Source organism: Mustela nivalis (assembly GCF_964662115.1).
Source record: "Mustela nivalis genome assembly, chromosome: 11".
Lineage (NCBI taxonomy): Eukaryota > Metazoa > Chordata > Mammalia > Carnivora > Mustelidae > Mustela > Mustela nivalis.
This window is the reverse complement of record NC_139030.1, coordinates 62,276,246-62,348,334: the sequence shown is the minus strand read 5'-3', so window position 1 is coordinate 62,348,334 and position 72,089 is coordinate 62,276,246.

Below are 72,089 nucleotides of genomic sequence, written 5' to 3'. Positions count from 1 at the left end.
ATAAATAAAATGGAATTCTTAAATTCAAAATACAGTTTTTGGAACAGAAGTTTCCTTGAAGGGGCTTAACTGCATACTGGGGCTTCAAAAAAAAAAAAAAAGTAATCTATGAAACTGACATTTTCTAGTCAATTGCAATGGAATACATTCTTCAATTTTATAAATTGGGTTTTATAAGTCATTCATTTAAAAATAATTTGGGTCCATTTTTCCTGGCACCGAGCTAAATTTAGAATGCATAGAAATAAAGGAAAATTTACCTACTTAAAGTATTAGCAGTTTCTTTGTATAGTGATGAAATGTATGAAACAATTAGCAAATCACTAAGTACATGAAAGTGATATTATCAAAATGCTTTAGAAATTCAAAAATCAAAGTCTGAATAAACTATGATAGTTAGATTACATTGTTGCTCAAGTTGGCAATTGAAAAGCATAAAACTGACACTTGAAAGATGGAAAAGAATTTGAACAAAGAGTTGAATAAACACTGATAGAGTACTTACTGTGTGTCAGATCTCATTTTTATAATTTTACCTGTATTATATATTAATTTCCACACTTACTTTGTGAGAAGGTAACATTATTATTTCACTTGAGGATGTGGAAACAGGTTCAAAATAGGGGACTGCCAAAGTATACTAAGGGGCAGCCTTAGGACTCGAATTCAGGCTGTCTGGCTTTGGGATGAAGGCTCTAAAATACAGAGCTGGCATTGCCCTGCCACATTTGGAGGGCAGCAAAGAGATCACTCTGACTGTAATAAATGATTGCAGGTTGGACTTGTTGGGAAATATTGGCTGCGTAGGATAAGATCAGACTATTGTAGACTCTATTGTTTGTCAAAACCGCTGAGAGTCTTATAGGCGCAAATAGAATTCCCTGTTCTTTCAATCACTTTCAATTGATTCCTAGGCTAAGATAGGACATGGAAACTGCATTAGTTAAGAGATGGATGATCCCCGTTAAGTGATGGATTCAGAGCTAAAAATACCAGCAAAGAAATTCAATTCACAAAGCACTACTTTACATGACACAGAGCAAGCTATTAGCCCAATTGGTATTTTTAACAGAGTTACCTTCTGTGACTCCATTATTGCTATTCAGAGGTCATCTAAATTATTTGTTTCAAAGCAAGACCAAAAATAATCTGTGTTTGAAAAACAAAGCTTTTCATAGGGAAGATATATCTATATCTATATCATCTCTATCTCTATCTCTATCTCTATCTATCTATCTATCTATCTATCTATATATGTATTAATGGTTGTTGCTTTCCAGTTGCAATAATGTAAGAGCTTTACCTGTCCTTCAGAGCTCTGAAAATGGCTCAGGGAAGGGACTGCTAGTACATATTGACATTGGTTTATTTCTGATGGGCATATATCCTCATTCAGCCTAGCTTTGTTTTGTCTGCAATCAGTTCCTTTTGACACACAGAAAACTTCAACTTCTATACAAGTATTATGCATTTTACATATACGTGTATAGCTCTTAGAGTACATTTACATGGCATTATTGCTAAAAGTAAGTGTAATCATCATAAACATTATTGATTTCTCAAGAAAATGACTGTATGATTTCTTTTTGAGAAGTTATAATATGTAGTAAGGGCCCACTAATTTGCCCAGCAACACACCATACCCAGCAGTAAACATTTGTATTAATGCCAATTATTTGAAATGGTGTGAGGAAAAATGAAAAACCGTCCAAGATTCTGGGGTTTTCCAACTGTTTCTGAATGCTATTTTGGATAAATTAGAAGGTACATGTTATTTCAATAGATTGAGCTTAAAAACTGCTGAAAATAGTTCAAACCAGCATCATATAAAAATCTTAGGTGAGAATTCATCTCCCTTTGCCAAAATCAAGAAGGCTTTTACTTTATTCTATAAAACTAAAGTAATTTTAGGTATTTAGCGTGTGTAAGTCTTAGAAGAAGAATAGAACAAATAACTATTAAACAAATATACTGCTGGAAAAAGAACATGTGAAAAAATTGATGGGTCTTCAGTTATAAAGGCTCATGATACTAATATGCAGTTCTTATTAGGCCTCAGGGTCAGTAAAAATGCTTGAGCTACAATAGTGAGGGACATAATGTGTTAGCAGCTCAAATTATTGCTCAAGCCATATTCACAATTTTGCTCAAGGCAAGACAAATACATATTTTAATTTATCATTTATTTATTATATTTTATTGTATATTTATTTTATACCTATTTGGTTTATGTTTATATATATTTATAACTATTAATATAGATATAGATTATAGTTCTATTATATTAATAATATATTATATATATATATATAACCAAAACTGAGGTACTTCTTTTTCCTATAGAATGTAAGTTGTTAAAGCTGTTTTTTTTCTTTTGGCTTTGACTCATAACAATCCTATTAACCTAAATAGTTGATATGTTTGTTTCCTCTGTCTGTATTTATTTGTATGTTTGTCTTTTAATTTAACAATTACTTACACATATTTCTTTTATTATAAGCTAATTTGGCTAGTGCTTACTGTGTTACATTATGTTATATTATCTTGGATCTAAGTTATTCAGTGTTTTAATCAAGTGCTCCTTAGGGCCAGGAATGTAAAATTGATTTACAAGAGATTCTGTATTATGTAAGCAATTAATTTCAGTCACTTTATGATTAATTTTTCTACCTTATTCTAATCATATGTAAAATCTGGAGAAAAAGCAAGTCCAGAATTTTACTATTTTCGGGGAATATTATATTTGTAAGTCAGATTTTTTTTTTAAAGATTTTATTTGTTTATTTGACAGACAGAGATCACAAGTAGGCAGAGAGAGAGAAAGGGAAGCAGGCTTTTGGCTGAGCAGAGAGCTCCATTCAGGACTTGATCCCAGGACCCTGGGATGTTGACCTGAGCCCAAGGCAGAGGCTTTAACTCATTGAACCACTCAGGCGATCCCAGATTTTTTTTTTTTTAATTAAGTAAACTCTATGCCCAAAGTGGGGCTTGACATCATGACCCAAGATCAAGAGTTGCATGCTCTACTACCGACTGAGCCAGCCAGGCAGCCCTCATATTTATAAGTCAGACTTGATTTTAGTCATAAAAAATGTGTATGCTGACTGGGTTAAATTTAGTAGTTAGCAGTAGTTAGTTCTCTCTCAAGAACCTGAACTGTGGTAAGTACTATGAGTTAGCGCTTCTGATCCAAAGATGAATATGATATGATTCCTTCAAGATTAAGTAAACAAAAGCACACAAACCCAGTCCTGTGGAGGTAGACATGTTGATTTTTTCTTTTTGGGTTATTTTGCAAGCACTCTATAGGTACACTTCAGTGTGCCTGTGGGGGACACTCCCCAGTCTGATAATACATATCTTTGCTTATTTTTCTCAGTCTTTCCAAACTCCATATGAAAGTCTCTGTGTCTTTGCCTTCAAATCCTTAGGAATATCCTTTATATGAATGCAATGAATGCAAGTTTCTATGGCTCAAGAATTTTTCTTTATATTTAAGTGAAGTTTTTGAAAGATATATAATGCTGCTATATATGACAATAACTTAAATAGAATTTGAAATGAATAATGAAAAGAGAACCAGAAATGCTAAGAGTATTGTCTGACCTATACCCATGTGGGTAGATTAATAATGAATCTAATCAATAATTTTATTTATACCATTTTTATAAGGGAACGATTACCAGAAATTCAAGAGTTCCTTTCACAAATGACATTTCCTTTGTGTACTTTTTCTATCAATAATAATAAATAATAATAATAAAGAAATTAGCTCTTTCCAGTATGCTGCTTCAATTCTCATACAAGTATTTAATAGTCTTATTAAGTTTTTTGCAAGAATGCTTTTTTAATTAAATTAAATATTTTAGTGACTATATGCAGTTGAACTCAGATTTGTTTCTTAAACAAGCAAGCTCTGTGGGTATTGATAAGACAGCAAATATTATCATAATAAGGCAAATGTTGGAAAAACTTTCTTTTATCCCACTATCAAAAACAAAATTCTCCTACATACCAATTCATGTTTTTTAAAATTGTGATGTAATTATACAGCAAAATCCACACATCCTGCTATATAGTCCTGAGTTTTGATAAATAATTACAGCCATACAATTACTGCCCTAATCAAGATTAAGAGTTACCTCAACACAGACTATCTCCTTGTGTGTAGAAATGCCTCTCCAGAATCAGAGCACCATCTGAGTTGACCTTCTGTCAGTTATCATAGTTCATTTATATGTTCTTCCATGAATCAAAAGTTCATTGCTTCTTATTGCTGTGTAATATTCCATTGCAAAGATGTATCTAGTATATTTTCCATTCACATGTTGGAGGACTTCTAGATTATTTCTAGGTTTTAGCAATTATGAATAAACTCTCTATGAACATGTACATTTGTTTTTTTATATGAAAATGAGTTCTCATTAGTTTTGATAAATCATACCTAGGAATAGGATTGCTGAGTCTTATGGTAAGTGTATGATTTACTTTATAAAATATTGCCATTTTTTTTCAGAAATGGCCACAGCATTTTCTATTACCAACATCAGCATATGAGAGGTCTAGTTTTTGGGTCCTTGTACCTGCCAGGAATAGGCATTGTCATTTTGTCTATATATTAGCTCTGGTAATACATATGTAGTGGAATCTCATTGCACTTTTAGTTTTCATTTTCCTAAAAAAAAAAAAAGAACGGATACCTTCACAATGTTGATTCTTGCAGGAAGAAAACTATTATATGGAAATTTGGATCTACACAAAGAATAAAGAGCATCAATTATAGGAAATGCATGATGGGATAGTTAATCTTATGGCGATCGAGCTGGTTGCAAGACATAGACATTCTTTTCTCTGACTCTTGGAGCAAGGCCACATCTTGAAAGCCATACCCCCATCCAGTATTACTTAGGGTGGAGTGGGTGAATAAATTTGTCTCCAAATAATTAATCTGTAATATTGAGCCTTTAGTGGTAACGAGGATGATCTTTGACCTCTATTTTTCATACTCCTTTGTCTTAGTCAGTGGGTACACAATTCAGATTGGTAAATGTGATGCTATTTTTGGTACCTTCATAAAACCTAAAGCCCCAGGATGCCTGGGTGGTTCAGTGGATTAAGCCACTGCCTTCAGCTCAGGTCATGATCTCAGGGTCCTGGGATCAAGTCCTGCATCGGGCTCTCTGCTCAGCGGGGAGCCTGCTTCCCTCTCTCTCTCTCTGCCTCCTGCCTCTCTGCCTACTTGTGATCTCTGTCTGTCAAATAAGTAAATAAAATCTTAAAAAAAAAAAAAAAAAAACCTAAAGCCCCATCCTCTAGTCCAAGAGCTAAAAATAATATATAATTCATCTTTTACATTATTTTTTAGTCAGTCACTATGTCAACAGACATATATTTTCAGATTCTAAAGTGGGTAAATTTTCCACCTGCTAATATATATTGCATATTATAGAATTCAAAATGAGCAGAACACATGAACAGACAATTCTCCAAAGAAGACACACAGATAGCCAACAGACACATGAAAAGATGCTCATCATCACTTAGCATCAGGAAACTGCAAATCAAAACGATGAGGTATCACCTGACACCTGTCAGAATGGTTAAAATAAAAAACACAAGAAACAACAAGTGTGGATGTGTATGTGGAGAAAATGGAATGTTCATGAACTGTTGGTGGGAATACAAACTAGTACCAACAGTGTGGAAAACAGTATGGAGTTTCCTCGGAAATTTAAAAATTGAACTATCCAGTAGTCACACTACTGTATATTTACCCAAAGAATACAAAAACACTAATTTAAAAGTATACATGCACCTCTATGTTTATTGCTGTATTATTTATTGCTGTATTATTTTACAGTAGACAAAATATGGAAAAAGCCCATGTGTCCCGTGATAGATGAATGGATAAAGAATATGTGGTGGAATATTAATAAGCCATAACAAAGAATGAAATCTTGTCACTTGCAACAACAGGGTAGAACTGGAAAGCATAATGCTAAGTGAAATAAACCAATCAGAGTAAAGCAAATATTATATAATTTTGCTCGTATGTGGAATCTAAGAAACAAAACAAATGAAGGAAATAAAAAAGGGAAACCAACCAAGAAACAGACTCTGAACTATAGAGAACAGATGGTTACCAGACGAGAGGTGCGTGGGAGGTGACTGAAATAGGTGATGAGGGCTCAAAGAGTACACTTACTTAAAGTAATGATGATAAATTTTATTAATCAAATAGTAATATCAATTCCATGTAAATAGTATAGTTACATATAGGTATAATATATATTCTATATAATTATAATATACATTATTACATATTGTACATAACATGTTACTACATATACATATATGTTCTATTCCATTGGTTACTTTTGTTTTTCCAATCTTGTTCTCCATAAATGTTCATAGTGGCAGCTTTGGTGGCATAAATTCCTGAGGTAGAGGCCCAAACAGTTATATCATTAGCAGGTATTTTTTAAGAACTACAGATGATGCTAGATTGGTTCAGAATTCTCATTGGCTTAGGTCAACAGATAAAATAATGTTATTAGTTCAAGGGAAGCGCACCATTTGATATTTCTCTGTTATGTTCCTATTGGATCTTCCAGCATCAGCTACAACAGGGCTCAAAGAATTTACGTATTTCAGGAGAGACTCAAGTTTGTGTGAACCACACAGTGGCACCTTTCTTCCTCCTGCCCTGGCCATGCTTCTTAAATTCCAAGAGGAGATTTTACCACCGTGTTTAGAAAGTAAAAACCCCACGTGTTTGTAGTTTCAGAATTTCTGGGAAGCTTGTCAAAAATCTTAAATTCTTTTTCAGGACACATCTGCTCACAACAGGGCATCTAATCACATATATTTCCAGTAAACTGTCTAGATACTGCAAAATTCCTCAAGCTAGAGAGTAATGCTAGGGAAGAATTAAGATTATACTAAATTTGCATTTACCTCAAAAATAGCAGAACATTTCCCACAGAACCTGCTGTGACTTGCAGGTATTTAATACCTTTGTTTCAACTTTAACATTATTGGGAACAGATGAGCAGAACAAAAGATATTGAATAGGCTTGAAATGAAGGTCAAAAGAAACCCAGCACTCAAGAATTAAAAAATTAACTTCATATTTGGACTAGGTACGTGAATGTTTAGTATTGTGTATTTTGCATGTGCATAATCGTAGGTTTTTAACAGTTGTCATGGCAGAACATAAAATTACCTCATGTTAATAAAGGAAATATGCATATATCCTTCTACATAGAAGAGAGGAGAAAGAAAAACTCTAATAAGATACAACTAAGAAAACAGCTCAGAAGTGAACTCAGGAGTGTATTGACATAAAAACATACACACACACACACACACTAAAATATAAACCAGGGAGTGGCATCAATTTGGTCTTCATTTATAGAGTACATACTTGGAATACTATTACTTTGTTGATACTTTCCATGACACTCGATAGCCTTCTATTTCTTTTAACCTGGCAAAATTGAAATAAATTCATTTATAGCTGTCAGTCTGAACTATTTTCCCCATTATTTTCTAACACTCTTGAGTTTCCTTTTTACTGCCAACTTTTCCACAGAGAAAGTGGAATTCCATAATATCCATTGATTTTTCTTTTTTTGGTGTGAACACAACAATCACAAGCTTCTTAAGTTAAAAAGGGGGTCTCTATTTACCGCGGGGTCTGCACGCAGGACTATCTTAGACCTTACTTCTCTTTAGAATTGTCCTACTTGAAATGACAGAGGTTAATCATCTAGGAGACTCTTTCTTGGGGATCTTATTTATTATTTAAAGGTTAAACTAGTCCAGAAATTGGCCTCCTGAAAATTGAATTTATTTTGTGAAAGTTTCATTCCAGTTAACAGTATAAAAAATGTTTTAAGTGTCTTTGTTTCTTATACACATCTACGTCAGATCAGAACTACAACAAAATCCTCTGTTAATCTAGAAATGACTTCTACACCCTTGGACAGGGATTTAAGTAATACAGAAAGACAAAACTAAAACCTCTTCCTTAAAGCATTAAATCTGTGTATTTATATATATTGATCACAAAATGCAAGGCATTGCTTAACATTATTTACTTATTTATTTTTGCCATTTTACTATTTTTTTCTATCAGATCTTTTCGTGTATTTTTGATGTGTAACTGACATAAAATATTATATTAGTTTTAGGTGTACAATGTATTGATTTGACAATCTATTACTCTGTGCTCAACATGGTAAATGTAGTCACCATCTGTCACCAAACAATGGTTTTACAATATTGTTGATTATATTCTCTGTCCTGTATTTTTCATCTCCGTGACTTATTTACTTTATAACTGGAAGTTTGCTCCTCTTAATCCCCATTATCTATTTTGGTCATACCCCCACCCACTTCCCCCCTGGCAACCACAGTTTACTTCTCTGTGTTTAACACTCAAGGTTGACATAATTTGTTCACAGTTTCTTTATATACAAATTCGCTAAAGGACCAATTCCCCCTTATATTTCATTCACTCCCCACAACTGACTCCATTCCCAGCAGCATCAAGAACACCTGGAAAACAAGGTGATCACATTTAGATTATTGACAACCCTTAAAATATTTTACCATCACATTTATATTCTTCAACACACAGGAATAACACCCCTAAGGTTTTCATGGCTACTTGAGTGTGATTAGGAGAGCACAAAGGTGAAGTGAGTAGGGGAAGGAGGTTAGGGGACATATCTTTTGTAAGAATTTCCAGGATCTTAAGCCAAATAAAGGCAGCCAAGACCTCACTGTGTTTACTAGTTTTCAATAATCTTCTATTTTTGTTAGATGTATTGCTCTATAAATAGTAACGAAAAAAAAAAAAAAAAAGAGAGAGAGAGTAAATCCCCTAAATACCTTGGGAAAACATCCTTAGATAAGCATCTCCCTTAAATACTTCACCTAAATTAAAATTTTTGTTCGCCGGTTTCATTATGCAAAGTTCTTAAACAGGCTCACACAAAAATATTCAGCTCCCATAAAATTATCTTATGTCCCAATATGGAACACGCACATGCGTGCGCACACATCCGCATACGCACACACACGTGGGTGCAGTTGTTGGTATTTGGGAGAAAATGGAGGCATAAGAACCTGGAAAGCCTGTTGTTGCTATTCCGGATGTTTCCTTCTGTCCCCCTGTGAGTGCCAGCACGAATCCACTAGCAAATAATGAAGAAACCCTATTTTTGTTTTGATTTTCCTCAGAATACTTTTCAGTAATAATTGTGAAATATTTCTAGCAGTGTTTTGATTCAAGTAAGCTGAGGGGGAAACATTTCTGCTAGGGACATCTCTGTAGAGTCCACATCACTTCTCAGCAAAACACCTACCTGGAAACTAGGTCATTTTGGGCATTGCCATGAGAAACACACTGCTTTCTTTGAAGACTGATGTTATATTTCTGACTAAGGAATTTTTTACTCAATAAATAAACTTTCATATTGACTTAAAAATAATATACACAGGCTCTTAAATGAACTGCAGAGTTTCCGGAAAACTCTAATGTACTATAGACTATATACTGATCACAAAAAAATAAACGTGTACTGCATAATATATGTAATTAAAGTAATGTTATTCTACTACTCTAGGCATAATAGGCATTCAATAAATATCTATTAATCATATGAAGAGATTTAAAAATAGTTTTGTCATGTCCGATTCAGATAGCATATTAAGATGCTTTTGATGACAAATTCTTGTTAAAATTTTGCTCAAGTCAGATCTGATGGTTTTATTTTTTTAAATGATGCAATTCAGCAGATTCATAGATTGCATAGATTACATAGAGATCTACCAGCTCTACCAATACAATTGAGCTTAGAACCATGGGACTCATTTTAGATTTTTGACCATCAGAACTGTAAGAGGAAAAAAAAAGTCCACTCATTTTGCTATGATTTGTTAAAGTGAAAGGGAAAATTAACTGAGATTTGGCATTTGTTTAGTTTTTACATCAGTTTTCAGTTGTTCAGGGTCACATCCACGTATGTACAACTTGGAAGTGAGATAGAATTTTCACACCTGACTTTATGAGAATTTTCACACCTGACTCATTTTAGATTTCTGACCAACAGAACTGTAAGAGGAAAAAAAAAGTCCATTCATTTTGCGATGATTTGTTAAAGTGAAAGGGAAAATTAACTGAGATTTGGCATTTTTTAGTTTTTACATCAGTTTTCAGTTGTTCAGGGTCACATCCACGTATGTACAACTTGGAAGTGAGAGAATTTTCACACCTGACTTTATGAGGTTATTTTTTCTTCTCAATCTCTGCAATCTCCCTGATATTTACTGGTTCCTTGTAGTCTTCTGGTCAGAAGGTGTATGCTTTTGTTATCTTGCTCTGCTGTGTCATTCCAAAAATGCATCCATATCTTTAGGCTAAGTACCAGGGGGACAGAAAGAGAAAAAGGCAAATGGGTGAGGGGTGTTGCCCCAAACTCTTGAACTACAGCTCCACCAGCTGGAGAGGAAGATTACCCTTCCCTGGAAATTGCTCTGCACTTCCTTAGCCACTGAGGCCACAACCTCCACAGGGTTTCTTGGGAACCAGGACAGGAGAGAGTGGCTGGAGAGAGAAAAAATAAACGAGGAATTTCACACTCTGAGTGTTAGGACTTCTACTGCCCTCTTCTGGAACCACAACTAGAATTGTGCTCTTGGAAATGTCTATGTCTTTACACTGTTGGCTACTTCTAGATTTTAGTGTCTGTTAAGATCAGGTGGGGTGGGGGAGGAAAGGGGTGAGGAAATGGGGAAGAAAAAGATAAATCTTAAACCCATTCAGTGATATTCCAGATTCTGGTCATCTTCCCTGATCTATCTTACCATTTTCACCCCCCAAATCCTCAAATTGCGGCTCTGTTCATTCTCTCCACATTTAGCTGTATTCAATGAGCAAGACAGAGTAGAATGTACTCTTTATGTGTCTGTACTTTTTCTCAGTCCTAATATATATTTTTATCTATATTCCATCTTTTGTGAGTTTTACAAGGAACTATTTTACTGGTTTTTATTAATTTCAGCTTATACGCTACTTAATTTCTTTTCTTAATGTCTTTTACATGTTATGATTAATTTATTTTGATTAATCTCATTTTGTTTTTAAAGATTTTATTTATTTATTTGACAGAGAGATCACAAGTAGGCACAGAGGCAGGCAGAGAGAGAGGAGGAAGCAGGCTCCCTGCTTCCCGGAGAGCCCGATGCGGGACTCGATCCCAGGACCCTGGGATCATGACCTGAGCCGAAGGCAGTGGCTTAACCCACTGAGCCACCCAGGCGCCCCTAATCTCATTTTTTTTACAAAGTTCTTAGGTGAATATAAACGTCCTTGTTTTCATTATTTTAATTAAAATAGTTTCCACTTAAATATACGTATTTTGATGTTCACAAGCTCCATTTTATTACCTTCCATATCTTATTTTACTTTGATTTCTTTTCTGATTAAAAGGTTATCTATATGTGTGTTGTCTAATACCAAATAGCAAAGAAATCTTGTTTACTTTAAAAATATTAATTTGTAATTCTATTCGTTATCAGAAACAAGTTTTATTTTGTATGGAGTGTTTTCTTAAGACCCAAGTGGATCTTGAGTTTGTGATCCAAACAGGTAAGCCGAGGGAGGTGGATAATAACCCATCTTATTTACTGTAAAGATGTTGGATTGCCCCTAAAATTGGAATCTAAAAAAAATCTCTGCTAAGTGTACATCCCATTTCCTCTCTTGGAACAAGCTGAGCCCACAAAAGGCCCTAGGAAACCACCCTGTCACCACTGATATTCCTTTAATCTGTCACAAATTGCCTTAAAAATAATTCAGTTTATTGAGACGGTGAGGGATAAACAAGAATATATAAATGCGTGATTAGATCCACAAACATAATGCATGAAGGTGCCAGACACTGTAAGTATTAGGAGTTCTGTTGCCTTGAGCTAAATCCATAGGAATTCTTTCTTATGCCTTTTTCTAGGTTTGGAGGTCACATGAACCCATCCGTTTTTCAGCTTATAGAATCAAATCCAAGTGAAAAGATAAAAACTTCAGAAAAATCCTCCATTTCACAAAATGATTTATAAAGAGAAGTTTCTATTAAATTACACTATAGTAATTCAATTAACATCCTTTAGGGTAACACATCTGTATTGTAGGATCGCAGTTTATTCAAACAAATGTAACTTTAAATATGTCTGATGTTTACCAAGTATAGACTACATATGAAATTCACTTTTGGTCATGTTTACTTTTTATAGTTTTCTCAGTTGTTAAAACATTTTATTCTAACTTGATTACGTGTAAGAGCAAGGAGGGAGATTTTCTTGAAGGGGCCCTTTTATGTATTTATTTTGTTTATCATATTCTATATGAGAACTGGATAGAAGCCCAATGTCAATGTGAACATATTTTACAATAAGAATGGAAATTTCAAAATCAATAATTTTGGTTAAATATAATCTATCAAGTATAGTGATGTTCACATTTCTAGCTATGGGGTAATATTTATTTTCAATTCGTTCTAAACCTTTTCATTGTTTGCTATAATTGATATGTAACAAGATTTTAATTTCTTCACAGGTTTCCCAAGAATCACCAGGCAGGAATTAAAGCAAGTAGTGCAGTGCCTGGTATATAGGGGCCCTAAGTAAATGTCAAACAAACATGAAATTGGACCGGTTAAAGGGGTGTCACATGGTATTATCAGAGAGAAGTTGATTTTTTAAATTTTTAAAAAGATTTTATTTATTTATTTGAGAAAGAAAGAGAGATCACAAGTAGGCAGAGAGGCAGGCAGAGAGAGAGAGAAGAGGAAGCAGGCTCCCCACTGAGCAGAGCACCCCATGCGGGGTTCGGTCCCAGGAACCTGGGATCATGACCTGAGCTGAAGGCAGAGGCTTTAACCCACTGAGCCACCCAGATGCCCTTATTAAAGATAAGTTTAACAGTAACAGCTCATATGCATATATGAAAGTATTTTCTCCTGCCTTTTGCTGTTACCTCAGTCAAAATGGAGACTGAGACAAATTTGAAGTTTCATAGGCTACAACTGAGTAGCTATATAAATTGCTCTTCAATTTCTCTACCACTGATTTAAAAATCGACTTTGATAAATTCAAGTCTATTTCCAGATAAGGACACTTAGAATCACTTATATCCAGTTCAGGTGGAGAATGGTTGCAAACACATTTGTAGAATTTTTGCAAAAGCAAATATGCTGTAGTGAATTAGCAGGAAAGCAATGTTATATGTTTAATTACTTAATTAATCCATTTATTCAACAAATATGTCAAACATTTGCTTATGTTCTTGGTAAATAAGATATAACCTTCCCTAAAACAACTTAAGTGCCGATACAACGAAATACGTAACTATAGTTAATGCTAGTAAATATTAAAGGGGAGTAAAAATAAACAGAGCGAGTCATTCTCATTTCAGAGGGCATGGAAATTCTTACAAACATAAACTTTTCAGCAGGGTCCTACCTGAGATGTAGAAGTTTTCTAGAATTATGGTGGGGGAAGAAAATACGGAGGGCATTCCAGGAAGTATCTCGAAGAAATATGATACATTTGGGGTTATTTTAAATTGTTCACTATGTTCAAAGTATCAGTTGTAGAAAAAGGAGCAGAGGGAGAAACAAACAAGGGCCAGATAGCAGAAAGATTTGATGACAAAAATCCTCCTGTATCTTCATAAAGATAAGGCTCATATATTTATGTCTAGGTCTGGGCTCTGTCTTGATTTTCAGATATATATTTTCAACTGCTTTCTGACCATTTCTCATATGTGCTCCATTTTTGTAAAGGTAATACGTTCCAACTGGAATGCATTTTCTCCCTTCTTCCTCTTCCTATTCTAGACTCTTCTAAACCAGAAGCTATTCAACACGGTAATCCATGCTGAAAAGAAAATAGATTAATTCACCTGGTCTTGTATAGGAGACACATGAATCTTCATCTTTGCACTTTAGGGTAAGGTACAGTAAATGTGTGTCAGAAACAACTTTATAAGGAAAGTTTCATTTTTCTGATATTTGAAGACATTTGCATCTAATTGCAAACAAAAATGTTTAAAATGTTAAAACTGACATAATACATTTTAAGAAGTGGTTTTTAATTGTATATATTGCCTTTTCTTACAGCTCAAGGTATGCACAGTTAAAAAAATAACTTTTCAATTTTCTGATGTCTATTTCACTCCATGAAATGTTTAATATTAATAGGTATCCTCTGTATATTGGTATATGTAATGAGCATCTATTAGAATGTTCTGCATGAAAAAGATACTTTCTTTATAAAGAATCATCTCAGAATAATGATTTTATAAAGTAAGCAAGAGATTTTTCAATATTTAGATTTTTGTAGGCTTGGATTTTCATGAAAGCAATTATTATTTCTTTTGTATAAATTATAAGTATAGATTTTCTTTATGACTAATGTAGTCTTGATTTAATATACATAATACATAATACATTTTGTTGCATTTTCCTCCTTCATGTTAAATTTAGTTTGATAGGAGTAATACATCTTTATTTTGATTATGCTTAGGTTTGATTCTCAGTCTTTATTAAGTACACCATGGGCAGAGTTCACTTTTCTTTCCATTAAATCATTAAATTTTAGGTTATGAAGCTACAATAATGTTACCATTATAAGATTTTTTTCATTATTTCACATAAACTATATTCACTTAGACCATTACTAAGTGAAGAATTGCTTTTGTTCAATACTTCCACTAATATTCCTTGCATGTAATGATTGATATGTCTTAAATGTATGTATATTCTGCTGACTTACTATTTTTATTATTTTGTAGTTATTCTGTTTCTTCAATAACACTGAATTTTAAATGTAATTTTTACATTGACAATATTGGTCTTGGATTGCTATCTTGACCATTACATGGACACATTTTAACATTTAGCTAGAAAGCAAAGGTTTAGTTTTAAAATGGTATTTATAAAAGCTGTAGTCATTCCCCCTTTAGAGAGACAGCATCTACTTGGTCCTAACAATTATAATCCCATGTCAATGTTAGTGGCTATATGTGTTTTTCCTGAGAAGCTGGTTATCTGAACTTTTCTGTGAAATGTCTTTATTATTATTTATCGATTCAGATACAGTTAAGATGTATGCCAGGCAAATTAACTAGCCTGTGGACTAGGTGTCTACCTAGAGATCTGCAGACTGTGAGAAGTGGAATATATCTTATATGGAATGAGTATACTATGTTATCAGAAGCACAGGTCAGACTTTCTAACCAGTCAGCAGGCAGAATGGAGAGGTGGCTTCCCCAAAGAGGCAATGCTGAGTTGAATCTAAGAGAGGAAGAATAGGTCACTAGGGGGAAAGAAAATGAAAGGTCATTTCTGGTAGACAGAACTGAAATTCTGCAAACCATAGGAGTAAGAGAGATTATGATATTCAAAAACTGCTAAACTTGTAGACTTGGACAGCAGAATTGGCAACAGCAAGGGATTATAATGAACAAAGGCCTTCTCTTCCTTATACTCAAAAGCTATAGTTCAGCATCTTTCTGTGTGAAAGGCATTGCCCAAAGAGTTCCCTGTTTTATAGGTGGTCACATTCCATATCCCATGGCCCTGACCCTGAACTTCTTAGGCTGGGCATTTGAGCAAAGATATCCAATTTATAGAATTAATGACTTTTTTGGGTTTTTCAATTTAGCTTTCTGGATCTCTGGGAAATGAATATAACTTTTCTCCTTATATAAAAATACTTATAGATTGTGACCATATAGATTTGCAACAGAATTTTGAATGTATTGGCCCTAGAGAAAAACTCTGAGTCTGAAAATCAATAGCACAGCAAGGAGAATGAAAATGTGTGTATAATGGAGAAGTATTATGTGATCAAGGCAAAAAGGTCTGTAATAAGTCAAAAGGAACAAATTCTATCATTTAATAGTCCTGAAAAACTAGAGATGTAATTTACTTTACATAACTGATATATTTATGAAAACTTGAGAGCTAATTAATATTTGATTAAATCATATTATGAGACTTGGGTTGGTACTGCAGTATTTACGTGTGGGAGCACTTATAAAACAACTCCTTTTGAAATTTCAGTCGTCATTTCTTACTTCATTGATTTAATTAGTTTGAATTAATTAGCATATAATTACTAGGTGGACTTCAAAGAAGAATCATACTTATTTTATTTAAGAATTAAGCTATCTGACTTTCAGTTGTGTGATTAATTTTCTAATACTAAAAAAGCAAGAACACTTTGGGGGAAAACTGGCATTCACAATGTACTTATTAAATTCTTTGTTACCTTAAATTAATTTTCAAAATGACTATATTGAATTTTTTTAAATCCAGAGAAAAAGAAATCAAGGTTTAAGGAAAGTAAGTAGCTGAACTAATATTAAAGCAATAAAGCCCATGTTTCCATAATGGCCTGATTTAAAGATAATGTGTTTCAGGTATCATTTTGTAGAGTATTTCATTGCCTATAGAAATAGTCATTTGTGCCCTTGAAAAGAAGCACTTCTAAAATGTTATGATGTTCCAACATTTTGAAATTATTTTTCTTCACCCCGACTTTCTCCCAAATGCGAAGTGCTCAACTGATGTCATAACAAGACATAGTTTGTAATATTCTGCAGGGTCTAGGAAGAGTGGGTATAACAACCATTTATTTTAATTAGAAATATGTTAAAAGTAAACAGCTGACCTTTAAGGTAATGTTGATCAATTCTGGCTATGTTTTATACTTATGGCAATAACTAAATAAAAAAATAACTAAATAAAAAATACTTGTACCCAGAGAATACTTCAGAATATCCAGAGCATTTATATCAAAATTACTAACAAAACAAAACAAAATAAAACAAAAAAACACTTCAGCCATCAGAATTCTAAAAGTTGTCTAGACGATTCAATATATCAGCTAGAATTGAGAACCATTACTTTTAAATTTGAGTCAGAAAAATGTTGTCCAAAATCTTACATAAAATGATAATGTAGGCAACTGATAATTTCATTTTTTAAAAATGTTTTGGTTTCTTATTGTGTTGTGCAACAGCAAATTGCAACATGATGCAGTTGTCATCTGTTATAGTTTATTAGGTTAATAGATTCCCCTGAAGGGAAAAATGTTCCATATTATGTTACTAATCCATCCGGGTATGACTTTCAAAATGACGTATGGAATTTTGACACTTTAAAACTACTTAAGTGATAGATACTTCATTCCATTTTGATGTAAAGACAAAAATTTTAACTGTTTAAATTACAAATACACATAGGGGAATTAACTTTTTTGTGGCTTTTTGTTTTCATAAATGTATAATATGTATCTGGCATAACGCAAAAATATTATTATGTTATTTGTTATTTCAAAACATTGACTTTAATGGATAAATGAATGATCTATTGTTGAACATGCATATGTACTTATAAACAGAGAATTAAAATAACTATGTATGGAAAGCAATCTCATTTCCTCCCTGCAGGGAAATGACATTCTGTAAGTGCATTTGAATTAGGAAAAATAAACATAATGGGATTTTGAAAAAAATGACCATATCAGATCTAAAATCAATGGAGCTATGTGATAAAAACACAGAAATCTTAAATTCTTATCAGCTTATAAAATTTCCTTCAATGAAGATAACGTATATTTGGATTTCACATAATAGACAATTTTTATTCTCATTTGTGCATTTAAAGAATTCCTAAATAGAATTGAACTGCAACTTTGTGATGTACTGTATAATTTCTAAATAGCTTACTATTAGTAATATCCTAAGATGCATTAAGAAATACAGTTTATAACTCAATGACTTAAAACCTGTTAGTCTAAAATATAACATGTCCAAAAATTCAGTATTTGTAACTATTTCCATGTATGAAACCCAACATCTCTTAGTACTTCTTATCAACTGAATAAATTTTAGAAAAATAATATAATTATTGGATACTATCTATTATCCAACTATCACACATTATCAGCATATCACTCCTTGAGTTTCTGATATGTTAATTGCTGTTTACTATAATTGCTTTATTTGTATTCTTTATTTTCATGAGTCTTGAAAATCAAAAACTGGGGGAAAAGCATTTTTGCCATAAAAATAGTCAAATAAATCAATTATTTTCTTTATGAAAATAATGACACTTTGGAGGCATGAACTAAATATTCTATGAGAAATTGACTTTAAATAATTGATGTAAGGGAAGAGGTCATTCATTATGGCAGAATAAGAGATTTCTATAGTCTTCCTCTCAAAAAACACCCATTTAGAAAATACATATTGACAATTAGAACCTTTGTGGAAGTCCAGACGTCTGACAAGACATAACTGGATCAAAATATTCCTGAATTGAATTCACTGAAGATAAAGTGAGATCATTTCACTTTACCCATATTACCCCTCGCCTATTGTGTCACATCTCAAAGACAGGAGAGACCTTCTTGGCCTGTGATTACTCTTGTAAGGGAGAGTGAGAGAGGCCCACTTTTTTCTCACCCTTTTCAGAATACATCAAGATATGTATCTGCAGGGTGGGTAACAGCAAGAAAAGCAGACAGAGCTTTTGACTGGCATCAAAGGGACATAGATCCTACTAACTATGTCAAGAACTGCATTAGGTAACATACAAGGCACCAGTGTCTCCTCACCTACTGATCCCCTCAACTGGCCATGGGCATTCCTAAAACACCATGTGCCTCACTCACACCCTGACCGCCCTGTGGCCAGCTCCCTGTGTGCATTCCCATGATCAGAGTAAGAGAGCCTTTGCAAGTGGATGGTAAGCATGTGTAGAATGCTGGCCTGATTTTGCAGGATTAGGAGAAACAACACAAATTTGAACATTCAGCACCACTCAAGGGAGGTCGTCTGCATGGAGCATGGATTGAGAGGAGGCATTCAGTCTTAAGAATTCCCCTACGACAGGGAATGAGAAGCATGGAGTGGGGATGCCTATAGAAATGGTTTGAGAAATCCTCAGTATTTCTAACAGGGCTGGTGGAAGGAATCTCTCTCACAATGTAAGTCATTAAAGACTAAAGGAGATAATAAATTCTTAATGAGTAAAAACAGCAGCGAAAGGGGTCAGAGTATGACAAATCACAGAAACATGGCACCACTATGTACACAATCATTTTCCAAAAAACTGACCATAAAGTAACAGAGATCAGAGAGTTTCCCAGCAAAGGATTGAAAATAGGTTTTTTAAGGAATGTCAGTGAGTTGCAAAGCACACCGAAAGACATTCAATGAAATCAGATAGACAACACATACACAAAATGAGAAGTTTAACAGAGAGATGGGAATCAAACAAACAAACAAACATAAGCATAAATTCTGGAGTTGAAGAATACAAGAAAAGAAATGAAAAATGCTATAGAAAGCATTAACAACAAACTCAGTCAAGCTGTAAAAGGCATCTGTGAGATAAAAGGTACATCCTTTGAAATTTCCATTTATAAGAGAACCAAGAAAAAAGAATGAAAAAAAAGATAAAACCTATGTGAAATATGGGCTATCTTTAAAAGGAAAAAAAAAAAAAAATCTATGTATCATTTGAGTCGCAGAAGAGAAGAAAGGGCCAGAAAACTTATTTAAAAAAAAATAATGGCTGACAACTTCCTAAATCTGGGGGGAGATTAGAACATCTAAGTTCATGTGAGCTCATAGACCCACAATCAGATACAACTCAAAGAAATACCATCTAAGACACATAATAATATAATTGTCTAAATGACAAAGAAAGAACTTTAAAAGCAGCAAGAGAAAACAATTACTCACATCTAAAAGAGTCCTATACGACTGTCAGTGGAATTCTCAGCAAAACCTTACAGGTCAGGAGAGAATGGGATGATATATTCAAATTCTGAAAGGGGGAAAAAAAAAAAAGAAAGAAACTGTTAAATAATTTACCTGTTGGGGCACCTGGGTGGCTCAGTGGGTTAAAGCCTCTGCCTTTGGCTCAGGTCACGATCCCAGGGTTCTGAGATAGAGCCCCACATCAGGTTCTCTCTGCTCAGTAGGGAGGCTGCTTCTTCCTCTCTCTCTCTGTCTGCCTCTCTGCCTACTTGTGATCTCTGTCAAATAAATAAAATGAAAACAATAATAATAATAATTTATTTGTCAAAGCTGTCCTTCAGAAATGAAGGCTAGATAAAGATTTTCCCAAACAAATAAAAACTGAGGAGACTATCACCAGTAGACTTGTCTTACAAGAAATGCTGAAAATCTTTGAGCTGAAATTAAAGGATACTAAGTAATAACATGAAAACAGATGAAAATATACAGCACACAAGCAAAAGTAAGTATATAATCAAATTCGGAATACTCTAATACTATAATCTGATGGTGTGTTAAACAGAACCCTATTATAAAGGTTATAGAACTAAAGTATTAAAAATAACCTTACTTATAGTAATTTGTTGATGGATACAAAATACAAATGCAAATTGTAACATTAAAACCAAAATATTGAGAGGGGAGTAAAAGGGTGAATTTTTGCATGTAATTGAAATTAAGTTATTAGTGTAAAATAGACTGTTATATCTGTAAGACATTTTAAGCTAGTCTTAGGGTATCCATGAAGCAAAAACTTATAGTAAATGCACAAAATATAAAGAGAAGAGAATCAAAGGGTATCAGTATGGAAAATTATAAATTCACAAAGGAAGACAGCAAGTGAAGAAGAAAGAAATGAAGGAACTACAAAACAACCAGAAATCAATTAATAACATGGTGTTTGATAAGTCCTTACCTATTAATAATTACCTTTTCTTATTTATTTTATTTTTAAAGATTTTATTTATTTATTTGACAGAAAGAGACACAGCAAGAGAGGGAAGAGAAGCAGGGGGGAGTGGAAGAGGGAGAAGCAGGCTTCCCGCTGAGAAAGGAGTCTGATGTGGGGCTCGATCCCAGGACCTGGGATTATGACATGAGCAGAAGGCAGACACTTAAGGACTAGCCACCTAGGCGTCCCTAATAATTACCTTAAGAATAAATGAATTACATTATCAAATAATTGAACTGAATGGATATAAAAACAATACCTAACCCTAGGTACCTGCAAGGGACTCACTTTAGCTTTAAGAACAAGCATAGAATTAAAATGAAGGAATAGAAAAAGATATTCTACACAAATGAAAACAAAAAGAGGGCAGAGGTAGTCATGCTTATATCAGACAAAATAGACTATAAGAAAAATAAAAACTGTTCCAAGAGACAAAGATCATTATATAATGATAAAAGGGTTATTTTGTCAAGAGGATATAACAATTGTAAATATATATCCACCCAATGGTGTAGCATTCAAATATATTAAGCTAATACTAACAAATATGAAGGGAGAAATAGACAACACTATAATAATGGTTGAGGACTTCAAAACCTTGTTTCAACAATGGACAGATCATTCAGACAGAAAATCAATAAAGAAATATTGGGTATGAACTACACTTTAAGCTACATGAACCTAACAGACATATTTAGGACATTCTATCCAATGGCAGCAAAATAGACATTTTTCTTTAGCCCAGGATAGTGCATTTATTAGGTCATAAAATAAGTCTTACCAAATTTGAGAAGACAGTATGAAATTAGAAGCCAGTAATAGGAAGGAAAACTAGAAGTTGAAATTGGTGAAGACATCAATAAATGAAAATTTATTTTATGTTCCTGGATTAGAAGAATTAATATTAAGATGTTCATTATACCTAATGCTATCCATAGATTTAATGAAATCCCTATAAAAGTTCCAATGACATTTTTTCACAGAAAAAGAAAACAACATTCCTCAAATTTGTAAGGAACCACAAAAGACCTTGAACAGCAAAAAAAAAAAAAAAAAAAAAAAAAAAAAAATCCTGAGAAAAAGAATAATGTTGAAGACATCACAATTTCTGATTTCCACCATTATTACAAAGCTATACTAATCAAAACAATATGTATACTACATAAAAACAGAAACATAGATTACTGGAATAAAATTAAGATCCACAAAACAAACCCACACATCTTCAGTCAATTAATATTTGACAAAGGAATGAAAGATATTCAGTGGGAAAAAAATGTTCTTTTCGGTATATGGTGCTGGGAGGACTGGGGAACCATATGCAAAAGAATGAAATTGGGCTTCCACTGTACACCATTCACAGAAATTAACTTGAAATGAAATAAACACCTAAATGAAGAGCTGAAATGGTAAAATTCCTAGAAAAAAATATGGAGAAAAAAGTCCTTAAAGTTGGCTTTGCTAGCAATTTATGGGATATGATACCAAAAGTACACACAACAAAACCAAAAATAACCAAGTGGAACTACATCAAACTAAAAAGCATACACATGGCAAAAGAAACAATCAACAAAATGAAAGGCAATCTCTAGAATGAGAGAAAATATTTGCAAACCATCCATCTGATAAGGAATAATATCTAAAATATATAAGAAGCTCATACAACACAGCAACAAAAAAAACAAATAATATGATTTTTAAAATGGTCAGAAGAAAGGCACCTGGGTGGCTCAGTTGGTTAAGCCTCTGCCTTCAGCTCAGGTCATGATGTCAGGGTCCTGGGATTGAGCCCCGCATCGAGCTCTCTACTCAGCTGGGAGCCTCTTCCCCCTCTGTCTCTGCCTGCCTCTCTGCCTACTTGTGATCTCTCTCTCTCTGTCTGGGGAAAAAAAAAAAAGTCAGAAGATCTGAATAAACATTTTTCCAAAGATGACATCCAAATGGCCAGTAGGTGCAAGAAAAGATGTTTACCATCACTAATCATCAGGGAAATGCACATCAAAACCACAATGAAATATCACCTCTCACATGTTAGGATGGTTATCATTAAAATATAAAATACAAGTGTTGGCAAGATGTGGAGAAAAGGGAACGCTTGTATAGTGTTGATGGGAATGTAAACTGGTACAGCCACTGTGAAAAAAAGTATAGAGGTTCCTAAAAAATTAAACTACTATATGGCCTAGCAATTTCATTTCTGGGTATATATCTGAAGGAAAATAAATCACTTTATTGCAGAGATATCTGCATTGTCATGTCCATTGCATTATTATTCACAATAGCCAAGACAAGGAAATAACTTCAGTACCCATCAGTTGATGAGTGGAGATAGAGAAAATGTGTATGTGTGTGTTATATAATGTATAATTTATTTATAATTATATATAAATTACATATATAATTCATACATGTAAACTTACACAATGAAATATAATTTAGCCATAAAAAAGAAGGATATCCTGTCATTTGCAAGTTTAGGAGATCTAAGGTATAGTATGTGACTACATTTAAGGTTACTATATTACATACTTGAAAATGGTTTAAAAAGTCTTAAAAGTTCTCAGATCAAAACAAAGACAGAAGAAAATGTTGTAATGATGTGAGGTGAAAGAGGTGTTAAATTGGTCATCACTTACCCATGCGTGTGTATTAACTTATCACACTGTACACTGAAAACTTACACAATGTTATGTTAATCATATATCAAGAAAACAGGGGAAAAAAGAATGATAAGGAAATATGCTATAATAACCTGACAGAAATGGTTAAAATTTATAACTTAGTCATTTAAAAAATAAAAACTTTTCTAAACTCAAGTATCCATCTACATATAAGATAAGGCATTTATATTCTTAGATTACCTATGTACCTGCAGATGATTTATTTTTAATCACTAGATTAAGAGTAACTTGAGAACCACTGTAAGTTTCAAATCAAATAAATTCTACAATATTGCTAAATTTAAATTTTATTAATTCTAGACCAATTTTAAGAAATGACCTCCATGTTTGTGTTTAACTATGTAGACAAATAGAGTTTACCAATACAAATAACTCTCTGCCTGTGACTAATATAGAAATTGCAAAAAATAATGTTATACTTTATCTGTTTTACCAAGGATGCCAGGCATAGAAAGGAATTTGACCATAAATCTCAGCAAATTTGAGTATTGCTCAATAAAGTTAGTCAATAAATTATCAAGGAATTAGAAACTTCTATGTATGTCAGTGTACAAATTATCGAGAAATTAGACCCTTCTATGTATGTCAGTGTCCTTAGCAAATGTTCACAAGGAAGACATTTAAAACTATACAAGTTATGGGCACCAGGGTGGCTCAGTCATTCAGCATCTGCCTTCAGCTCAGGTCATGATCCCAGGGTCCTGGGATTGAGCCCTGCATTGGACTCCCTGCTTGTCTGGGAGCCTTCTTCTCCCTCTCCCACGCCCCCTGTTAGTGTTCCCTCTCTCGTTATCTCTCTCTGTCAAATAAATAAAATCTTAAAAAATAAATAAATAACTAGATGAGTCAAGTTTATTATTTATTGCATCAGAGGACAATACACACTATGGGGAAACATGAGTATTTCAGTTTAAGATTTAATATATGATTTGGGAGAGGGTCTAAGGAAACAGGGATTTGTTCTAGATTGGATGCTGTCATAAATCAGGGGGAATTCTGTAATTCAGTGTCTCAATGATGAGGGAGCAGAAGGCTAGTTGAGGACAAAGTACAAACTGACACCCTGCAACCCCCCTCAAACCCCACTCCTGGGTGAGTTATGTGTGTTATTCTTCCAGGAAGCTCCCTACTATCTTAATGTTATTATTTTACTAGATGGAAAAACAACCTTAACTTGACAATGGCAAGACCTCCAGTTTCTTTAGCATGTGAAAGGTCCTATTTAGCATATGTAAGTGCTTTTTTGAAAACCTCCAGTTTTCATTATCTCCCCCAACCCTGGAGTATATAATCAATTTCCCCTCACAACCCCAGGACAGATTCTTTTGCCCATGGGTCATGTCCCTGTACTTTAATAAAACCACCTTTTTGAACCAAAGACATCTCAAGAATTCTTTCTTGATTATCAGCTGTGGACCTCACCCTACTGAACCTCACCTATATACCAAAAACCACCTCAACCAACATATCTCATGTACAGGAAAGGAAGACTAGAATGAAGATAAATTTGTAATTGGTATTGAAGTAGCAGTCACTCCTTTTAACCAAGAGAGGGGATAACTTTGAGCCTGTCTGTGCTTAGACAAAATTGTTGTTATGGAAACTAGATTGTATCCTGGTGGAAAAACCAAGCGGCACTCGGAGACTTTGAAGAATCAGAGGTTTATTTAACACTGGTGGGCTCAGAGGAGGCTGTTCTCCAAAGGTCTGAGCCCCAGCACAAGCAGGGAGGGGAATTTATACCCTTCTGCTTCTGCATACTTGGTACTTTTGGCACGTGCAGGAAATGGGGTAGGAAAGAAGAACCCAGAAGGGCTTTGAGACAGGGACTGGAATTCCCTTGCTGGTTTGGTTAGCCATCTTAGAGTACAGTTTTCCCATATCATGCCCCCCTTTGATGGCCCTTAAAACACTTAATTTAGAGGGCATCATTATCATCCATTATGAAGGCTCTGCAAAGCTAGTATTTGGGCAGTGGCTTGTCTGGTAACAGCGTTTTCTATGAACTTAGCAATCCATCTCAAGGTTCCTAAGGCTGCCCAATAAGCAATAACAATAATGAGTTTCTGGGAGAAAGTCCAATCAGAAAGGGGAACAATGTAAAGTCCAACTCCTGAGGTGAGGGTGTCAGGGTCATACCAGCAAAAGCCAGGGACCACGAGGAACAGATGTCCATCAGTCAGTGGGGTCTCATCAAAGGTGGAGCTGAAGCAGGTCCTTAGGGTCTGGCTGGGTTTTCCACTGCTGGGATTCATCCAACCAGTGACAGTCTTTTTTACTCTAGAGCAATGGACCCATTTGGTGACACCTAAGACCCTGAGGGCAGTAGGGAATGGTTGGACCAACTGTGTGCGGCCCTGTCCACCATGGTTTGAGGGAGTCCTTTCTAAAGCTTCTCGGGAGATTCACCTTTAAGTTTTTCCCAGGGCTTGGAGGTGTTGGGACACTTCTAAGTTTCAAATCTGCTCGAGCTCTTCTCTAAGCCTACTTACTACAGGGGGTGGTCTGCCATAAAGCCTTTGAGGTGAATTATAGTTGTGGCAATCGTTTAAATCCAGCTGACTAGAATAGACAATATCAATGACCCTCAAGAGTTATGCTCTATAGAAGTATGTCGTTCAGGTCCATGTATAAGGGTAGCTGGATTTAAAGTCTGACAGGTTTTAGGTATTATTTCAGGCATATCCATCAGTGTAGCCTGGTATTTGATAAGTTGGCCTCCATCATCCATCAGCAGCCTTTGGTTTCTAAGACACTCTGGACTTGATGTGAAGTCATTATAGTTGGGGTTGTCCCATAGCAAGCTTTGAGGCTCCTTTTACCAGGAGCACTGTTGTGTGCTTAGCTAAAGCCTTTGTTTGCAATTGTTCCTCTATAGAGGTGTCTTCTAGGATAAATATAGCTGAAAAATACTGTTAAGCTCTTTGTTTGAGGTATTAACATTCTAATTACAAGGGATCACTGGCAAGTGGGAGAAAACTTGTCTCAAGAGATAAGGCTATCCCTACATGCATTACCCAACCAATCATCAAGAAAGTGATATTATCCATTATCTCCACAAGTCCACAGCGGGGTATGTTCTGGCTTTTAGGAAATGATTTCATTATTCCAACCACACAGAGCTGGTCAAGGTGATAAGTGACACAATTGTTGGGAAATCAGTTCCATTTTCCAATTGTTTAGTCATGTGCCCTGGGTCTTGTTATCATTATCCCCACAGAATAATAAGCAAGAAGATTATCTATGTATGAGTTACTGTGTTAATTTCTCTTAAGTTTATCTCAAGTTGTCTAGCTGAGGTAAAAAACAAACATGTAAAGACAATCATATCTAGAATTTAATATCCACAAAGGTGGGTATTATTTAAACAATTTTTCTAAAATATCTATCATTTCCAGAGATGCCCAAATCAGGACTAATTTATTTGAGAAATAAGTCCAATTCTAATTAACCTGGCCTAATTATTTACATAAACTCAGCAAGAACAGTGAGTGATCATATAGATCTTTTAGTATCTGCTTTGCTGGAACTTTATAAGGAATCTCTATGTTGAACTTTTAGTAGCCTCTCCAGGCCAGAAGTCAAGCCATGTCCTAAGCCATGTACTTGTCATCAGACATGCCTGCAAATACCTCTAAGATTTGGACAGATTCCTCTTCATGAGGTCCCCCAAATATGCTGAGGTTCCTGCACCTGCCAGGAAGTGGCATCCTTTATTCATCTTGGTGATGTTCCTGGGACCTCTGTAAGCAAGGTATCAGGCCAAAAGTTCCAAGGGGCTTTATGGCTTCAGGTTTCATAAATTCATAAATTTAGCTCCTTAAAACTGTCTGTTCATATCTGAGTCTTTGCATGTCTTTCTCAAATATGAAATTCCAGTCAAAGCCTTGGTAAAATAACCAATGTTTCCAATGGTGTCTTGTTACAAAGAGAACAGATTCTTACTGAACTTATGCAAATGACTAGGATTGCCATGGAAGAAGGTATACTTGCTGAGACCTTTTGAGTTTCAGAGGGTTCAAATAGAGAGAAAAGTCGAATGCTTTAATTTGCTTACAAATGATTATTTTATCATGTTTCTGTAGGTCATAGAAATCTTACATCTCCTTAATCAGGAAGAGTCAACATTAAGGAACCAGCAATGTTTTTCCAAACAAGGATCACAAAACTATAATCTTCTTTTTAGTTCACTTATTCCCATGTTACGGTTTCTTGTTCAGTCTGAATGCAGCTTCTTAGTTCTGGAAGTTCTTACTCATTTCAGTATTAGGATTTTTTAATATACTGAATATCTCTATCTGTCCTAAAAGTCCTTTATTTGAATCTCTTTGAAGATATAACTCAATTTACAAGAGAATTGGCACAATTCTGACAATTCTGACAAACTTATAATAGACATGGTTAATGATCTGATAGGAGAGTTCACTACGATATGATTGACAAGAAAACTCAGTTATTCTGTGATCCATAAAACTTCAACATCCAGAACCAGAATGTTACATACCAAACAAGCAAGTCTAATTAGTCAACAATACTTTTTTCATGATTTAAATCTTGAGGAAGTTTGTTAAGACCTTAGAAAGTTTTAAAGCACATGCCTACATAGAATTAGGGATGTAAAAGACCTGATTAACTCAAGACATAGAAACTGGTTTTTCTAAGCAGGCAGAGGGAAAACAACTATTTGCATTTTCTTATCAAGAGGAGACCAACAACTGAGAACACCTTGTCTTTTAAACAGAGAGAAAACCAACTTTCTATACCAGTGTCTTTTTAAAATTCATTTCAATCTTAGTCCATACTGACCACACCTAAAATTCATTTCCAAAGATTTCCCATCACAAACCTTCTACAACTTTCCTTTGCATTCAGGTTTTTTCCCAAGCCCTTTCTTTCCAAACAACCATCTCATTTAGGACAAAATTACCATCTCTTACTTTCAACAAAATGTATTATCTTTCTTACATATCTCCTACTTTTCCATATACAGAGTTGTTTCCCTTATTTCCATCAGTCTTAGTTATAGTTAGCAGAATTTTGCACTCTTTAGAAACCTTCATCTCCAGTGAAGACTAAGGAGCAACCAATTGTGAACTGTTACATTAGAACTTTTAAATGGCAAATCTGTGAATCAGTTAAGCACAAAACATGTTTACCAACAGATTTAAATATCCTTAGTTCTTTGCATTAAGTCAAAAGCACAAAACTATGTCCAGTAATCAATGCTTTAGCACTTTACCCCATTTGGAAAAGACCTACATGTCCAAAAATTTAATTCCATTTGTCATCCAACCAAAACTTTAGGTTTCAGGTTACCAAAGACTTTGAAAGCTACTTTAAAAATTATCCATGAAAACTTTGATGAGACAACTAACCATTTTAGACATCTTTTTACTAACAACCCAACAGAGGTAACACGAAGTTATTTGACCTTCAGTAAACCTTGATAGAATAAGTTTCACATTTACCACTGATAACTTAAAAGGCATATCTCTCTGAACTAAACCAACAAACTTAGTTTAAATGCTGAATTATGTTCCACCAGGATCTCCCCCATGGTCAGTTTTCACCTCAGACACAAGGGGAAATCTGGAGTGGGTGGTATTAGGGCCTGGGAGTGCTCTTCTTGCTCCTCGACAGTAAAGGAAGGAGCCATGGTGCCTGAAGCACTGAAGATGGTCTAGAAGCCAGTAATGCCAGCTGCACCCCAGGTGGTGCAGAAACAGGAAAAGGGGCATGGGGAGGCAGAAGAGACAAAGTGCTGCAGAGGGCAGAGAAAGGGCTCCCGGTTCAGAAGATGAGTAGCTACAGATGAGCAGACGCCAACAAGTGGAGGGGGGATACACAATCCATATTGGGCCAGAGAAGACAGGGAATTTCCCCAAAACAAAGGAGTTTTGGCAGCTGCTTGGGAATATTCCTTAAAGTCCCCATCCTGAAGGACACCTGGAATCGTGACCTGAATGGAAGGCAGAGACAACTGACTGAGCCACCCAGGTGCCTCCCCCACTTTCTCTTAAAGGTAAATATGAGAGATCCTTTTATTTTACATCCTGTTTCTGTCTGGATCAAGTTTCCTGTGGGTTGTCAGAGCTGCTAAGTTGGGTATCTCCCCACGAATGCCACTTACAAGAAATAGAAGCACAATCTTCCTACAGCTCAGCTTTAAGCCCTGGGTCAGAGGACTGTTATCCCCACACTTTCTGATTGGTTCATCCTTGTGCAGAGCTCATCCACGTTGCTGACCCTGATGCCCCCTGGGCAGGGCCTCCTTTATAGGCTTTGTTTCCTTACAGCCTTTGGGCTCTTTTACTTGGGTTACAAATGTCCTACTTTGTTCCTTCCTATTAGCACAGAAGCAGACCCATGGGGGCAAAGTTTGGGCTATCTGAAGCCAAGAATCAATATATGGGAATTGGTTGGGTTGTCTGGGAGTCCCAACCATAATTTTGTAAATGATCTGGATAATGGATAGTTCTTAGAGCCCCTTGAAGGCCAGTCGACCCCAAAAGTGGCCTATTCCAATACATATAATGTGTCTACTTTTCCAGATGTTTTGATCCCATAGTCTCCTGAGAATACCTTTGTAAAATTTTGAGCATACAGTTTAAGACCATAGACTTTGAAGAGCTTCCACCTATGATGAGCAGGGAGGCTCTCTTGGGCACCCTGTGTGTTCTCTTCCTGTGTTTTTGACATACAGACAAACAAAGGGTGGGTGTCCCTCCAACAGAGAGACCAGTCAGATGCCCACCTCCACCATCCCAGAGGACACCTGGGTGCCTCTTAGCCTTAGTGAGTCCATATAAACCCCAGACTGGCACCCCGAAGGGACTTGTCTTAGACCCATTACAGAAACAAGTTAGGGCCACTCAGACTCTGTCGGTTTCTGGGGACCCTAAGGGTGCCCACCCATGAGCCACAGAATCAGTCCACCCAACAAGCCAGGTCAAATTGCACACTCACTCACACATTCACATTGGAGTTATTATAGTTCCTCCCCTCCAGGAGGCCCTGACCTGTGTAATTCCTTTTGGAAATTCCTTCCTGTTCCCCCTTATGGGGGGGTTCCTGACCCGAAGTTCCTCCCCCCTTGGGAGGCCCTACTATGAGACCTCTAAGAGGTCTCTGGGAGGTGATCAGTCTCCCCTTCCACCCTCAGGGGTAGGCCTGACTGGGTCCTGGGGCCCCAGGCCTTACCAGAATCCAACTTCAGGTCCAGGTCCTCACCTGCCAGGTCTCTTTGAGTCCAGGTGGGAGCCAAGGGGCAGGCTGGCCTAAGGCAACTGGGTGGGAGACTGACAAAAATTAGACTCCCTTACAATCCCTAGTTCCCCACCATTGCCCCAAACCAGTGGCAACAATGGGTCAGCACAGTTGGATTTCCTGGTCAGGGACCAAATGTTACAGAATGTTATAGAATGGATCCTGGTGGAAGAACCAAGTGGCACTCAGAGACTCTGGTGGCATCGGAGGAGGTTGTTCTCCTGAGGTCTGAGCCCCAGCACAAGCAGGGAGAGGAATTTATACCCTTCTGTTTCCACATACTTGGTACTTTTGGCACATGTGGGAAATGGGGTAGGAAAGAAGAACCTGGAAGGGCTTTGAGACAAGGACTGGAATTCCCTTGCTGGTTTGGTTAGCCATCTTAGAGTACAGTTTTTCCCTATCACTGTGAGATGACTTTATTTGGTCCTTATCTGAGTTTAGCACATGGCAAGATTGTTTATGACCAAATTGAGAATAAAATGGCTAGCTAATAATAACATTGATATTTAGTTGTGAACATCAGGTCAGTTCCAGATATCAGACGCTAATTTTATCTTTCTTATTAAGAAAAAGTCTTCATTTTCTTAACGCCATGATGTGAGAGCAACTACAAAGGGTCCTGCCACCTGCCTTCACAAGTTGGCATTTTTTAGTTGGACCAACAATAGGCAATTCTCTCACTTTGGTTTCTATCACAAGGTGTTACTCACTTTCTGTTCATTGGTAATTATTTTTCTTTAAAAATAAAATTAATTTTTCATTTTCCTACTTTATATGCAGTATATTTTGATTGTTAAATATCTATAAAATATAAATAATAAATAATGAAAACCATCTCTCATCCACCAGGCAGAGAATTACAAATATTTTGGTTTGCATAGGTGACTCAAAAATTAGTAATTCCCCAATTATGAAAGTTTTAACCTTGTTTTTGTGAAAGGTAAATGTCAACAGAATCCCTTATGTTAAGGGACTTAGGTAACTGGGAAGCCATTAAGGAAGTGAGCTTCATGATGTTAGTCATGTAACTTATGTTCATTATGTTACTTACGTAACAAAGGCCCTTATGTATCTGGGAGGCCATTAAGGAAGTGAACTTCATGAATGTCCTCACAGATTCAAACCATGAACTTTGAAAAGGGCTAAACTTCAAGTGTATCAGGGACACCACCCAAGCACTTGCAATTTGCTACAGTAGGACTGCTTAGTGATGGCCTTAGCACCCAGTTATATTCAGATCAGTTTTCTGCCACCAACACCAAACAAAATTCTTTGTAAACAACACATATAAGCACTCCTTTTTGTCTTTAAAGACATTTGAATTTTGTTCCCTAGGGGGACACACTCTGGGTTATTACCCAAATCTATGCTCCCTTGTGGAGAGCCAACCAGCAGATGCAAGGAGTCACGTAGACGAAAATGCCTGGAGATTGTGGAAGTGAGAATGATTGGCTAGGTAGGGTATGGGTGCGCTCGTGACTGATACATGAACAGCACCAGGAGCCAAGAGAGAAACATTATTACTGCTTGAGAACAATAGAGCCCTATGTGGTTACATAAGGGTCCATGAGGAGACCGCATGCACGGGGCAATGATTGGATAGTCGGGCTGGACTGCTTACATATATTGCCAGAACTTGCTTGAAAGAATTTAGGAGAAAACTAGGGGCGCCTGGGTGGCTCAGTGGGTTAGAGCCTCTGCCTTCGGCTCAGGTCATGATCCCAGCGTCCTGGGATCGAGCCCCATATCGGGCTCTCTGCTCAGCAGGGAGCCTGCTTCCTCCTCTCTCTCTGCCTGCCTCTCTGCTTACTTGTGATCTCTGTCTGTCAAATAAATAAATAAAATCTTTAAAAAAAAAAAAAAGAATTTAGGAGAAAACTAATAAAGAAGTTTGCCACTCATCACGTCTGCGGGTCTTTCTTGCTGGCGAGAGCGACACTCCCTGAATTGCAATTCTTTTTCTTTTTCTTTTTTTTTTCCAATTAGAATTTTGAATCCCTAAATAAATGCTTTTATTTAAGCTCTGCCTCTTTTATTAGTTAATATTTTAAAAGGGAGCATTGTAGAAAAATTTCTTGCTTCTGACAATCTTGTAGACTTGCTTTCTTCCACGTATATATGTGTGTATGCATATATACAAATTTTCACCAAAGTATAACCTAGGGAGTCAAAAGAATTTTTACCAAGTGAACATGCCCATGTAATCACCATTTAGATTAAAACTTAGTACAGAATAAGACCCAGGGTCTTTCTTATGTCTTTTCCAATTCCTCTTTCACAACCATTTAGCTTTCTCACCAAGATATACTTAATGTGACTGCTAATACAATAGACATGTTTTTGCTTCTAATTTCTTATGGATGTGTTATCTGTTAATAATGACTATTTTATATCTTATGGGCCACTCATTACACCACTTCTTCTTCTCTTTCTTTTTCTCCTTCTCTTTCTCCTTCCTCTCCTCCTCCTCCTCCTTCTTCTTCTTTCCTGTCTTTTGTTCCAAATAAGATCTCTGGTATGATGTTAAATAGAACTGATGATAGCAGGCAGCCTTGTCTTGTTCTTAATTTCAAGGGTGGGGAAGATGTTTTTAATTGTTCACCATTAAGTACAATGTTAATCGTGTTTTTATCTGTGGGCTGGTTCCTCTCTGAATTAATAACTTCCTTCAATATTTGCATTCATGTCAGTCTTCTGGTGAAAATTTCTCCCAGTCTTTATTTGTCTGTACTTTGCTTTCCTTTTTTCCTTTTTTCCTTTTCCTTTTTGAAGGGTATTTTTGATGAATATAGAGCTCTAATTTGTCAGCTATTTTATTCATCATTTTGAGGAGTCATTCACTATCTTCTTTTAATCTAGCTATTTTTCTTTCTTTTTTTTTTTTTCATTTCTTTTGGTTGGATTTTTTCTCCTTTCTTTTCCTTTATTTTGGTTGCAGGCTTTACTTTCTTTGTGCTAACCTTGCTTAAAGTTCATTACAATCTTGAAACTGGGGCTTGATGTCTCATTCATTTTAGAAAATGTTAGACTATTATTTCTCAATATATTTTTGTGCCTCATTTTCCTTTTGCTTACCTCCTTGGAGTCTAAGTTTATGTATTTTATATTTATGTCTATACATCTTAAATGTTCTTTCCTATATTTTGCTACATATTTGTTACTTCCTAAATCTATTCTGCAAATGCTCTATGAACTGAAAAACAAAACCTGGATGATAGTACACCTGTTTACAACATGGTTTGTTGAATATTTTAAGCTTATTGTTGGGAGTTATTGCTCAGAAAGAGATTCCTTTGAGAACACTACCACTAATTGACAATACTCTTTCTTGGTCACCAAAGTGTTTTGATGAAATTGTACAATGAGATTAATGTTTTCATGCCTGCTAACAAAACATCCATTCTGTACCCCACAGATCAAGGATCAATTTCAACTTTCAAGCTTTACTATTTAAGAAATATTTTCCAAAGTTTATAGCTGCCATAGATACGGATTCCTCTGATGAATCTTGATGAAGTAAGTCGGACACCTGGAAAGATTCACCGTTCTTGATATCATCAAAAACATTTGTGATTCATAGAAAGAGCTCCAAATGTTAGTGTTAACAAGAGTTGGAAATAAGTTAGTTTAAATGTTCATGGATGACTTTGAAGGGTTCAAAACTTCAGTGGAACAGGTAACAGCAGATATAGTGAAAATTGCAAGGGCACTAGAATTGAAAGTGGAGCCTGAAGATGTAACTGAATTGCTACACTCTTATGATAAATCTTTAACAAATGAGGAGTTTCCTCTTATGGATGAGGAGAGAAAAGGGTTTCTTGAGATGGAATTTACTCCTAGTGAAGATTCTGTGTAGATTGTTGTAATGACAACAAAGGATTTAGAATATAATATACACTTAGTTGATAAAGTAGAGACAGAATTTGAGAGCATTGATTCCAATTTTGCAATAAGTTCTACTATAAATAAAATGTTATCAAACCACATCTCATAGCACACAGAAATAGTTTCCAAGAGGAATTTAGGTGGTGAACTTCACTGTTGTATTATTTCTTTAAATTGCCACAGCCATCCCAACCTTCAGCAATTCTGTCAGCAACCATCAATATTGAGGCAAGACCCTCTAGTTGCAAAAGATTATAACTCCTTGAAAGCTCTGATTATCATTAACATTTTTAGCAATAAAGTGGTTTTTTATTAATTATTTTTTAATAAAATATAATGTATTATTTTCCTCAGGGTACAGGTCTATGAATTATCAGGCTTACACAATTCACAGCACTCACCATTTCATATACCCTCCCTAATGTCCATAACCCAACCACCCTGTCCATAACCCAGCAATAAAGTGTTTTAAATCATGGCATATACATTGTTTGTAGACACAATGCTATTGCACACTTAATAAATTATAATATAGTGTACACATAACTTTTGCATGCACTGGGAAAGCAAAATATCCACTTGACTCACTTTATTGAGACATTTCCTTTATTGTAGTCATCAGGAGCAAAACCTGCAATATCTTCTAGGGATGCCTATAATAGTGTTTCCCAAGTCTGATCATCAAGAGAAAACAAACTATCAGGGACCTGTGGAACAACAACAGCAACAGCAACAACAACAACAACATTCCAAAATTCTTATCACCAGAGTTCTAAAATCCTAAGAGAGAAACAGCAGGTTGAAAGAGTAACCAAATATATAACTGCTGAATCCTTCCCAAAATTGGAGAAAGACACAAACATAGTGATTAAAGAAGCTGTGAGAAGCCCAAATGTAATCAACTTTAAGAAATCCATGCTAAGATGCATTATAATTAAGCTTCTGAAGACTAAAGATAAAGAAAAATATCTTGAAAGCAGCCAGAGATAAATGACATATTATTGACAGCGAACTGTAGAAAAGACAGAGATAAATGAAATTTAAACTTTCTTTTGGTAGACTGTATTCTTCTGAAAACGTTCAACTTCCCTTTATCAAGCTCCTTGCTGCACAAGAATTACATATTTTATTTTATTTTTTATTTTATAGACAACTGAAATATATTTATTATATTTGTAAGGTCTGGAACACCCAAGCTCTAAGTGCCAATACATTATGTGCCTGGTTAGAACCTACTTTCTGGTTCATAGATGTCTTCTCACCATGTCCTTCCAGAAGGAGGGGTTGAGGGAGCCTTCTGGGGCCTCTTTTTTTTTTTTTTAATTAACATATAATGTATTATTTGCCCCAGGGGTACAGGTTTGTGATTTGTCAGGCTTACACATACAGTCTTACTTCACAGCACTCACCGTAGCACATCAGCTCCCCAATGTACATAACCCAACCATCCTGTCCATACTTCTCTCCCCTCAGCAACCCTCAGTTTGTTTTGTGAGATTAGACTGTCTTATGATTTGTTTCCCTCCCGATCCCATCGTGTTTCATTTTTTCCTTCCCTACCCCCCAAGCCCTCCTCTTTGCCTCTCAAATCCTCATATCAGGGAGATCATATGATAATTGTCTTTCTCTGATTGACTTATTTTGCTCAGCATAATACCCTTTGGTTCCAAACAGGTCATTGCAAATGGCAAGAGTTCATTTCTTTTGATGTCTTCATAGTATTCCATGATATATATATATACCACATCTTCTTTATCCATTCATATGTTGATGGACATCTAGGTTTTTTCCATAGTTTGGTTATTGTGGACATTGCTGCTATAAACATTTGGGTGCACGTGCCCCTTCGGATCACTACATTTGTAACTTTAGGGTAAATACCCAGTAGTGCAATTGCTGAGTTGTAGAGTAGCTCTATTTTTAACTTTTTGAGGAACCTCCATGATGTTTTCCAGAGTGGCTGCACCCAGCTTTCATTCCCACCAAACACTGTACAAGGGTTCCCTTTTCTCCACATCTTCACCAGCATCTGTCATTTACCGACTTGTTAATTTTAGCCATTCTGACTGGTGTCTGGTGTGAGGTGGTATCTCATTGTGGTTTTTATTTGTATTTCCCTGATGCCGAGTGATGTGGAGCACTTTATCATGTGTCTGTTGGCCATTTGGATGTCTTCTTTTCAGAAATGTCTGTTCATGTCTCTGCCCATTTCTTGATTGGATTCTTTGTCCATTAGGTATTGAGTTTGATAAGTTCTTTATAGACTTATGATACTAGCCTTTTGTCTGATATGTCCTTTGAAAATATCTTCTCCCATTCTGTCAGTTGTCTTTTGGTTTTGTTGACTATTTCCTTTGCTGTGCAAAAGCTTTTGATCTTGATGAAGTCCCAATAGTTCATTTTTGCCCTTGCTTCTCTTGCCTTTGGCAATGTTTCTCGAAGTTGCTGTGACTGAGGTCGAAGAGGTTGCTTCCTGTGTTCTCAAGGATTTTGATGGATTCCTGGTCTCACATGGAGGTCTTTCATCCATTTTGAGTCTATATTTGTGTGTAGTGTAAGGAACTGGTCCATTTTCATTTTTCTGCATGTGGCTATCCAATTTTCCCAACACCTTTTGAAGAGACTGTCTTTTTTCCATTGGACATTCTTTCCTGCTTTGTCAAGATTAGTTGACCATACAGTTGAGGGTCCATTTCTGGGGTCTCTATTCTGTTCCACTGATCTATGTGTCTGTTTTTGTGCCAGTACCATTTATTACAGCTTTGTAATAAATTTTAAAGTCTGGAATTGTGATGCCACCAACTTTGGCTTTCTTTTTCAACATTCCTCTGGCTATTTGAGGTCTTTTCTGGTTCCATATAAATTTTAGGATTATTTGCTCCATTTCTTTGAACAAAACTGATGATATTTTGATAGGGATTGAATGAAATGTGTAGATTGCTTTAGGTAGCATAGACATTTTCATAATATTTATTCTTCCAATCCATAAGCATGGAACATTTTTCCATTTCTTTGTGTCTTCCTCAACCTCTTTCATGACTACTTTATAGTTTTCTGAGTATAGATTCTTTGACTCTTTAGTTGGGTTTATTCCTAGGTATCTTATGGTTTTGGGTGTAATTATAAATGGGATTGACTCCTTAATTTCTCTTTCTTCTCTCTTGTTGTTTGAATATAGAAATGCAACTGATTCCTGTGCATTGATTTTATATCCTTACACTTTACTGAATTCCTGTACAAGTTCTAGAAAATTTGGAGTGGAGTCTTTTGGATTTTCCACATAGAGTATCATGTCACTTGTAAAGAGTGATAGTTTGACGACTTCTTTGCCGATTTGAATGTATTTATTTCTTTTTGTTGTCTGCATGCTGAGCTAGGACTTCTAGTACTATGTTGAATAGCAGTGGTGATAATGGACATCACTGCCATATTCCTGACCTTAGCAGAAAAGCTCTCTGTTTTTCTCCATTGAGAATGATATTCACAGTGGGTTTTTCATAGATGGCTTTGATGATATTGAGGTATGTACCCTCTATGCCTACACTGTGAAGAATTTTAATCAAGAAATGATGCTATACTTTGTCAAGTGATTTTTCATCATCTATTGAGAGCATCATATGGTTATTGTGTTTCTTTTATTAATGTATCAAATGGATTGATTTTCAGATGTTGAACCAACCTGGTAGCACTGGAATAAATCCCACTTGGTAGTGGTGAATAATCCTTTTAATGTACTGTTGGATCCTATTGGCTAGTATTCTTATAATTCTTTGTATTTCTTTGGTGTTGGCTGTGATCTCTCCTCTTTCATTCATGGTTTTATTAATCTGGATCCTTACTCTTTTCTTCTTGATAAGTCTGGCCAGGGGTTTATCAACCTTATTAATTATTTTTTTAAAGATTTTATTTATTGGGGCACCTGGGTGGCTCAGTGGGTTAAGCCTCTGCCTTCGGCTCAGGTCATGATCCCAGGGTCCTGGGATCGAGCCCCACATCGGGCTCTCTGCTTCCTCCTCTCTCTCTGCCTGCCTCTCTGCCTACTTGTGATCTATGTCAGATAAATAAAGAAAAAATCTTTAAAAAAAAAGATTTTATTTATTTATTTGACAGAGAGAGAGAGATCACAAGCAGACAGAGGCAGGCAGAGAGAGAGAGGGAAGCAGGCTCTCTGCTGTGCAGAGAGCCCGATGCGGGCCTCAATCCCAGGACCCTGAGATCATGACCTGAGCTGAAGGCAGCGGCTTAACCCACTGAGCCACCCAGGCGCCCTCAATCTTATTAATTCTTTCAAAGAACCAGCTCTTAGTTTTGTTGATTTGTTCTATTTTTTTGTTTGTTTGTTTTTATTTCAATGATTTCTGCTCTGATCTTTATTATGTTTCTTCTCCTGCTGGGTTTAGGCTTTCTTTACTGTTCTTTCTCCAGCTTCTTTAGATGTAAGGTTAGGTCAGGTACTTGAGACCTTTCTTGTTTCTTGAGAAAAGCTTATAACTCTATACACTTTCCTCTCAGGATTGCCTTTGGCATGTCCTACAGATTTAGAAGAGTTGTATTTTCATTATCATTTGTCTCCATGAATTTTTCAATTCTTCCTTAATTTCCTGGTTGACCCATTCATTCTTCAGTAGGATGCTCCTTAGCCTCCATGTATTTGAATTCTTTCCAACTTTCCTCTTGTGGTTGAGTTCCAGCTTCAGAGCATTGTGGTCTGACAATATGCAGGGAATGATCCCAATCTTTTGGGACCAGTTGAGGCTTTGTGACTCAGGATGTGATCTATTCTGGAGAATGTTCCATGTGCACTAGAGAAGAATGTGTATTCTGTTGCTTTGGGATGGAATGTTCTGAATATAACTGTGAAGTCCATGTGATCCAGTGTGTCATTTAAAGTCTTTATTTCCTTGTTGATCTTTTGCTTAGATTATCTGTCCATTTCAGTAAGAGGGGTGTTAAAGTCCCCTGCTATTGTTCTGTTATTGTCAATATTTATCTTTGATTTTGTTATTAATTGGTTTATATAGTTGGCTGCTCCCATGTTAGGGCCATAGATATTTAAAATTGTTAGATCTTCTTGTTGGACAGACCCTTTGAGTATGATATAATGTTCTTCCTCATCTCTTACTGTAGTTTTGGCTTAAAACCTAATTGATCTGATATAAGGATTGCCACTCCAGCTTTCTTTTGATGTCCATTAGCATGATAAGTTGTTTTCCACCCCCTCACTTTAAATCTGGAGGTGTCTTTGGATATAAAATGAGTTTCTTGTAGACAGCGTATGGATGGGTTTTGTCTTTTTATCCATTCTGATACCCTGTGTCTTTTGATTGGGGCAGTTAGCCCATTTACATACAGAGTAACTATTGAGAGGTGTGCATTTAATGTCATTGTATTGCCTGTAAGGTGACTATTACTGTATATTTTCTCTGTTCCTTTCTGGTCTACTACTTTTAGGCTTTCTTTTTGCTTAAAGGACTCCTTTCAATATTTTCTGTAGAGCTGGTTTGGTGTTTACAAATTCTTTTACCTTTTGTTTGTCCTGGAAGGTTTTTATCTCTCCTTCTATTTTCAACAATAGCTTAGCTGGATATAGTATTATTGGCTGCATATTTTTCTCATTTAGTGCTCTGAATATATCAAGCTAGTTCTTTCTGGCCTGCCAGGTCTTTGTGGATAAGTCTGCTGCCAATCTAATATTTTTACCATTATATGTTACAGACTTCTTGTCTCAGGCTGCCTTCAGGAATTTCTCTTTGTTGCTAAGATTTGTAAATTTTACTATTAGATGATAGGGTATGGACCTATTCTTACTGATTTTGAGGGGGATCCTGGATCCATCAAAATCCAAGCATTCTGGATTTTGATGCTTTTTCCTTTGGCCATATTAGGGAAATTCTTTATAATAATTCTATCCAATATACCTTCTGTTCCCCTCTCTCTTTCTTCTTCTTCTGGAGTCCCAATTATTCTAATGTTGTTTCATCTTATGGTATCACTTACTTCTCGAATTCTCTCCTTGTGGTCCAGTAGTTGTTTGTCTTTTTCTCAGCTTCTTTATTCTCTGTCATTTGATCTTCTATATTACTAATTCTCTGTTCTGCCTCATTTATCCTAGCAGTAAGAGCCTCCATTATTTATTGCACCTCATTAATAGCTTTTTTTAAAATTTCAACTTGGTTAGGTTTTAGTTTTTTATTTCTCCAAAAGGGCTTTTATTTCTCCAGACAGTTTTTCTCTAATATCTTCCATGCCTTTTTTTGAGCCCAGCTAGCACCTTGAGAATCATCATTCTGAACTCTAGATCTGACATATTCCCAATGTCCGTATTGATTAGGTCCCTAGCTTTAGGTACTGCCTCTTTTTCTTTTTTTGTGTGTGTGGTGAGTTTTTCCATCTTGTCATTTTATTCACATAAGAATATATAAACAAGAGAATAAAATACTAAATTGGTGGCAAAGACCCCAGAAAAATATATGCTAACCAAATCAGAAGAGAACCCCCAAATCAGGGGGAGAAGAAAGGGCATAAACAGAAATTAAAAAAAAAATATATATATATATATATTGTCGCAAATATATATATATATATATAGTCACAATATATATATATATTGTCCAAAATATATATATATATATATATATATATATATATATTTATATATGAAGACTATTGAATATAACAGCGCCACCCACTTGATTTTGGATGTATTTTGGTCTCTTAGAGGAAACTACCTCCCAAAGTTTTAAAGAAAGAAAAATGTGTATATATATATATATATATATATATATATATATATAGGACTAAACACGATGAAGGGATGGAATATGACTGTAAAGATGAAAATTTAAAAAAAAATCTAAAAAAGGAATTGATAAGTTAGGTTGAAAAAGAATGTGGAGAGAATTTTCTCAGGCTGGAGGCTAGAACAAAGCCCTGTTCTAAATTTAGGATATATTTTGATCTATTAGAAGAAATTGTATCCCAAAAATTTTTATGAGAAAAAATCCTATATGTACACAAGAAATAACTTAAATACAATGAAGGATAGAATATGACTATAATAATGAAGGTCTAAAAAGATTTTTTTCTGAAAGGCATTGTTAAGATAAACTAGTTAAAAAATGTTAAAAGAGGAAAGAGGAAAAGTTAAAAAATTAGAATAAGAAAAAGTAAAATTTAAAAAATTAATTAACTTTGCAAGACTAAAGAATCATGGGGAGAAAGCCATGAATTCTATGCTTTGCTTTCCCCTCCCCTGGAATTCCACGGTTCTCCTTGATCAGTGAGCTTGGTCTTTGCTGGATGTTCTTGCTAATCTTCTGGGGGAGGGACCTATTGTAGTGATTCTCAAATGTCTTTACCCGAGGTAGAATTGTGCCGCCCTTGCCAGGGGCCGGGCTAACTAATCTCCTATAGTTTGCACTTGGGAGCTTTTGTTCCCTGAACACTTTCCATAGAGATTTGGAGGATGGGAATAAAGATGGCAGCCTCCCAATCTCTAGCTCCAAGGAGCCGAGAGCTTGGGGCTCTACTCCTCAGTGTGCCCTCAAAGAAACAGTCAATTTCTCCCATCTCCCTGGTTTCTGACTGCTCTTCAAGCTCACCTGGCCTGTGACCAAGCATTTCTCTCTCTGGCATATAAGCCCCAGTTGGAGTCTCCAAACTCAGCAAATTCCTGCCATCAGAGAAGGAAGGTGAGTCTCCCCAGATCTGGTACTTGTAGGGTCCCTGCTCAAAGAGCGTGGTCCGACTGTGTCATGGATCACAGTTTAAGGTAATCCTGAGGAGAGAGCTCTCAGCTCTGTCTCTGCATCTGGCTTCTCTGCTCTGATACCTGGGAGCTCTGCCACACTCAGACAGCCCCATCTTTCTGTGAACCTGCAGGACCTGAGACCACACTATCCCTGCAAGAGCTCCAACCCCACAAAGCCTCTGGAGTGATGTCCCTTAGTGGAGCAGACTTCTAAAAGTTGGAATTTTGTGCTCCATTGCTCCACCACTTGCTGGGAGCCGGCCCCTGCCCGCCACGGTCTATCTTCCCATCACTTCGGATTCTCTTCTCCTCATATTCTACCTTCAGAAAATGGTTCTTCTCTTTGATCTCCTTTTGAGTTTGTAGGTGTTTGGAATAGTTTGATAATTATCTAGCTGAACTCCTGCGACCTGATGTCATCTCAGTCTGCTACCCCTCTGCCATCTTGACTTCTCCTAAAATTACACATTTTAAACCATAGAATTGAGACTAGGGTCTTCTGAATTGCTTTGCCAAATAGAATATGAGCATAAAAAATATGTAACTTGTGCCACTAATGAGTATTAAGAGCCATCTTATGATCTGCTACTTCTCTCATTTCCCACTGCATGTACTCTGAGTCTCAGAATAAAGATGTGCAGCTGATCCATGAAAGAATTGCCTTTTGGAGATAAATTAAGCATTGTTATTGTGAACAATTAGCATTTGTGGATTTTTTTTTTTTAACCTAAGGTAGCCTAAGCTGTCTGATATCTCTCATCTTGAGTGCTGGGTCTATGTGGTTATTTGGACACTAGGATAGATTCAGGTTCACAAGTTTGAGCATGAGTAGAAGATTTCTGTTCCCCGTAAGTATATTTTCATGCTATGTTGAGCTCCCTATTTCAATAAATAGAAATGTTTTATTTAAACTGTATGTATTGTGAAAATAATTATTATATGTATATTCATGGCCACTTCTCTTTATCTTTTTTTAATTTGTAAATTACATCTTTTTTGTGTGTAAACTCTTGCTACATCTATAACCACCACTATTTTAAAGTCTTGTCATTTGTAGTCAGTTATTCCCTTACTTTCAATTCTTTGAAAATATTTACAATCAACTACAGGCAAATAATGCTTCATGTTCAAAGAAATTCATGAAAAAGACCCAGGAAAGTATTCTAGAACATAGGTTTCTGATAGCTTTATGATTTGAACATTGAGCTGGGTAAGAGTTTCTTTTTTTTTTTAATTTTTTAAAGATTTTATTTATTTATTTGACAGACAGAGATCACAAGTAGGCAGAGAAGCAGGGAGAGAGAGAGATGGAAGCAGGCTGACTGCTGAGCAGAAAACCCCATGTGGGGCTCGATCCCAGGACCCTGGGATCATGACCTGAGCCGAAGGCAGAGACTTTAACCCACTGAGCCACCCAGATGCCCCTGGGTAAGAATTTCTAAAAATCAAATGGAAAATTGATTGATTCATAAAGCTCTTAACCCAAGATGAAGCAAAACAAGAAATGATTATTTGAGACTGGGTGAACTGATAAAGATCACTTCAGGTTTAATGGCTTCACTTAAAACACTGCTGGCACTTTAATGTTTTGTTTTTCAGATTTAAAAGATTCCTCTTTTCTCCTTTCTTTTAGGCTATCTAGAAATTGGAGGAATTTGGAAAAGCATGGTTTTGAAACATAAATAATTTTCTTTCTACCTGATCCCTCTAAAGTTCTGAAACTCATGTTAAATACTCTTATTTTTCATGGCAAAAGGTGTATTTGCATATGGTCAATAAGAATCTGATCTACTGGGACACCTGCATGTCTCTATGGTTAAGTGTCTGCCTTCGGTTCAGGTTGTGATCCCAAGGACCTGGGATGGAGTCCCACATCTGGTTCCCGGCTCTATGGAGAGTCTGTTTCTCCCTCTGCTTCTGCCCTTCTCTCTTTCTCTCTCTCTGTCTCTATGAATAAGTAAACAAAGTCTTAAAAAAAAAATCTGTTCTCTTTTTAGTAAGACACAATTAGGTTAAGTCTTTAGCTTGGCTTCTTAGCCTAAAGGGACTTTACAAAGTCTAATCTGAGGTTACTTATTACCAAACAATTTTAAATAAATAAAGTTGAGTTTATGGACCCCATAAAGATCCTAAATGTTAACACTTCAACTGGAATGTAGTATTTGAGAATATGCACTGAATCATTCTTGTACCTTTATGTAAATAATCAGGTGAAGCTTAGTAAGACTATGCTTATTTTATAAACAATTTTCTTTGACTGTAATTGCCTTTGATAAAAATGTAACGACTATAGAAAATCATGTTTCACTAGAAAACTGTAGTGTTCCTATTATCAGATTCTAGTCCTATTGTCCTGAGGTCTTATTCTCCACATGTAAACTTCAGACAAACCACTATAACGGATCACATACAGGCAACCTTAATGTCTGTTGCTGTACAGGCCACTCAAGAGAGTTAAGCGGAAATCAATGACATTATCAAAGACAGTCAAACTACAAACTCGGAAAAATCCATCAAGTTGAAGCTGACATCATCATTCCATCACCTAAAAATGCTTCAAACTCAAATTTAGAAACCTTCTTAACTGGCTGTGCAAATTCAGAAACTGAGTTTATACTTTGCTTAAACTGTTAACCTCAGCTTTCCTTTTGTTTCTACAGAAATGCTTCTTGTTATACTGTTTGCTCACATCATATAGAGGCCTATTTTAGGTCATAGCTCACCTGAAACGCCATCTTCTGAAATTGAACATCCACACAGTCATCTATCTTAAGAAATCATAAAGATATGTGATTGCAGATAAATCATGCATTGCCTATGTAAATAACTCAGAAAAAAATTGAAACACAATTACACATTACTGACAAAAATGTAGACAGATTTATAAAGATAAAGCCTGAATCTGATTATAACTCATTTGTTTAATTAAATCGATTAAGTCTTGGTTCCTGGGGATCTCTGTTTTGGGGAATTTTTCAATCCATGGTTATTATTTTCTTTAGATTCATTATATTAATCTGTCTAGTATGCTATATCCTCTGTAGGGGTTTGCATGATGCTCAGCAATCAGTCACACATCAAAAGATATCCATCAGGAATAGACAACTGGAAGAACTCAATGATCTGACTCATGTCTACAATGACAATGCCAGTATTGGTCATGGTGAATACATGACCATCTGTGTTGACACTCAACTAGCAGAAAAAGCAATATATGATGCTTCAGCCTAACCACATCAACAGTGGGGACTGAGAGTGACGTTGCACTGGATGGTCACGCTTACAGCATACTGAGGAAATGGTCACACAAGGGGAATTGCTAAAATTAATTACAAAATGGAGACCAGATGAGAAAATTCCTCTGAATGGACAAAACTACATCACTTTCACAAATGAAGCTTCATGTAGCTTATTCTGCAAAACAATTAAAACTTAGCTTGGCCAGCTTTTTGTAAATGTCCCTGGTAATCAGAAAGAGATTCAAGTCAGCTTCCTAAAAATGATATAAGATAGTCACTTTTAATAAATCCTTTGCATCTGGAAACCCCATTTTAATAGCTAGTTATTGAAAAGATTAAGACAACTTTCTCATCCTGCAATGTCAGTCCCCTGGGTTTCATATCAGTCTCTGAATTTGAAAGCTTCCCATTCCCAAATTGCTCTTACATGCACATTCAACTCTAACTAAACACTATTCACTAATTTTGTGGTTTTCATTTTGCTGTTTCTGGACTTTTTTAATTAGTGCCTTAGGACCAGCTATAGACTGTGTACTTGTAAGCATACCTTGGATTCCAGCAAGAAAAGACTTTTTCTCCCCTAGACCCCACATATGCTAAGAAGGCCATTTCATTCAATGAAATAGTTGCACAGAACTTGTTGTAAGGCTCTATACTCTGTCACAGTTCATGGTATCAAGCCATTGTTTTGGGATTTTGATGTGTGCCAGTGAAAAGCAGGCACCTGTTGGACTATAAAGACGGAGATTTAGTGAAACTTTCTCCAGGGCACTGGCATGCAATCTTACCAATCCCCTCTCAGACCTAGAGCTGCATATGTCCAAACGAGAGTAGAGCTGCATGCCTTGCTTCTTTACCCATCTAAGTCACTTGGCAGGACTTGATGACAGTCTGTGGTTTGTGCAGAGGTAGATGCAAGTGACCTCTGGAGGGCATTGTACTTACTTTTGTAGGAAGAGGAGAAAGAGAAAAATGCTGAAGGACAGGTAGTAGAATATGGCCAAAGCGGATAGACCCGGTAAGTATCTGCTAGGCAAGTGCCAGTTTGGAAAGAATGAGGACTCTTGCAATGTTTGGCAATTCTTTTTTTTTTTTTTTTAATTTTATTTATTTATTTGACAGAGAGTGAGAGAGAACATAAGCAGGCAGAGCAGCAGGCAGAGGGAGAGGGAGAAGCAGGCACCTTGCCAAGCAAGGAGCTCGACATGGGGCTTGATCCTAGGACACTGGGATCATGACCTGAGCCGAAGGCAGTTGCCTAACCAACTGAGCCACCCAGGCACCCCACGTTTGGCAATTCTTAACTTAATAGCTAAGTTGAACTTAAATCTAAGTTGAACTATAAGCCGAACATTAAACAGAAGTTTCAGGAGAACTGGCAAGCACATTGAATCATAGATGTGAGAGTGTTCGGTAAAGTATAATTTTTGCACAAATGGAAGTTATTATTGAACTCCATCTACAAATCTTTTGTCAAAAAACACTTCCTTGATGAGGGGCGCCTGGATGGCTTAGGGGGTTAAAGTCTCTGCCTCCAGCTCAGGTGATGATCCCAGGGTCCTGGGATCGAGCCTTGCTTCAGGCTCTCTGCTTAGTGGGGAGCCTGCTTCCTCCAATCTCTCTCTCTGCCTGCCTCTCTGCCTACTTGTGATCTCTGTCTGTCAAATAAATAAAATATTAAAAAACAAACAAACCAAACAAACAACAACAAAAACCAAAACAACACTTCCTTGATGAGAAAGATGGAAAGAGTAAAACACCATTTTAAGGCTTGCTGAATTTTTTTAATTGTTTTTATCTATAATAACAAATTTGTATTCACCACATGAACTTTGAACTTTCTAATGCTTCCCTCATGACTCTTCCCATCAGGAGTCTGTTTGCAATAATCAACCAGAATTACCGAGAATTACCCATCCTTTCCTCCAAGAGCTTACCAAAAGTTCACTCATCTTTCAGTGTCTTTCAAATGCGGCTAACAAAGATTTTCTGATCTATTGGAAATCAACTCAATCTGTTGCATTATAAATAATAATAATAAAATAATAAAACTTAGACTGTGGGGGCCCATGGAAGTGAGATTTTGGGATTTGTGAAAGTATATCTTTCTTTTCAATTCACTGAATTTTAAACTTAACACACAATTTTGGTTTATCTCATTTTCTTTTTTTATCCTCTCTGACAGTTTTTCACTTTTTTTCCAGTTTTCAATCCATCTTTTAGGAAATGATATTGTGTTATTATTATTAGAACTATAATCAGGAGCACCTGGGTGGCTCAGTCATTTAAGCACCTGACTCTTGGTTTTGGCTTAGGTCATAATCTCATGGGTCATGGGATTGAGCCCTGCACTTGGTTCCATGCTCAGTGGGAGTCTGCTTGAAGATTTTCTCTCTCTGCCCTTCTCTCCACTTGCTCTCTCTTCCTCTCTTTCTCAAACAAATAACTTTTTTTTTTATAACTATGATCAATATCTATACTGCTGGAACCAGAATGTACATTTCTCCCAAACAGGAATATCATTTTGTTATAGATTATATTGTTCTGTCTCCTTCCTTATTCTTACCAAATCTACTCGGAATTACAAATGGACATTCTATGTCTCTAGTTTCAAAGATCATCAGAGACCTGCCCTTTCAAATTTATTACATTAAAGCCATTATGTCAGTGATGAGGGGAAAAAAAAAAAAACAGCCTGTCATGGTAAGAACATTAATATTTAGTAAAATGTGCTTTTTTTTCATAGTGTCATTTTCCCAAGTATAAAGTAAGGACAATTGCTATCTAAGTGCAGCCTAAAAGCTTTATTAGTGGTTTTGATATTTCAAAATATAAGATATATAGGTAGAAAAGATGAGTTTATATTAAGTACTACATGGAGCTTGAAAAAGAATAACCCATTCTTTTCAGCAAAAGTACAAAGCCTTTATCCAAGATAATGGATAGTCCATTATTTGTAAGTAATGCAAAATAATGGAAAGACCAAAACTGACAAAACTAGCTCAACCATGTTGGTGACTTATTTCTAAAGGAAGATTTTTGATTCTACTTTTATGTATTTCACAGATAATTAATAGAAGTAGTGAAAAGCACTGCATGAAAATCAATATAAAACATCTATATTGTTCAGTGAATGTATATGTATATCTTTGCTTAAATCCTTGTCTCCTACGTGTTTATACAGCCCCAGGCGGAGAGAATTAGACCAGGCTATACTGAGCTCTAAGAACAGGCGTAGTTTAAGTAAGCATTATGCTATTATATTTCATTTACATTACAACTTTTCTTTTTAAAAATATGCTCTTGGGGTGTCTAGGTGGCGCAGTAGGGTTAAAGCCTCTGCCTCCAGCTCAGGTCATGATCCTGGGGTCCTGGGACAGAGCCTTGCAGCGGGCTCTCTGCTCAGCAGGGAGCCTGCTTCCTCCTCTCTCTCTGCCTGCCTCTCTGCCTACTTGAGATCTCTATCAAATAAATAAATAAAATCTTTAAAAAATTATGCTCTTTTAGAGTTGATCTATATTTAAAATCATGGTTAAAAAGATTAGTGAGATATAAAGACTAATTCAATTTTAACTTTAGGATACTCAATTTAAAAAAAAAAACCAAGACACTGATTAATTGACAATTAGCTTTAAGTGGTTATTTCATCTGCATATTTCAAAATATGTATGTTTTTGTACCATTTGTAATAATATTATTTTATCCCTTTCACATAAGCCTAAAAATAATACATATAATAACTAGGGATACAGAACATTTTTCTATTTTATTTAAGTCATAATTTATTAATCATTTTAATGGAATAAATCTAAGGGCAAACAGAAAAGACAATTTCTCTGTACTTCCTTAAGAAACATAAGATAATATTTCTAATTATTTTATATTTTTTTGCAAAATGATTTACTGTAATTTCACTAAAGCAATATTTTTGAAATGCTCTATGAAAGTATAATCTACTAATTCTGTTTAAAAAAACATAGAAAATTTTAAAGTTTTCCTTAAATGGCTTTTTTAAAAATACATATATACTTTTAAAGTATATATTATATATATATATATATAGAGAGAGAGAGAGAGAGAGAAGATCTATCTATATATATCTGGAAGATAGCAAGGGTAGGAAAACTTTCTTTCCATTGTGTATCCTTGGTGACTTTCTAATTTTGTACTAGGTCCATGTCCTGCCTTTTAAAGTTAAAAAATGGCAATAATAATAATAATAATAATTTGGCTGACCAATCCTGTGAAAATTCTATCTCATCTGCATAATAAACTAAGCAAAATGCTTCATTTAATAAGCCAGTCAGATGAGAAGGAGGAGAGGAGTCCCTAGGAAGAAAGGACAGGTTGAATGGTAATAGAAAAGTAAGAGCCCAGAAAGATGTTGTGGACTGGAAGGAAAGCTACAAGATGATCTCTGAGCTATTCATAATGGTGATGAGATGACGTTTTTAAACAGGGCTATCTATTTACTGTATGTTAATTTGTTCCTGGTATTCCCTTCCCCTTCCGCCTACATTGTATCAGATGGTATTTTTCAAATTACAGATGCTATGACTTCTATCCAACTTGGCTTCAGCAAAAAACATATTCACTGCATCGTATCAACTGAAAAATTAAGAACTGGAGGCCACTTCAGGCACAAGGTTCAGACCTCAAATCACTCCTCCAACGTGCACCTCTGCCTCTGTTACTTCGACCTGATTGGTCTGATGTGGATCAGGCGCTCAGAGAAAGGAATGTTAAGTTTGGTTAAGTTTGGCATGTTAAGTTTGGTCGCATGACTAACCCACGATCTAGGCATGAGTGAGATTTACTGAAGCATATTGCCTAAATATTGAAGATGGAACATTTGGTTACTACTCCCCAAAAAAGGGAAATGAAATGTTAGGTAATAAAATAGTAATGATCTACTTTATTTAATAAATTTCTGTAACAAATAGCTAACTTGTATAAAATGTAGTTGGGTAAACTTTAGGAAACATAGGTTTGCTCCACATAGATTAATAGGCAGAAAAGAGAAGGGATGTTTGTAAAACAAGAGAGATTACTAATTTAGCAATAGTAAGAAATCAAAACAAAAAAGAAAAGAAAAAAAAAAAAACTAGAGCAAATCTAATTCCTTAAGAAGAAACCTGAGGATTTGGGACACTAACTTTGTTCTGTGTGCACAAAATTTTCTATAGTATGTTAGTATCACAGGACTGCATATCTTTAGAAACCAAGGAAACATGATTTCAAGATTCCTAAAACTCACAACTATAATAAATTAAGCTTATGGATTCTACATAGGTTTAGCATTCATTGGGGGAGACTATTCAGATTTAACTCTGTTAGATGTAGTTTGGTTTTATTGGGAAATAGGTGGATATGTGCAAATAGCCTCAGGCAAACACATCCCAGAACCTGGGGCAGGGAAACAGAGGAAAGTATACATAATATACTATATATAATATACTGTAGAACATCCTCAAAGATGTTCTAGATAAGTGAATACCTCAATTGAGAAACTTTCTTTTTCAAGTAAGGAGGGAAGATATATTAGGGTTGGAGTCTAAGAAATTTAAATTTAGAATGACCTTCCTATCTTTCATTATTCTCAAAATGCTCTTCCACAGTTTTCTTTGCTGTTGGGTTTTGTTGTTTGTTTGTTTGTTGCTTGTTTTTTTTTTTATATAAGATTAATTTAGTGAGACTATTTCAAATAGAAAATGTTTTTTATCTATCAAAAAAGCTTAAGTGGTGAGGAAAATTGCAATTCTTTTATTTAACCCTGAAAATGAGTAGTAAGAAAGGATAATTAATTCACATCCATAAATGAAATCCAAACATTTTATATTTGCTGTCTGCAGCAAATAATGACAGTCATGGACTGTCATTGCCTGGACCCAGTTTTGACAAACTGTCAAGTCAGAAGATGCAGTGGAAAGCAATCAGGCCTCGGAGGGACATCTGGGTTCATGAACACCAACACATATCAGCTCTGTGAGATTTGGCAGGTTCCTCCAGTGCATGTAAGTCTCTGTCTCCTTTGTTTTTAAATGGAAAATGCCTTAATTGTAATGATCTACAGGTTGTCCAGTGGTTTTTTAAAACCACTCAGCCCAGCCATAGAGCATGGACTCCCAGGTAGTACGCACAGGTCCTTCCCAGTGAAGCCCCATTCTGTGCCTTCCTTCTTTCCGTTGTCTCTTCAGCTTTCTCTTCTCTGGCTCCTCTTCTCGGAAGAGATGCCATTGTCTGTTGGACTCCAGCTCACTGAATCACAGTTGGGAAATTTTCCTCAGGCAGGGACATAGGGAAATTAGTAGGGAAATCATGAGTTTTTCTTTTCTCAGGACTTGCATTCTTGAGCTGACAATACTGACTAATTGTGAAGGCCTAAAAAAAGTTGTCGTATATATTTTACCGAATTTGATAGTTGTTTCTGATGGGAAGTTTGTTCCAGTACAATATCATTGCTGAAGTCAAAACTCTTCTAAAAAAATTGTAATAATATAGCTTTTTATCACCACAGATATATCTTAATATCTAGGTCACCCCAGAAATTTTAAAATATGTGGGTATATATGTGAAACAAATATAAATTTGTATAATATATATGTAAAATTTGATTGTGCTTATTTATGCTCTTCATAAAAAAAATTGGTTTGCTACACTTATGTAAGTAATAGGCATTTCTGCCACTTTATAGGATAGAGTATTCTTTTTGTGCTAGAGAATATATTTTGCAGTACCTATTTATTTAATGTAGTCACATGTATGCTCTTTATAATAGTAGTATAGCAGAGTGTTCTGATTCTCACAACTTTATGTGAGTTGAGAGAGACGCTAGGGTGACTTCAAATTTTGCCTAGAGTTGTGGTTTGATTCCCCTAGGAACTAAGTACCCAAGGGGGGAAGGGGAAACTCCATTGTACCAACTCAGGTATGTTCAGGAATTAATTCAGCTAAAATATCACATATATTTGCAAACAAAATAAAACATATAATTCTTTACACTTCTTTTTTAAAGATTTTATTTATTTATTTGACAAAGACCACAAGTAGACAGAGAGGCAGGCAGAGACAGAGGAGGAAGCAGGCTCCCTGCTGAGCAGAGAGCCCGATGTGGGGCTCCATCCCAGGACCCTGGGATCATGACCTGAGCCGAAGGCAGAGACTTTAACCCACTGAGCCACCTAGGCGCGTCCATATCATTCTTTAAAATAGTGTGTCAGACCAACATGTGGTTAAGAGGAGAACCAAAGCATGTGATATAAAAAGATCTTTTTCAGGAAAAGGATTCATTAAAAGATTAGTTCTGAAAACAACCCAAGTAGGAAACTTTGTGTTGATCTGGGCCAGAAACAAGCTTTGAATTTTTAATAATGAAAGATGTTATAAAGACCAGCAACTCTTCTTCAAATAAGGAAACCAAGGTCCAAAGAAATCAGGTGAAACTAAGTTTCACAAAAATTAAATAATTTGAGTAAGGTCTCTATGTAAATAAGTGATAGAGTTGAATGGAGAGTCTAGTTTAGCATGTTGATGTATAACACCAGGCCACTCTATTCTTGTCCAAATTTGTGATCAAGAAGGGAATAAGCTGTTCTATTAATTTGTTGACTTCCTAAAATTGTGTTTTTTTACCTTTTTAAAAAAAATAATTTATTTATTTAACAGAGAGAGAACACAAGCAGAGGGAGAGGAAGAGGTAGAAACAGACTCCCTGCTGAGGCAGTCCAATGTAGAACTGGATCCCTGTTGCCCTCGACCCACAAGGATGACAAGAAGCCCCAGTTCAGATGTATCTTCTCTCTCTTTATTTCTGCAAGTCTACACACTTATATACGCTTACATGACCAATCAGCGAGCAGGGTACAGGAGGGAGCGAATCAGGTTGTGCACCTAAACGAACAACTTCGCTAGCAACCAATGCTGTTTACTTCCTCTTCGGGCGCTCTGCTTAGTCTCACGAGGCAATCCTAACCTGGCAACTAGCCAGGCGCCATCTTTTAATGGCAGAGGCCACCCTGGCCAGGGGCCTGCCTCTGATATCTCCCCCTTTTTTCTTTTATGGCAGGGATTGTGCCTGTCTTAGGTTGTCAGTGGCGGGGAATATCCTTACCCGTCATCAGACGGCAGATATCAATGATCTGCGTCCTGTCTTAGGTTGGTATATTTCCCCCACCAATCTTACCCCTCATTGACTACCAATCCAGCATACTTAGCCACACTTGGGGGGATGTTCCAGCCTCGATGGTTAACAAGGCCTGCACCATGGCTTGCTGTTGCCTAGGTTGCTGTCGCCTCCAAATTTGCAGTTTCCTTACTAGTAGAATCAAGCCTACTACGAGGATTGTCATCAGACCAATTACGCTAGCCCATTGATTCGTAAAGGTTAACACATCTTGCAATGTTTTGATTATCTCTGGGAGGGTTGCAAGCTCAACTCTGGTGTTATTCATCCTTGCTATGCCTAGTAGCAGGTGCTGAGTGTAGTTCTGAAATTCTGCGGACTAATTCTCCCGCAAGTATTGGGAGAGCTGTCGGGAGACATTCTGTAAGTCACTCATATTAGTATAGGCTATGGGAGTTACACAAATTGCCGGGAAGGGTGCTATACATCCCAGTCCCAATAGAGCCCCCAATATGTCCACTTGTTCTTAAACCAAATCCACTCTCTGGTTGACTATCAGGATTCCTGCTTGCAGATGTGCATTGATCTGAGTCTGTGTTTGAAGGGCAGCCACCGTTCCTTCTGCAAGGGTGGTCACAGCTTCCGCAGTGGGTATATTTGCAGCAAGTGAGACTGCTGCTGCCGTGGCAGCTGCTGTAGATATAGCCAATGCTGTCACAACGGCGTCTGTGATACCAAAATCTCTCTTCTTTCTGGATAGCACCACCGGTAACTTGTCCTCTGGAATGGAAACTGGGATAGGAACATGGGTAGGGATACGCATAATCACAGCCAGCTTGAACGCTGTGACATTCCAGCACTGGGAAAGATAGCAATTCTTAGTGCAATTCAACGTATCATTCAGCTCGCTAGCATTTGTTACAAGGAAAAGGAACGGTGGCGAGACGCATATGGGAGTGGGCTGATAAGTAATATTATTGGGACAAGACACATTAACTGTTGTCTCAAAGGTACTAGAGTCATTTTGTTCATAAGAACAGCTGAGGAATTTGCCACCATTTAACATGGACACTGCTGAGATATCAGTACATGCTCCTAGTAAGTTACAGACCTGTCATGCATCAAAGGGAGAGGAGGGATTGCCTTGCATAGGATTTTGAAAGGAATAATTGTACCCTGTAAAGGTATTATTTTTATAAGTAGGAAAGCGTGGAGTGAATGTAAAGCTATGCATTTCATTGATGTAAACTGAGCGCAAGGTACTCTGACATCTAGACCACTCCGGTGGCCATACCCTGTTATTGGTGCACCTGGGCAACTTAAAAGGTTGATATGCCCCCGAGGCATTAATAGGTTTCACAGGGGCCAAACCCTGGATCACAGGTGGTCTCACTGAGGTATGTTTAGCAAGCCTTCATCTAGGAACCATGGACCCGCCTTTTCCACTGTATTCAAAAAGGCCTGAGCAGTTTTTGCTTTTAGTGGAGTTCCATTGGCTTTCAGCAGGTCTTTTAAAGACCCTTCCAACCGCACTTTAGATACTTCAGATCCCATTATGAACACACAGACAACAGACACGGACGTTAAAGACAGTAACTAACACATTAACTTTTTACACGCATATACTTCAGTCGACCTTTACTCCCCGCTTTACCGCGGAATTCCCACTTTTGAACGTGGCTAATGTCCCCGCTTACCTGTGGACCTTTACTCCCCGCTTTCCTGCTGATTACCTTGCAAGATTCCTTTATTTAGTTCCCGGAGTTCGGCACCATTTATTGCCCTCGACCTTCAAGGACGCCAAGAAGCCCCAGTTCAGATGTATCTTCTCTCCCTTTATTTCTGCAAGTCTACACATTTATATACGTTTACATGACCAATCAGCGAGCAGGGTACAGGAGGGAGCGAATCAGGCTGTGCACCTAAACGAACAACTTCGCTAGCAACCAATGCTGTTTACTTCCTCTTCCGGCATTCCGCTTAGTCTCACAAGGTAATCCTAACCTGGCAACTAGCCAGGCACCATCTTTTAATGGCGGAGGCCACCCTGGCCAGGGGCCTGCCTCGGACAGATACCAGGACCCTGGGATCATGACCTGAGCTAAAGGCAGAAGCTTAACTGACTTAGCCACCCAGGTGTCCCTTTGACTTTGCTTTTAACATGCTAAGTACCTCTTCTTCTTCTTCTTTTTTTTTTCTTTATGTCTTTAGACATTAACATATCTCTCTGTTCTCTATTTTCTCCTTCATTTATCTGTTTCAATTATAGATATAAGGCTATGCATATTTTTGCTATTGTTAGTTCAAGGACTCCTGTATGACATAGAGAACAAATTTTTCTTTAGTATTGGACCCTGTGGGCTTGAGAGAGTTTAACTAGTATCTTCAGCTGAGTCTACATTTCTGTGGGAGATCACTCTGTGGTTTTATAGACCCAATTTACTGTGACTTATGCACATTGTATCTTGTATGGCTGAAACTGTCACATCTAGCTTCTTTGTCACTGGGAGAATCATGCAGACTCTTTGTAGCAAACTGACCCCACTAAAAACCTATAGATCATTTTGATTCAACTACATACATATAGGCTCAGCCTGAATCTAAAAGTTTTATTTTTTTTAATTGGGCTTAAATCTCTTCTTGTCACATTTATGCCAGGAGAAACACAGTGAAAATTCTAGGAGTTCAGAGAGAATGTGATTCTCTAATAAAAAATGGTTTGAGAGCCAAGCAAATCTATTAATTAAGTTGCCATAGATCAGATGCAGTCAAATATCTGAAAAGGATTTTTAGATTTTTGTATCTTGTTATTTGAGCTTTGGGATAAACTGTATTCCCAAAAGATTTTACTGGAAGAATGTTTTCTTAACACCTTAATATTACTGTATTTGTGGATGTAGGTGTGTGAATAATATTTGTGGCATAAATAATAATTTTGTGTATGTTAAGAATTGATTTCCAATGGCTAAAAATTCTGGACAAACCAGCTAGGATGAATAATTCATCTATACCAAGTCCACATAGTGTGCAAATCAAAGTAGGCATACAGATACCAAGAGTAGAGCAGCACAGCATAAATATCATGCAAAAGAAAGAAAAACAGTTTGAAATGAGTAAAATTCTTTACTAACTGAAACATATCTTGGCAGAGCTAGAGTTGGGTTTTAGGGCCAGAAAATGGAGGATACTAGCTGCCAGACTAAGGAAACTGGAGGCTAACTTTTGTAAATTTTGAGCAGAGTAGTGACATGATCAATATGGTTTGGAAGCTCTTAGGAAAAACTGAGGCCCATGGTTCTGGTGGTGAGATTTTGTCTGCACAGTGTAGTTCTTTTTTTTTTTTTAAAAGATTTTATTTTTATTTATTTGACAGAGAGAAATTACAAGTACACTGAGAGGCAGGCAGAGAGAGAGAGAGAAGGAAGCAGGCTCCCTGCTGAGCAGAGAGCCCGATGCAGGACTCGATCCCAGGACCCTGAGATCATGACCTGAGCTGAAGGCAGCGGCTTAACCCACTGAGCCACCCAGGTGCCCCTGCACAGTGTAGTTCTAAGGGATAATTATCTGAATCTCATTTCAGTGATATGATGGTAATGCTGACAGTTAATAGTTAAGTGCCATAGATACAAGACATTTTGCCATGGGTTGGACAACTTTAAATGAGAAATGGTGGTTTCACATCCCACACGACTTTCAAATGTTTGATGGATAATGATGTACATTTCAAATCTATAAAATCTATCTTTTATAACGTAAACCCACACAAAATCACTTTTGCTTGTCTTTAATGATATTTAATTTTTTACAAATAAATCTCATAAGAAAATGAAGGAATGATTATGCTCCAGCTAGGTTCAAATTTATCTGGTATAACTGAATACATTAGAAATCATATCACTAACGGCCAAGTTATTTGAGGGGTTTTAGTCACTAGTACATTTCACTCATGCCAGTCTGTGTCTTCACATAACCTTATATTAATATTTGAAAATGTTTATTTCTTAAGAAAAAGGAAATATTTGTTTCTTATGGATTTACTGCTTATTCCAACATATTACATACATACTACAGATAATATATAACAATATTTTTGATTGTATATTTCAAATTGGGTTTTAAATATCTGCCACAAATAGTCAAATGTATCTATGCTGCTGACTATTTTTATTCTAATGAAACAATTAAAAATTAAGTTGAATATATTATTTTATAATGAAACATGCTGATCAAGTGGGCAAATAGAACATACCTTCAATATTTAGAGAAAATTTTAAAAAACTCTATAACTGTCATTTTCGTGTTAAAGAAAAAAAAAGAACCTTAGCACTAAAGAAAAAAAATAAAAGAGCGAGAGAGAGACTATTGTTTCTTTAGGAATAGCACAAATGACCTTGGACTATGCTGAGCCATACACTATTGGAAAAATTAGATCAGTTTCCCCATTGTTTCTTATGTGACCATTTTGTCCACCCGATCCCACTCCCCTAGTCCCCATTATATCTTTTCCCTGCTGTCAGTCTAAAGATATGATCTCTGAGGTGTTTTTAAATACAAACAGACAAAGTGTATTTCCATCAGATGGTGATATTTCAAGATAGGAAAAGTAGGTCAGGTGACAATCTGTCACTATTTTATCCTGTGTCACAATGTAAATAAGGGAAGCTTGTCTTTGAGCACATCACACTTCATTATGTGTCACTTCATGGCAATGGTCTGTCATGTGTTTTGGAATGTTTCTATGATTTGAATGTTAGTTCACTCTGAGCACAAATGTAGTCTACTATTGTCTGTTTATTATTTTAAAAATTTTAATTCATTTTTTAAAGTTTATGTATAGTAAAATTCAGTCTACCAGTTTAACGGTTTTATCAGTAAGCTGATATGTCAACATGATGTCAGTATTAACCATTGGGCAGTTAATAAATGCAAGGGTTTGTATAAACATCACCATCAGTCGATATACAGAACAGGTCCATCAACCCCTTAAATCCCTCTTACTGCCAACAATAACCCCTGTAAGCCACTGGCCTATTTTCTATTCCTTTACTTATGCTATGTCCTGGATACATGGAAAGTGGAATCATATAGCTCATTAGACATTTGAGTCTGGCTCTTTCACCTAACATACTGTGTTTGGAGTCATCTATGTTGTTATTGTATCAATTGCCCATTACCTTTTATTGCTGAATCATATTCCACACCATGGCTGTACCACAGTTTATCTCTCCATTCACCCAGTTGGTGGACAGTTGAGCTATTTCCAGTTTTTGGTGGTTATGAACAAAGCTGCTGTAAATATTCTCACAGGCTCTTTGTAATCATGAGTTTTTACTCTTCTTGCATAAGTATCGATGGTATGGTATTGATGGGTCATAGAATAAGTATTGTTTAAACTTCAGAAGACAAGGGGCACCTGGGTGGCTCAGTGGGTTAAGCCGCTGCCTTCGGCTCAGGTCATGATCTCGGGGTCCTGGGATCGAGTCCCGCATCGAGCTCTCTGCTCGGCAGGGAGCCTGCTTCCCTCTCTCTCTCTCTCTCTGACTGCCTCTCCATCTACTTGTGATTTCTCTCTGTCAAATAAATAAATAAAATCTTTAAAAAAAAAAAAAAAAAACTTCAGAAGACATGCCGAATTATTTTCCAAGATGAGTATACCATTTTGTGTTTCCACCAGCAATGTATGGGAGTTCAACTTGTTCAATATCTTCTTGTCATTTGTTTTCTTATTATTGAGAATTGAAAGCTCTTTATCATTCGGCCGTCTTGGTTTTTTTGTCTGATATGCAGTTGTCAAAGTTTTTCATGGTCTGCAACTTGTCTTTTTATTCTTAACAGTGTCTTTCATGGAAAAACAATATTGTTCTGTTGAGTTCTAATTTATCAATTTGTTTGTGCACTTGGTATCATACCTAAAATTTTTTTCCTAATTCAAAGCCACAAAAATTTTTCTACTAGGTTTTATTATAGAACTTTTATAATTTTAGGATTTATATTTCAATCCGTGACCCATTCTACATTAATATTTGTGTAAGGTGTGGTGGTATGGGTTGAGATGAATTTGTTTGTATATAAATGTTCAGTTGTTTCAACACTATTATTTGAAAAGACTATCCATTCCTCAATGTTTGTTTTTGCACTTTTATCCAAAATCAGATGACCATATATATGGGTTTATTTCTAAACTCTATTCCACTGATAGATGCTCTTTTTGTCAATATATACTGTCTCAATTATTTTAGAAATTTTTTTACCTGTTTTTTTTTTTCCACTTAAAAAAATAACATATACTGTACTATTTGTTTCAGGGCTGTAGGTCTGTGATTCATTGTTGTCTGCCTGGCTCAGCTGGTAGAGCATGTGACTCCTGATCTTGGTATCATGAGTTCAAAGCCCATGTTGGATGTAGGACTAACTTTAAAAGAAAAAAAAATGAGTAAAAGTAAATTAAGTTTGAAGTCAACTAGGGAGAGTCTTTCATCTTTATTTCTATTCTTTGAAATCTTTGGACTATGCTAGTTCCTATGGCTTTTTATATAATTTTTAGATTCAGCTTTTCTATATCTACTGAATAGACTAATGATATTTTGATTTGAATTGTTGACTGTGTAAATCACTTTGAAGAGTCTTGGCATGTTAACTATATTTAGTTGTGCAATCTATGTATGTAGTATATCTTTGAATTTATTTAAGCATTCTTTGATTTTCTTTATTGTTTTCTAATGTTTAAGATACATTTTTGCTTATTAATTGTTTGAAACACATCTAAATATATCTGTCATTTGCAAGTTTTGACTTTCAATTGTTTATAACTAATGTGTGGTTATAGAATTGATTTTTCAAATATTGACATTGTTTAATATTTGCTTTAATTATAGAGTCCCTTCCCTCATATCTCTAACCATACATTTTCCTATTCTTCTTGTAAGGAATGGCCTCTGATCTTCATACTTAAATATTTATTTATTTATTTATTTTTCATACTTAAATATTTAAACATAAAAACAGAAGAAAGAAAATCTTAAGACTTTATATATTCTAAAACATATTTTCATATTTTTATTATAAATCACTTTTAGTTTATTTTCCTTTACCACATTTATATATTTGCAGATATTTTTCTACCATACTGATGAGCTAGGAGGAGCCAATTTTTCTTGTTGTCCTGTTCTGAATGGAATGGTTCCCTCTTGTTAATAATTAGCCCTACGTTAAGAATAGTGAGCATTTATAATGCCATATTTTATAATGTCATTTTTTAATTTTAAGTTTTAACTCCAGTTAGTTAACATACAGTGCTATATTAGTTTCAGGTGTATGATATGGTGATTCCATGCATTGCCCTGTGCTCATCACACAAGTGTGCTCTTAATCCCCGTCACTTATCAGCCCATCCACCCACTTACCTCCTCTCTGGTAATGGTCAGTTTGTTTTCTCTAATTAAGAGCCTGTATTTGTTCCTTTCTCTCTTATTTTTTGCCTTTGCTTCTTTGTTTTACTTCTTAGATTCCACATATGAATGAAGTCATATGGTATTTTTCTTTCTCTAACTGACTTATTTCACTTAACACTACACTCTAGCTCAATCCATGTCATAATGCCATCTTAATAATTCTAGTGTGTTGATTATTTTCCTAAGTAGATTCCAAGATTCACTTAAAGCTTTAAAAAGCAATAATAAAATTAGTTATCTTAAAATAATAGTCTTGAGAAATGAAGGTACTCATCTGGTTTTTCAATTTCAGAACAAGAGGGGATTGTTTAACTGAAATAGAAAAGTCAGCATCTAAACAATTAAAAATATTTATGTTTACCTTAGTATGTATCTGCCAATGCTAATGCCAAAGCTACACAAAGGAAATATTCAACAAAGTGAAAAGAGGATGCAAAATTACAAAACCACCTGAGATACTCCTTTTGCTTTTCCAAGTACATATGGTAAGAATTAATTAAGAAGAATTAATACATATGGTAAGAATTAATTAAGAAGAATTAACTCAATGAGAATTGTATGAAATCTAATAGTTATTAACTCATTTTTTCATACATTATCAGTCTTACTCCTGGGATAGTTCTTATTTTGAATTTATTTGCTAAGACATTAAAGTACATACTTCCATCAGAATTTGAAATTAAATAGATATGTCAGTCAAGAAATCTAAAATATTGCTGTGTTGTTTTTGAAACCTTGAAATTTGACTTGTTTTAGAAAAATTAGAATATATTTTATTTCACAATCCCATTTTGATGAACTCTCTGGAATACTTGTTTATAACATCTCAAATAACTGAAAATGAGGTGAAGAGACTTGATTTCTCTTACTTAGAAAACAATTCTGGGACAAGAAAGTCTGTCCAAGGTTTTAATTAAGGAACACAGGAGGTGCTGATGATTTTGTTCCCTCAGTGCTGAGAAGACAAATCTGGATGGCCTGGTAGGCTCATTGGCTCACCACTTCAGGAAGTTAATCAGAGAGTCAGCTCAGAAGGTCTCAGTATAACTCATTAAGGAGGAGACTTGCATCAGTCCATGAACTCTAGTGTCTCCCCTTTCTGACAAGGCCACTTTACTAGCCTAGGAGCTTCAACTTGACATAGGGTCCCCATGGATGTTTTCTGTTCCTCCTCTTGGAAACTGCACTAGATTTAGGTATGGTTCATGCAGGCCATGAGAATGAACTAAGTTGTGGGATAAAAAAAGCTCGGGAAATTGCTTCGAGAGCTATCCTTAGAATATACTCACAACTATTCCTTAGACAAAAGGTCTTATTGTAACCTTCTACATAGAGCAATTATAGTCAAGGCAAAGTGTTTGATAAAGTTATATAAGGTTTTTATGTGGGTAATAGATTTACATGATTATGTGGATTCAAGTGATTGTTTATAATGAAAGAAAGCAAATATTTATGGTTTGGAAGGAATTTTGAAAAAAAAAAAAAGAAAGAAAGAAAAGTAAGAATCTTTCTGGTATGGTACACTCTCTACCTGTTAACAGTGAAAATAAAACACAGTTAAACCCTGAATTCTAAAGTAATCTGAACCAAGTTCCTCGATCTGTTTTTATAATTTTATTGAATATTTTTTCTCATATTGTTAATGTGTTCTCATTCAATAAAGAGAAAAAAAAAATATATATATATATATAAGAAGTTAGTGGGGGGAGGGGTGGGTGGCATGCCTGGTTGGTTCATATGGTTAAGCATACAACTTTTGTTTTCGGATCATGAGTTTAAGGCCCACATTGAGTGGGATTACTTAAATAAATAAATCAATCTTTTTAAAAAGTGGTTGTGAGATATATTATTTGAACTTATTCACACCATTTGCCTTAAACTTCCTTTTTTTTTTTCTTTCTTTCTTTCTTTCTTTTTTTTTTTTTTGGCTTAAATCGATAAGAGAAAAACTGTATGCTAAGACGGCTGACCAGTCCAGCAAAGGAACTCCAGTCCCTATCTCAAAGCCCTCTGAGTTCTTCTTTCCTACCCCATTTCCTGCACGTGCCAAAAGTACCAAGTATGTGGGAGTAGAAGGGTATCAATTCCCCTCCCCGCTTGCACGCAGGGCTCAGACCTTTGGAGAACAGCCTCCTCTGAGTCCACCAGTGTTAAATAAACCTCCAGTCTTGCAAAGTCTCCAAATGCCTCTGGTTCTTCCGCCAGGATTCAGTCCAGGTTCTGTAACAAAATAATACCAGAAACATTTCTCATTAGATCCAATAGCAACAAGAACAGGAAAAAGAAACCATCCAACTGAATGCAGCCAAACCATGTAAAGAAAGAAAGAGAAATGAAAATGAAGGAAGCTGGGTAACAAGAACAACAAAAAAAGGATATCTGGTATGTTTTTTACAGTGCATGAGGTACTTGATGGGAGAAAAGAAATGTGCTGTATGAAAATTCCCATGTTAAAATATCCTAGTAGTATTTTCTTTGAATTCCTCATAATAACAAACTATAGTGAGAACTGGATATTCTTCAAAATAAATAAAATCATACCCGCATAAGCTTCAGTGAGCTTTGCACTTTTCTCATTCAAAGAAGTGAGTTGATAAACCACTTAAAAGATGAAAATCCAGTCTCTGTCATTTGTATAATAAGGAAGCTTATGTGGATGTCTCAGAGTGATTTACATATCAAAACAAACCAAGAGCATAACACTTCAAATGAGGCTATCAACTTTTAAGATGATTTGAAATTCAGATGGTAGAGAGAATGGGTAGTTTAAACTCCAAAGGAGTGGATGTACCACATAAAAATGTATTCAGTGTTTCTATCTTTAATCCCTGAAGATCCAAACTGACATTGGTTTTGGGAAAAGCACAGGATGAAAATAACACCTTATTAAACTGCAACAGGCCATAGTAAAGAACTCTTCCAGTGCCTGTCCTACTTTTTGATTCTATTAATGATAAATGTATGGAGCTACTCCTGTAACTGGATTGCACATGCATAGACATTAGAGATTATATAAACTACCTTTATTTTCACCTCTCAACTAAATGAAAAAATCAGGAATTTTTAAAGTGCTTTTAAACAATCAACATGAATTCTAGCTTCTAATACTTTCATCACACAATCTTATTATTTTTTGGTACTGTTATTGCTCAAGAATAAAAGATGTACATTTAGGTTTGGTGATCTTTTGGTCATCAAACCATTGATTACTACAAAAAGGCTTGGCAGGCATGTGGAGCTGCCCAAGTTGTAGGAAAAGATGCTGCTGTCTAATTTCCTGTGGAGAAGCCGTAAGAATTTACGAGGAGAGTTTAGTGATGATATATATTGATGATCCTCGACCAATCCAGCTGAAAACTTTCTATAAAAAATGCAGAGCCCATGACACCACTTCCTAAGATTCCAGTAAGATTACAACAAGGAATCCACTTTTCTGAAGTACCTCCATGCTAAATCTGATATACAGCCAAATTTGGAAAACAATGTTTGAGATTATTTGTGGACAAAATATGTTATTTTTATTTTTATTTTGGGGCACCTGGCTGGCTCAGTTGGTAGAACATGTGACTCTTGATCTCAAGGTTGTGAGATCAAGCCCCACATTGGGTTAGTGCTTACTTAAAAAAAGAAATAAAAGAACATTTTTATTTCAATATAATGTTAACAAATATTATACAATGGCATAAACACTTTTATTGTTTTCTTCCAAACCCATTCTCAAACTATGGGACTTGGTTATTTTCATTACAAATAGATAATAAGATTGCTATTTTTCATTTAAATCCACTCAAACGTTTCCTATGAAAAGATTATTATAAAGAATAGAATTTATGTGCAATGAATTTACGTGACTATAATATTTATGTTAATACATGTATTTGTTCAGCCTGTAATAATAAATATGATGCTTTGAAAAAATTACTTGGATGAGCAAGACTGATACATTTTTTTAAAGATTTTATTTATTTATTTGACAGATCACAAGTAGGCAGAGAAACAGGTGGGGGGTGGAGAGGAGGCAGGCTGAGCAGAGGGCTTGATGTGGGGCTCGATCCTTAGGACCCTGGGATCATGACCTGAGCCCAAGGCAGAGGCTTTAACCCACTGAGCCACCCAGGCACCCCACAAGACTGATATTTTATCTGTACAATAGCTTACATATTTTAGGGCCTTGGAGTTTTGAGATGGTAATAAATAGTTTAGAATATCACCTTTTGTGACATTAATGGAAGACTTTCTTTAACAATTTCAGCAATAGCAGGTATTCAATTTGATTTTTGCTCCTTAAGGAGAGGAAAAATTAAGGTGTTTAGTTTTAAAAGCTTTATTTTATAATGTGAAGAAGCCTTTTTGCTGTATGTGCATCAAATGATCGTATATAAACTCTGTAAGCAGCCACCTCTTGTGTGGGTCTTTACTGCATATAGCTTTTTACCAAACACTAGGGAAATAAAATTGGAAAACTGTTATTTAGTATCCAAAACTCTATAAATTTGCTTTTGAGACCCTTGCATTTAGAGCACTTGATTCTTTAGGCAATTTCCTATGTTAATTCTCAGGTTAAAAAAAAAAAAAAGATTTATTTACTCTTTAAAGTCTTCTCACCCGTAATAGCTTTCAATATTTTATTATAAATAAAATACTTGTTATAAAAGCATTAAAGGATATGGTTACAAAATCACCGGATGGATTAGGGTAAGAGTTTAAAGTCTGTTTAAATAGTAAAGATTCATTGTTTTTATAATGGTCAACCAATGAGTGCTTATTTGTATTAAAGATACTAAGAATTTAGAACACCTATACGCTCTTTTAATTAATTTGCTATGCCCTTGAAGAATAAAGTAATCTTTATTAGTTTATTAATTAGTATTAGATTAATGGTAATCCTACTATTTATGTACTTTTTCTTATGGTTTTCTAATTTAGAAATGTGATTTCTATAATAAAAAAATTGAATCTAGCAGGAGATTGATGTTATAGTATCTATTCTGCTACTAAATCCCCACGGGATTTTATGTGTGACTTTACTTCTCTAAGCTACAATTTTCTCATTGTAAAAAAATAGTCTGTTAGACGAGATTATGACTATTATTCCTTCCTTCTCTAAGGTTTTATAATTCTGTGGCTCTATGCTGAGTTGCTAGGAAAAAGCAGAGAATTATGTATATTCAGCGAGTGAGATGTGATAGCATATTAGTATTTTTTCTTATTTTGCAGATATTATACTATTATGATGGTTTTCATGCTTTTTGACCATAAAATTCCTCTCCAGACCATTCTTAAAAACAGAACCCCTACTAAAAAACAAAATTCTCAGGGAAATAAATACCAACTGATTTTTTATGACCATGCAAGTTTGAAGGCACTGAATTATGATAGGAATTCAGGAATTATGAAAGGAATTATATGATATGTTAGAAAAATTTTTACCGCAAATGACAAAAAATAGAACTTAGTTCAAGCATCCTATAAAGGAGAAAGAGAGAGGAAGAGTGAGAGGAACATTTGTTGGATCATTTAACTGAAAAGCCCGGGAGTAAAATATTCTTCAGTCTCTAGAAAATCCAAGTTCAGATGATGTTATCAGTGTGCGATTTATTTTTCTTCCCATCTGTGTATATTGGTGTATTACTTAGTGACTCTACTTTCCTCTGTGCTTTATTCATGCTCATATGAAAGTGGCACACGAGAGTCCTAACTGCAGTCTCCTGGATCTCTGGGCATGCTTTCATACTGCTTTAAGTGAACTGGAATAATCAAACATCTCTACTGGTCACTCAACAAATCCCTAGATCAGTTTTGATTGCCTTTGATTCACACTCTTGTACAGGAACCAACCTCTCTGAACAGAGTGGAATGCAATGCTCCCCCATTCCAGGAAAAATCAGGTGTTGGAAGAATTGATCTAAGGCAGCAAGACTTTAACTGTTTACTACTGAAGGGATCCCTGTACATGTTTCTTAATTATTTTTTTTTTTATACATTGGTAGCATATTTCTGTTCATGGGAAATGTAGTTTCCAGCTTGAAAGGGAACCTGGGCAAATAAAGTGAGCTTGATGACGTGGTGGGGGACTGGGGATCTGGCTGAGATGGGGTAAGCACACACCACCCCACCTCTCCCAGACCACCGCTGGAAACCCTGGGAAAGCCCAGGAAGCAGAAACCAGAGACTCCTGAAAAGAAAGAAAGAGCAGGTGCATTAGGGAGGAAGATCAACTCAAGGAATGATACATGTAGCCGTGTTTTTCTCGTTTTCTTTTCTCCTTCCCAAACCCCGACTTAGACTTTATGGAAGCCTAAATTCCCACACTTTGTAGACATAGGAAGTTCCAAGAACCATTTTCTGGCCATAAAATTGAAAGAGAAGCCTTTTGGGGAAGGAGATTGGGTGGGGGGAAATCCTTGTTTTTTTTCCCCCTTTCTCTTTGTATGTTCCCCGCCCAGCTGCAAGCAGCCTCTGTCCAAAGCTGCCCTCCCTTGGCCCTGGTGGCAGGGCGGGCGTGGCAATCACACAAACGCCTGAAACATCCAGAGAAAATACACATCTCTGCTCAGAGGGACTGGGAAGAAGGACTTCTGCTATTGTGGGAGGAAAAACAAAAAAACAAAAGAACAACTGTCATTTCTTTTCTTTTTTTTTTTCTCTTGCCACTTTGTCCCAGAGCGAACGTGACAGTGTAAGGAGCTGTGGGCTATTCAGAAGTTTAGGAAAGCGTGCTCTTCTATAAGGCAGAGCGAGGCTATTAGTAAACCAGGGAGAGAAAACGGCACATGGGTTGGCAGCAGGTGGGAAGACCTGGATGGCCTTGGTTTGCACTTCAACAGTAGAGCCACTGCATTCAGTGGAGGAGGTCATGATGCTGGAAATATGCCGGGTGCGACCCCTGCAGTCACCTGTGCAGCCCCAAGGAAGGCTGCCCTTATTTTCCACCTGTCAAACCTTTAAGGACGTTGTCATTTACATGTGGAATCGAAAAGACCTTGACTCACAAAGACAAAGAGTAATGGTGGTCACCAGGGGCTGGGCATAGAGGACATGGGGATATATTGATCAGAGGTCAGTTGTAAAAGGTGAATAACTTCTGGAGATCTAACAGCACATGGTGACTGAATATGCTAAGAGAGTAGATCTTTTTTTTTTTTTTTTTTTTTTTAAGAGAGTATAGCTTAAGCATTGTTCCCCCCTGCACCGTGCACAAAACAAGATTTCTATGTGAGATGATGGATATGCTAACTAGCTTCACGGTGACAATCCCTTCACAAAGCATATATATATCAAAACATCACATTGTACACCTTAAATACACACAATTTTTAATTGTCTATTATATCATAAAGTTCAAAAAATGGAATGTTAAGAACTATAAAAATTCAAAAAATTAGCCAACAAACAACCAAACTTTAAAAATAAGCAAAAGATTTGAACGAATACCTTACTAAAAAATATATATATAGATGCCAGAAATTCACATGAAAACATCTTTAGTCATTAAGGAAACGCAAATTAAAACAATGTGAGATTCCCACACATACCTTTTAAACTAGCTGATGTGAATGGAAAAAAAATGAATAAATGAGTGATAAATGAAAAGCTCAGAGTACTAACTGCTGACAAGGATACAGAAATGCCAAAAACTTGATAAATCACTGTGTGAATACAGACGCTTTGGAAAATAGTTTGGTATATTTATATAAAACTGTGCATACAGACACTTACTATATGACTCAAAAGTTCTGATCTTAGTATTTTCTTTAGAGAAAGTACAACTTTTGTTTACTCAAAAGCATATGCACAAGTGTACGTATCACCAATATTCACAATCATCACATGTTGAAAAGAGCCCAATATCCTTAACAGGCGGAAGGATAAACATACTAGCACACCAGTAGAATATAAAGCCTTTCATTTCTTTTTTAAAAAATATAATATTTTATTTTATGTATTTTTTAAAATATTTATTTATTTGAGAGTGTGCATGTGAAGCGGGGAGGGGCAGGAGGAGAGGGAGAGAGAGAAGTCCAGCAGACTTGACTTCTCAGGGATCCTGAACCGGGAGCCCACCGAGGAGACCGATCTCACTATGCTGAGATCATGACCCGAGTCGAAATCAAGAGTCCCACACTTAATGGACTGAGCCCCGCAGGTGCTTCTATAATACCTTTCAGAAATAAAATTGAATGAATGACCAAATGTCAAAAATATGGCTGATTTTAAAATGCATTATGCTAACAAAAGAAGCCAGATCTACTCACCCACCTACAGCTTCCAAAAAGAAAATTATATGACATTTCGGAAAATGAAATTCTACAGGCAATGAGAATAGATCAGTGTTTGCCAGGGGTTGGTGGTAGTGGTGGTGGCAGGTGTGGGAGGGTGTGATTACCCAGAGAGCAATAGGTAATTTTTTCTAGTGAAGACATTGTTCTGTATCCTTATTGTAATGGCAGTTACATGACACTATATATTCATCAAAATTTACAGAACTGCACACTATAAAATTTAAGACAGTTGCATATAAATTAAAAATAAAGTAAATGTATTCTTGACCATTTTTTTCCTTGCTTGTTACATCATAATCTCAGTAGATACATAATATAGAGAAAAAAATACTACTATACATTCGGTGAAGATTGTTCATTGACTTGGGTAATACTACAAAACATCAGTTATAGATGAAGTCTTATTAAAGAAACTGCTTATCCCCTCCACCCCACCCCCACATGCAGAAAGTCCGCTTTTATCATTTTATGTAACACCTATTAATAAACTGATAATGTCAATGTTTAATACTACTTGGTGACAATGTAGCAGTTTTTAAAAGTCAAACTTCATTTTACAGCAATGTACAACACTTTTTAAACTTGTTATCAAGTAAGAATATTTTAGTTCAGTTGTTCTAAAATTCAGTATGCTTAATGTGTTTTTTGAATCACACTAGAAACAGATTAATTTTTTTCCAGTTAGTTCCATAAATAAAGATTCTGAGTGAGCAGAAAATGGGCATGCATCTTTTATAAAGTCCACAAATGAATAATGCACATTGTAGTTTAGAAGTGCTTTAGTTAAAACTTTATGCCTTAAATACGCATCAGTGTTGTCTCATACTGATTCATTGCAATATACTTTATACACAACATTTTGGGATGGGATTAAAACAATACACTTAGCTTTACTTATCAAACAGAGAATTAACTTGCAAGAAGAAAGCTGAGGCTCTATTAGGAAAACCATTCTGCTATACTCGTATCTGGACCAACTTTTCTCAAAGTCTCATTTAACCTCATCATTCAAGAAAATGATGCTATAATGAGCAGACGATTTGTCTGTGAATTATAATCACTGACAGTTTATGTAAACGTGGTTTTAGGGAAATATCCACAATAAATTTGGCTTGTAATGCTTTACGTATTTGTGAGCATTTATTTATTTATTTTTATTATAAACTTATTTGTCAGTCTGACCTCGATAGCCCTAAGTTAAATGCTGAGGAAATCACAGGTTTCATCATGGACAAATGAGACCATGAAGAATTAGGAATCTGTGAGGTACTTCCGTGGTATCAAAAAGAGAAACTCCTGAAAACACTGAACTGTGTGCTTTAAATTACATTTTATTTTATAAATTTAAATACCACATCTAATCATAAACAGATAAATTTGGGAACAATTGTGTAGAAATAGTTTAACAAGCAAGGAAAAATGAAATTGCATTTCGAAAGTAAACTGGGAGCAGGCTCAACACTGTCATTCACACTAGCTCGCTGATCTAGCATTGTACCAAACACCAGTTCAATTTTTAGAAAAACCATGAAATGTCTAAGCAAGTGGTAAAATTCTAATTACATTTCCTCTAAATACTACTTCCAAGTATGTTACTTCATTCGAGTGAATTTCTTTTCAGCATGCCTTATTGCAATGAGATTTATTAAGTTGAGAAACATTGGCAGAACACCAGAGAGAAAATTCCGCTATAGAATTAGAATTACAGTTGACGCTTGAACAACATGACGGTTAGGGGCACCAACTCCTTTGTGGTGGAAAATCTGAGTATAAATGTTAATTCCCCTCAAACTTAACTATTTGACTGGAAGCCTTACTTATGACATAAACAAAAAACACATGTTTTATATGCATATTATATACCATATTCTTATGATAAAGTAAGCTAAAGGTAAGAAAATGTTATTAAGAAAATCACGAGGAAGAGAAAGTATGTTTATAGATGGTACCATATTTGTTGAAAAAAGTTTACATGTAAGTGGACCCATGTAGTTCCAATCACTATTGTTGAGGGGTCAACTGTGACTTATTTACATAGAAAAAAGTGTGTTTTTGGATTCCCATTTGAATTTTTATGTTGCCTTTTATCCCTTTCCCCCTTTTTCCTTTTCCTCCCTCTCTCTGTCTCTATCTCTCACACACTTATGCACAGAGAGAGATATATAAATACACATGCAATCTCAGCGACCATTTGTTAAGTATTCTTGGAACTTTATTTAACTCACATGAGATGGACTTTTCTTAGAGCAAAAATTATTTCCCTTAAAGAGGCCCACATCTACATATATCAGATTGTATGAGATATATTCATTTTGTTGATCAATATTTTTTATGTACTCCAAAATTGGCCTAGAGCTCTGCCTTGCTTTGCAGTCATTTTTCAAGCACATATGCTCTAGACTGTTTTTTCTTTTTTTTTTTTTTTCAATTTCACTTATATTGTAGAAAAGAAAGAAGTGGGGTTGCCTGGTGGCTCAGTCGGTTAAGCAGCTGCCTTTGGCTCAGGTCGTGATCTCAGGGTCCCGGGATCGAGTCCCATATGGGCTCCCTGCTCAGCTGGGAGCCTGCTTCTCCCT